The following is a 72089-nucleotide window of genomic DNA, read 5'->3' on the forward strand; positions in this document are numbered from 1 at the left end:
ACTCAGAGACTGGACCCAAAATAGTCGAAAAGGCAAATGCCCAAGGGAAACAAACAAAAACAAATACTACCTGCCTGCACGGGCATAAAAGATTCAAGGACGAGAAGGCTCGAGTCGAAGACCGACTCGGAGACAAAGCCTAAACAGCCAGGACAAACACGGAGGCCCCAGCACCTGCTCGCGCCAAGGAACGCATGTAAGATCCCATGGGCCTGTTCGATTAATTCCGGACCTACGGGGATCTCGCCAAACACCAGTATGCCCGATCGAAATCAATAATAGAAAAAAGGTATAGAAGAAATAAAGTTTCAAGTTTCTTCCTATATATTATATACGCGAAAAAAGGGCGTTCTTCATCTATAGGCATGCTCTACATATATCAGAAACAAAGCGACAAAGCGGCAAAATATATGCTCCACACTGAAGGGCTACAGCTTGTAAAGTTTACCCTCCACAACGTCAGCAAGAAGTGACCGAGCGTCGCTCTGATCCGCCCTTGCTCGAGCCAATTCTTCCGAGTGAATGAAGCCCCGTGCACCGACCTCCTGGAGTACCTCTCTCTGGGATCTACAACGAATATACTCCTCGATCCTCTTCTCCCGGTCGAGGGCTCGCTTCAGCTCAACTTGGGAATCAGCAGAATCCTTCATACGAATCGCCATCTTCTAATCAACCTTGGTCCGGCTTAGCGCTGTTTCAGCCCGAGCATCAATTATCTCAGCTCTGATCTTCGAGAGATCAGATTCGAGTTTCCCAATCATGTCTGCTTGAACTTTGGCGTTATCACGAGTCAAGCGGAGTTGGGCCTCAAAGGTAGGGACCTTGGCCAAGGCACTTAACTCCTCCAAAGCTCGAGCCTGCACTTGAGCCCTTAGCTCCCCACAAGCAACTCTTGCGCGGTTGACGTCGTCTTTGAGGTACTCCAAGGCCTCCGCCTTTTTCTACACCTGATATAATAAAAGGGGTTAGCCCTAAGGTTAGAAAGGAGCGAAGCGTGTACTATAGGAAGTTACCTGCTCCACCAAATAACTCTCATAGTTTGAGCTCTGGTACACCTCATATCGCCAATGCACCAACTCAGCCTCCTTCTCCTCACTAAGGAGCCTAAGGGACTCACCCTCGTTCAGTATTTTCTAGAGCTTGGCCCCTTGACGGAGCAGCTTAGACATAAGCCCATCACAGTCCTGCGCAAGGAAAATTCAATAAAGGGAGGAAGGCGTGACATACGGGAAAAAACGCGCCTAAACTCACCTCGAAGAGAAGCCGACGGACTTCCTCAAAGTCATAACACACTCCTGTTGATCCTGCCTCTCCGGCCCTAGGAGAACCAATCTCGGGCAGAGCACATTCGCTCGGAGGTACCGCCGCCCAGGAATCTGATAATCCGGGAACATCAGGCTCAGACGATGCCCTCTCCCCAACGATACGAGCCCGCCTAGAGCCACTAAAATCTCCATCACACCGTGGGTGCCGATCCCCCTTATCGCCATCGCCCCTCGGCTCGGAGGCTGACGACTCCTTCCTCTCTTCGGAAGAACACTGCCTCACCCCAAGAAACCGCCCGATGTCTGCAAATGGTGAATCCAGTACAAATAAAAGGGGAAATGTTACCCCGAATAGACGAAGGCAAAGGCAACATACGCACATACCTTGGTATTTCACTCCCCATCTGGTGCAAAATACAGCTCACCACCTGCGCTCGTCGCAGGTCGAATGGGTCACTAGCCTCCGGACCTAGCCGGAAAAGTCAAGAACTTTTCCCGGCATCCACAAAGTTGTTGCAACAAGGGAGACAACATTATTACTCAACTAATTTTTGCTATAAGGTAAAATCTGAAAAAGCGCCAAACGCCCCACTCACGTGCATGATTCCACCTTTCGAGAAATGGCAAAAGCCCTATAGGGATAATGTCAGTCGTCCGGACCCAAATAAACTAGCTGGACCACTCTCGATCCACATTTTCTTCGTCGTCAACAACAAAGGGCGTGGACGAACGGCACCTCAGAGTTAGCAGACCTCGATGATGAAAGGGTCGGTATAGCCTAACGAGGTGATCAAGCGTGAACTTGAGATCAGCCTTCTCCGCAAAGAACCTCATCATCAACATCACTTGCCGAAACGATAAATTTATCTGCACTAGAGTAACCCGATACTTTAGCCAAAAATCTAGCACAACCCTATCAGGGGGGCCAATTGCAAAAGGGTATAGCTGTACGCTCAAGAATCCATCAGTGGATTCCATAATACTCTCATCTGGGGAAAGCACCAACAGTATTATCCCCTCGCTCCACCCACAGTATCTCATCACCATCTCCAGATGTTCCTCCTTTACCGAAGAAACGATCTTCGAAACGAACTCTCATCCCCGAAGAAACGGTTCCTCCTTGATTTTTTGTATTTTTTACTAATTAAAATGCACAAACAAAAATGCAAACAATTAACAGAAAATGCCACAAAAATCCACAAAATTGCAAACACAGAAAGAAATTATTTTGTTTTGAATTTATGAGAGTAATTCATATACGGCAAAAAATCACGTGCTCACAGTTGCATCTCTTTGCTCGGAAACACAAAGAGTTTTCGTGCAAAGATAAAGTGAGCGGATACGAGCGATTTTTGCCCGTTTGAATACTCTGTGGGAAGCATTTTTGAAAGAGTTGACTGCACCCTGTTCTGAGGTTGCCTACATATCCTTGGCTAGAAAGGAATCAGGTCAGTGTAGTTCAGGAATGTCTGGTAGCTGGGACTACCATGAAGCTGCGATTTCACTGTTGATGTTGTTGCTGCTACTACTTGCTGAACCGCCTCATTACACCATGTCAAAAATAAAAGAAACTTAGACTATACTATGCTCTATGAGTTTACAAGAGATCCTATCTATATCTTCAAACTTGCTTCTTGTGGTTCTTGTTGCCTTGTTGACTTGTATTCTCCCGGTAAAATCCCTTTGTTGCCGCCTTGAATTGTAATATGACATGTTTTCCCTTTCTCCAGGTGGATGCCTGACTACTAAACTGTATTTTGGAATGCTGCCCCTTTCTCCAGGTGGACACCTGACTACTGAACTTGAATGTATTCCCTGCTCTCCATGCGGGCTCGTGACTGCTGCACTCGAATTATATTCTCATGCTTTTCCAGGCGGGCTCCTGATTGCTAAACTTGAATGTATTCCCTGCTCTCCAGACGGGCTCTTGACTGTTAACTTAAAATGTATTCCCATGTTCTCTAGGTGGGCACCTGATTTCCACAAAATAGACAAAAACAAAAGAAACTTCTGCCCCAGTTTGGCATGTTACCAAACATCAGTAAGAACTTTGAAAACTGAAACTTGAACTATACTCCCTTGTTCTCCAGGTGGGCGCCTGATTGCTAATCTTGAAATGTATTCCCTCGTTCCCCAAGTGGGCTCCTGATTGCTGAACTTGAAATGTATTCTCCATGTTCTCCAAGTGGGTACCTGATTTGAACAAAATAAACAAAACAAAGACAGGAGGGTCCCGTTATCCAGGAGGGTCCTGACAAATCTTAACTAAACGACAATTTTAAGTCTAAGATATATCTTTTAAAGGTATGACTTCCACTAAATCTTGTTATCTAAGAGGGTCTTAAACTACTCCCCATTATCTAAGAGTGTCGTGACAATTCTTAATTAAACGACAATTTAAAAGCTAAATTATATCTAATGAATGTATGTCTTATGCTAAATCTTGTTATCCAAGCCAGTTTTAAACTACGTCCCATTATCCAGGGGGGTCCTGAAAACTCCTAATTGAATCCTATCTTAAACATGCAAACTTTGAAGCCAACTTATATTCCTTTGGGGTACATTTATGCTAGATTATGCTACTCATATTGTTTTGAATTTTAAACTAGGTCCCATTTTCCAGGAGGGTCCTGAAAACTCCTAATTGAATACTATCTAAAACATGCAAACTTTGAAACCAACTTACCTTCCTCTATACTATTCATGATTGTTTTGAATTTTAACTAAGCCACATTTTCCAGGAAGGTCCTGAGAGTTTACAGTCAAACCTGATTAGTGTTTGCTCTTTCCTTACGGAGAATTCCTCCGAAACAAACGAATTTTTCTGCCCCTGTTAAAATCAAAGGAAAATCTTGTCAATTTAAAATGGTGGTTAGTTGATGGCATTCTTGATGAAGGTCTCTCCGCTGCCATCTTTTGTTTTGACCTGTTTTCCCGAACTGGCCCTAAACCGCTTGACATTCTGTCTGACTTTCAAACCCCATGACCTTTGACAACCCGAGTGTTCTATACCCATACTGTTGTTTTGCACCTCTAGTCCCTTTATCTGAACCTTTGCATCTCCCATGACATTACCAAATTATTCCACCGATGAAACTTCCGGTGATTCCTTGTATCCCACTTTACATCATGCTGTCTTTGGTATGTTCTGGCCAAACTGTGCTTCGCAATTTTGGAAGTTGGTAATGAGCTTTGAAATCCTTTCTCATTTTCTTTGATCAATACTGACATTGAAACATCTTAGAAAAATTAAACCCCAAAAGAAATGAAATGCAATGACTTTGAAGTTAAGGATAAGAAAAATCCAAAACTGGGTGACTGCTAAAAAAGGGAAAAATAAAAGAGACTTATCTGAGCAGAACAGCTGGTACCAATGATCATGACATAGATTTCGGATTAATTGGCCCAGTCTGTCTAATCGATCAACTTTCAGTTGCCATACTTTGTTGCCCCGGAACTCCACAACCTGATTTCTTTACCTAAACCTTGACCTTGTTCATCCTGCGGTGCCCTGAAAGGTTTTCACCAACAGACCTCTCTCATTTGTTCATCTCTCAACTCACTTTCGCCTCAAGGTGCCCGTGAAGGTTTTCACCAATAAGACTCTCTCATTTTTTATTTCTCTCAGCTCTTGTCGCCTTACGGTGCCCGTGAGAGTTTTCACCAATAAGACTCTCTCATTTTAATTATTTTTCTGCTTGGACCAGAGTGTTGCCCCTGATATGAATCACCCCTTCTTGCTTGACTTGGCATTTCTCGAAGACTGATCGAAGATTTGGCATTTCAGAATCAGATTTCTCACAACAACTATAACTTCTGCCCCAGTTTCTTGCTCGGGGACTTTTGGATTTTGTTTTGATGAGACCGAACCGTGAGGCTGCCTACGTATCCTTAAAAGGAATCAGGTCGAACGTAGTTCATGTCATAGAAATTGCTTCGTTGTTGCGATTTTTCTTTTCTGTTCTTCCTCTTTCTTTTCTTTCTTCTTTTCTCTTTTTGTTGCATTGCTGTTTTGTTATTTTGTTTGTTCTTTTTTTCCTTTTCTTTTCTCTTTTTTTTTCTTTTTTTTCCATTCCTTCCTTTTTTTTCTTTTTTTTCATTCTTTTCTTTCTTTTCTTTCTTTTCTTTTATCTTTTCCTTTACTCATCTTTCGTGTTTGCATTTCTGATCTTTGCTACTGATTCCAAAAGAGGGGTATGAAAGGAAATAAATAAGGCTCAAGGGGATAACAGAGGATAAAGTGTTTAGATAGTAGAACAAAACGCCTTCGTCATTCCAATCTTCAAAACATGCCAAGTACAAACAAATACAATTTAAACAAAGAAATCATACATAATATCTCTTGACCGCATCGGAATTGATGGTCATTTATACACATTTGCCTTTTGTATCTGTTAAGTACAAAGCACCATTGGACAACACTCTTGTTACGACGAATGGCCCCTGCCAGTTTGGGGCAAACTTGCCTTTTGCTTTAGCCTGATGAGGAAGAATGTGTTTCAATACTAACTGACCCACTTCGAACTTCCATGGACGCACCTTCTTATTATATGCTCTTGTCATTCTCTGTTGATACAACTGGCCATGACACACTACTGCTAATCTTTTTTCATCAATCAAATTCAATTGTTCCAGGCGGGTTTTAACCCACTCATCATCGTCAATTTTGGCTTCTGCAACAATCCAAAGGGATGGAAGTTCAACTTCCGCAGGTATCACTACTTCCGTGCCATATACCAACAAATAAGGAGTTGCCCCTACTGAAGTACAAACAGTAGTGTGATAACCCAACAATGCAAAAAGCAGCTTCTCATGCCATTGCCTGGACCCTACTACCATTTTCCGAAGTATCTTCTTTATGTTCTTGTTGGCTGCCTGGACTGCTCCATTTTCCTTGGGGCGGTATGGGGTGGAATTGCGATGTGTAATCTTAAACTGTTGACACACCTCCTTCATTAAATGACTGTTGAGATTAGCCCAGTTATCTGTGATGATCACCCCTAGGATCCCGAACCGACAAATGATGTTTGAGTGCACAAAATCGACCACTGCTTTCTTGGTCACAGACTTGAAAGATTTAGCTTCCACCCACTTGGTGAAATAATCAATGGCCACTAGAATAAACATGTGCCCAATGGATGCTACTGGCTCGATTGGCCCAATGACATCCATGCTCCAAGCAACAAAGGTCCATGGTGCGGACATTGTATGCAATTCAGATGGTGGGGAACAGATCAAATCTCCGTGCACTTGGCACTGATGACATTTGCGCACGAAACTGATACAATCTCGCTCCATAGTGAGCCAATAATAACCTGCTCGGAGAATCTTCTTTGCCAGCATATACCCACTCATGTGCGGTCCACAAACTCCAGAATGCACTTCGGTCATGATAGTTGTGGCCTGTCTAGCATCTATGCATCTCAACAGTCCAAGATCCGTTGTCCTTTTCTACAAAACCCCTCCGCTGAAGAAAAATCCACTTGCCAACCGCCGAATTGTTCTCTTTTGATCACTTGTGGCTTGTACTGAATACACCTTCATCTTGATACATTCCATGATATCATGAAACCAAGGCTTACCGTCAAGTTCTTCTTTCACCACATTACAGTAAGCATGTTGATCATGGACCTGAATATGCAAAGGGTCAACATAAGCCTTATCTGGGTGATGTAACATTGACGTCAGAGTAGCCAAAGCATCGGCAACCTCATTATGGATCCTTGGAATATGCCTGAACTCTATTGACTAAAACCGCTGACAAAGATCATGCAAACATTGCCGGTACGGTATGAGTTTTAAATCTCGTGTTTTCCATTCCCCTTGGATTTGGTGCACCAGAAGGTTCGAGTCTCCCAAGACCAAGACTTCCTGGACACCCATATCTACAGCTAACCTCAAACCCAGAATGCACGCCTTATATTCAGCCATGTTGTTAGTACAATAGAAACGAAGCTGAGCCGTGACAGGGTAGTGATGCCATGTTTCAGAAATAAGTACTGCTCTTATACCAACGCCTTTCATGTTAGCAGCCCCATCAAAGAAAAGTTTCCATCCTGACTTTTCAACTGGTTCCAACTCATCAATATGCATTACCTCCTCATCAGGGAAGTAAGTCTTCAAAGGCTCATATTCTTCATCTACTGGGTTCTCAGCCAAATGATCGGCCAATGCCTGGGCTTTCATTGTATTCCTAGTCACATAGACGATGTCGAATTCTGTGAGCAAGATCTGCCACTTTGCGAGCTTCCCTGTAGGCATAGGTTTCTGAAAGATATACTTTAACAGATCCAAACGAGAGATGAGGTACATAGTGTAAGATGACAAATAGTGCTTCAAATTCTGTGCTACCCAAGTTAGGGCGCAGCATGTCCTTTCAAGGTAAGTGTACTTAATCTCGTAAGATGTGAACTTCTTGCTTAGATAATAGATGGCCCGCTCCTTCCTGTCGGTGATGTCATGCTGACCCAACACACAACCAAATGAATTCCAGAACCCTTTATCTTATCAAATGCTTCTTGACACTCATCTGTCTATTTGATTGCAGCATCCTTCTTTAACAGTTTGAAAATAGGCTCACAAGTTATCGTAAGCTGAGCAATAAACCTGCTGATGTAATTCAACCTCCCTAGTAAACTCATCACCTTAGTTTTGTTTCTTGGGGGTGTCAATTCTTGGATAGCTTTGATCTTTTAAGGGTCCAATTCAATACCTCAACGGCTGACTATGAACCCCAATAGTTTTCCAGATGGCACACCAAATGCGCATTTTGCATGATTGAGCTTAAGATTGTACCTGCGAAGCCTTTGGAAGAATTTTCTCAAATCTCTGACATGATCAGACTGCTTTCTAGACTTTATGATTACATCATCCACATAGACCTCGATCTCCTTGTGTATCATGTCGTGGAATATGGTCGTCATTGCCCTCATGTAGGTTGCCCCAACATTTTTCAAACCGAAAGGCATAACCCTGTAGTAGTAGGTTCCCCATGGCGTGATGAATGCCATCTTTTTTGTATCTTCCTCATACATTAAGATCTGATAATAGCCCGCATAACAGTCCACAAAAGACCCAATCTCTTATTTGGCGCAATTGTCAATCAGAATGTGGATATTTGGCAGTGGGAAGTTGTCCTTGGGACTCGCCTTGTTCAGATCACGGTAATCGACACACACCCTAGTCTTGCCATCATTCTTTGGCACAGGCACTACATTGGCTAACCAAGTGGGATACCGAGTGACCCGAATGACGTTTGCATTGAACTGCTTGGTGACCTCTTCTTTGATCTTCACACTCATATCAGTTTTAAATTTCCTCAACTTCTGCTTGACAGGAGGTAATGCCGGGTCAGTGGGCAATTTGTGAACCACTAAATCAGTGCTTAAACCTAGCATGTCGTCATATGACCATGCAAAAATATCTTTGTATTCAACCAATGCTTTAATTATCTCCTCCCTGAGTTGAGGTTCAAGATGGACACTTATCTTAGTTTCTCTAATATTGTCTGGGTCCCCTAAATTGATTGCTTTGTATCACTTAGGTTAGGCTTGGGTTTTTCTTCAAAATGGCTTAGTTCTTTACTAATCTCTTCAAAGACCTCATCCTCGTCGTATTCTGATTCATTATCACACTCTATTTCTTGAATTACTATTTCCGAATTAGACTGGCTTTTAAGTCTGGGCCGAAGATTCCTCATGCATGTCATGTTATTGAAACCAGCATAAAAAGAGTTGTACAAGGAAGAAAATAAAATAAAACTGTCAGGAATGAGGAAAATGAAAATTGCATTTCATTAAAATTAAAAGATAAGAAGGTTTATACATCCAAACGGTCGGAACATAGAATCTGAATTACAACCCTGGAATAATCCAGATAAACTGAAAGAAAATCAAAGCAAACTACCAAAACTCCTTCCTGGTGGGGAGAGGAGTAGCTTCCCGATTGTTAATATTTGCACCGGGCCCAACAAATTGTACATCTGCCTTGCTAGAACCCTCTCCAGCTGCCACCATGTTCACCTCGTCGAATAATTTCTCAAACCATTCAAGCAACTCCTTATCAGGACCAACCACAGGACTGGGAACTGTTGTTGCTGGGTGTTTCTTGGCGTCGGGCCTGACAAATGATCTGGAGTGACGTGGGATGGGCTTTGGGAGGACCCAAGCCCTCTGTTTCAATTTTCTGGCTCTTTTTATGTCCGCAACTATGGGCTTGAACCCCAAACCAAATGTATCCAAGTTTTTGGGGAGAGATACCGGCTGTACGATACCTTGCAGAGATGCACCCAAACCCTTGTCTAGTACAAAACCATTTTTAAACATTTCAATGGCTACCATGACTGCTGCAGCGGCTACTCTCGGCGCTGGAACACACTTCCCTTCTGGAATTTTCTCTACCGATACCATGTCAAAAACCTGATAAATCCATGGCCCCTTATCGTCTTCAAACTCTATGAACGGAACATTAGCATTACTGTGGACACACAAATTATCCTCGCCGTGCACAACAATTTCCTATCTATCCCATTCAAACTTGACCATTTGATGCAGAGTAGATGGGACCACTTTTGCAACATGAATCCAGGGCCAACCCAATAGTAGATTATAAGAAACAGCCACATCGAGCACCTGAAATTCCATGGTAAATTCAACAGGCCCTATTGTAAGCTCAAGCACTATGTCTCCGACTGAATCTTTTCCTCCACCGTCGAATCCCCGAACGCAGATACTGTTCTTGTGAATTCTTTCATCATCCACCTTCAATTTGTTCAAAGTGGAGAGAGGGCAAATGTTCTCATTGGAACCATTGTCGACCAGTACTCGGGTAACCATGGAATCTTCGCATTTCACCGTGAGATAGAGGGCTCTATTGTGCTCAGTGTCCTCCATGGGCAACTCATCATCAGAAAAAGTGACTCTGTTTACCTCAAATATATTGTTAGCTATCTTTTCCAGGTGGTTTACTGAGATTTTGTCAGGAGCATGGGCCTCATTTAGGATCTTCATCAAAGCCCGACGGTGCTCGTCTGAATGGATCAATAATGACAATAGTGAGATTTGAGTCGGTGTCTTCCTCAACTGCTCCGCAATGGAATAGTCCTGCACTTTCATCTTTCTCAAGAATTCCTCTGCTTCTTCTTCGGTCATAGCTTTCTTCACTAGCACTGGGTTGTCTTTAGAGATTTTAGCCTTCCTCAATTCTTCGGGGTAAAAGCATCTCCCCGATCGAGTCAAACCATGGGTCTCACAAACTTCTTCTTTAACTTCTTTCCCTTTGTAAGTCACTGTCGCTCGTTCATAATTCCACGGGACCACCCTTTTTTTGACGATTGGTAATTGAGTTACCGGCTTGATAATGACAGGGTCTATGCGGGAACCTTCCATAATTACAACAGGCTTGTTCACCACTCCTGGCACAACCACTTTTGCTCTTTCATGTTTCCCTGCAATGTCACTTGAGGACCCCTTCTTGACCACCACAGATGGTTCACTATTTGCCCCATTCAACTTGATCACAGACTTCTCACTTGTTGACTTTTCGAACGGCCTGGCTTCACTAGACCAAAGCATCATGACAGTTTGCGAAGGCTTCTTAAGCTCCCATTCCTTATGCACTATCCCAATCATATTTATCTCATGATGGGCCGACAATGGGTTCTGTTTAATATTAGGTGCCTCCGGAGCTTGGACCTCAATCCGATTAGTATCAATGAGCTCTTGAATAACTGTTTTCAATTGCCAATATTTCTCTGTGTCGTGCCCTAGAGCACCAAAACAATATTTGCAATTCACAGAGTGATCAAGATTCCTTGGGGGAGGATTTGGCAGTTTCGGCTCGATCGGACTCAGCATACCCGATTGTCGCAACCTGTGGAACAAACTGGTATAGGATTCTCCCAATGGAGTGAAGGTTTTCTTCTTCTGCGACCTCTCATTCTTAAATGCTTGGTTGGGCCGGAAACCTGATCTAGGAGGGTTTCAGTAGGATCTTGGGGGTGGATAGGCATTTTGTGGAGCTGAGTAGGTATTTTGTGGGACTGGCGCACGCCATTGTGCATGGGCCAGAGGTTGGCTATATGTTTGGGCATGGTGGACAGAAAAATAGGGGACTGGTGGTGGGTAGTAGTGTTGTGTTGGGCTATATGGGGTATGAGGGTTGGTTTGGTGGTGGGGTCGAGGCTAGTTATAGTAATGTGATGGACCTCTGGGTCCGAATCAAGCTCCTGAATCAATCGTTGCTACATCCTCTTTCTTCTTCTTTCCAAATACTCCCCCAGTTCCACTTTGAATGGCCTGGGTGGTTGCCTTAATAGCCGAGTAACTCATGATTTTGTTTGTCTTGAGCCCTTCTTCTACCATACTGCCCATCTTTACCACTTCATTGAAGGACTTGCCTACAACTGATACCAGATGACCGTAATAAGTAGGTTCTAAGGCCTGCAGAAAATTATTCACCATTTCACTTTCTTTCATTAGAGGGTCAACCCTCGCTGCCTGCTCTCTCCACCTAAAACCATATTCCCTGAAACTTTCATTGTGCTTTTTCTCAAGTTTTGTCAAAGATGATTCGGAATAATTTCGAGATTGTACTGGAAGTGGCAAGCAAATGCCTGGGCTAGATCATCCCATGTGTACCATCTTCCGTGATCCTGCCGAGTATACCATTCTAGCGCTGATCCACTTAGACTCTAACTGAAATATGCTATTAGCAGCTTGTCTTTTCCACCAGCTCCCCTCATTTTGCTACAAAAACCTATCAAATGTGCCACTGGATCACCGTGCCCATCATACAAATCAAACTTGGGCATCTTAAACCCTGCCGACAATTGCACATCTGGAAATAGACATAGATCTTTGTAAGCCACACTTACTTGACCTCCCAACCCCCGCATGTCCCTGAATGATTGTTCTAGGCTTTTAACTTTCCTGAACATCTCCTCATGTTCGGGATTTTTAGATGGTTTTTCAGTTTCTGCAGGGAGGTCAAAATGAGGAGTGTAGGAATAGGGTTCGGGAACTTTGAAAGTGGGCTCCGGGGGGTAATACTGGTTACCGTGAGTCTGGAACAGAGGCTCACTAGAGGATCAATTTAATGTAGCAGGTGGAGGTGCCACAAAAATAGGAGTGACTGGTGGAGGAGGGTGTGGGACTTGTTTGGGTGGTGGAGCTTGTGATGTATGGGAAGTGGTGCCATAGCACTGTTGGTAGAGGGGAAAGGCTGGAGATGAGTTCATAGTGGGAGGTTCCTGGATTTGAGCCAATGGAGGGATAAAAGTAGGGTTGGCGGGGTAAACTGGCGGTGGGTGCCCTTTTTCCCATGCTTGGTACATTTCAGCCATCTGCTGCTTCAGCTTATACAACTCATCTTTCAGATTAACCTCTGATTCCTCCACCTCTTTTGATGGATCGACAATACTCGCCTCAAGTTCCTGGTTGGCCATGTTCAACTTATTTTTGGACCGGGTGTTGTAGGAGTGAGTTGTCAGAATGCCAATCAAACTAACCACCTGCCTGACTGAAAATTCATCAATAACAAACTTGTTAGCGATTAGGGTTTTAACAGACAGGCAACCACACATTTGAGGAGTAAATGCACCTAAGCAGTTAACCGTTTCAATTATGCATTTGATCGGTTGCTTGCATCATTTCGGTTTTTCCTTATTTCCATTTGCAACTTCTTCTCCTTTCTTTTCACTCATGCCTTTCTATGCTTGATTTCTCTTTGTTTTTATCCTCTCATTTCTCTCTCTTGTTTTGTCATTGTTTCCTTCTCACGGTTTCTTTTCTCTCTCTCTCTCCTTTTCTTTTCCTCATTTTTTACTTATCACTCTTTTTCTTTCTTTTGGGTTATGGTCGAATCCTATGGAGTTTTCCTGCGTATCATGACCCCGCATGAATTAGACCGAGCGTAGTTCTGGGGAAATAGATAACCAAATATTTTGGAATTTTCAATTTTCATAAAAAGCTAATGTTTTGATCACAAAGACTCAAAACTAACAGACTCCAAAAGCAACTGCAGGTTAGAGTCTCTAGGAAAGAGACGATGAGGGGGTAGGGGGTGCGTTTGGACACTTTTATATGTGGGAGACCCGGCTTCCCAACCGTTGGATGAGGAATACCTCGACGGTCCTGATCTCCCTTAAACGAAACGAGGTCGTTTGGATGGTGAGGGGAGAAGGTGGACCGGGTCAGGGTGGTTTTGGGCTGGGTATTGGGGTAATTTGGACGGGTTTCAGGGGTGCAGGAGTTTGGGCTTGGAGATGATTCAATTAATTTGGTCCAAGTTCCTTTTCTTCATTTCCATTAATTCTTTTTAGTGCCTTTTCCTTTTCTTTCTCTTTTTCTTTTTATTTTTCTTAAATTAAACAAATCTAAAATAATTTCTAGGACCTAATTAATCTAAAAATAATAATTAAACCTAAAGATAATTATCACAATTAATAAATTAAAGAAGAACTAACTCAAAAATCACAAATTAAATTTAAAAGATGCAAAATGACTACTTTTGTGATTTTCCCTTTTTATAAAACAACTTAATTACTAAATAATTCTTAAAATAAAAAATTAACTCCTAAATGCACATGCAATGCATTTTTTGTATTTTTTACTAATTAAAATGCACAAACAAAAATGCAAACAATTAACAGAAAATGCCACAAAAATCCACAAAATTGCAAACACTCAAAGAAATTATTTTATTTTGAATTTATGGGAGTAATTCATATAGGGCAAAAATCACGTGCTCACAGATGTGAGGGCCATAGACTAGTTGATTGGATGGCACACCTCAATTTTATTAAAGGGAAAAGCATTTAACTACAGCTGTTCATATTTAAAACCAATTTGAAATTAAGTATCACAACTATGTCATGAGAACCGTACCTGTAGCTATGAAGATTTATTTAATTATCGCGCCTAAAACAAACTACGTTATTGTTAATTATTCTATGAGAAATATTCTATATGTTAGATTTAAGGGGAAAAAACTAACACGAAAGAAATAAGAAATGCAGACTTGACGATTCGAAATCCAAGTATCAGAAATTAGATTGCTAAGGTCAGGTAGAGATATTTTGTTACCCTACTTTATTTGATCCCTGTTGAGTTTTATTCTGCTCAAACTCACAGACAAAGTAATAGTCAATTATACATATAGGGATTCACTTTAACACCTCTATCTGTACCTAGTTGGAAAGACCAATTAATTATGGACCCATTCACATTCCTTTGATTCATTCACATAACCTAAACTAGATCCTACAACATCTGAACATGATTTAATTGTTAAGAACTGGTTGTACCCCATTTCTCATGACCCATTTCAAATAACTTAACCAAACTAAATAAAGATGATAACACAACGAACAAATAACTTTCCAAAGACACCTGGTACCAGTAAGCTTATAAACACACGTCACAAAATAAATAACAGATAGGAAAAAAAATAAAAAATGGGCTAACATTACGATACAAAAACCATGACGTCCCTTGTACCCCCCCTCCCCCATTCTCTGTCTGCTACAAAATTCTAACGTTTAAAAATAAAAAATCAGTAATGCAAACATGGCCAAATAATATTAGAACATGCATCCAAAATATTTGACTGATTAAACCATGGAAGGGAATAGCAACGCATATAACTCAAAGTGAACGGGCGATTTCTCTTGATTAAAAATTTAAGTGACTAAAGAAAAACTCCCTTGAAATTCATCACATGTTTGAGCCAAGTGAATAAATAAGAATAAGCCAACTAACACAAACTGATTTCGGACAAAATTTCCAACAGGCTACTATACTACTCCTAACAGATGTAATATCGAACCAGTGGGGAATTTGAAGGAGCTAAGGATATTTTAATTAAATACTAGGCAGGTGAGATTTTCCGAAAAAAATAAAATAAACTATAACACAAGTATTGATTTAAATAAAAAGCAAACCTGCTATATAAACTTCATATTTCAATTCTTGAGTTATTTACTATCATATTCCTCTTAACAGTACATTCACTAAGCTTCATAGAAAGCTTTAATAACTTAATCACAGGCGGAAGCGATGATCATTCTTTTCCTAATCGAGCACATGTTGTTGCTTTATTTCAAATCAGGAAACTTCATGGAAAAGCTATAACAGATTCTTGTTCAAACTGCTAAAAGGAAAAAAAAGAAAGATGAACAATCACAATGGCAAAGATGCCGATACCTTAAACTCAACTGAACGGAAATGCTGCTAGGAGATATGACTTAAACAAACACACTCAACACGACGTAAACTGAGTCAAGAAGAAAATAAATAATGTTCCAAAATTACTAATGGCTTAGTCTAGACAATAATTAATTTATTCCACACATGTTCAAACAAAAGAGAGAAAAATTTTAAAATGAACCTGTTTGGCTAAAATTCTTTAATGTTCTGCTCCAAAATTTAAATTGAGAACGACAACGCAATCGAGCAGGAATCGCGAGCCAAGCCATAAACCTCGGACGGAAACTCGAATCGGCACCGAAATTCCGAACCCAAACACAAACTCCAACTTAAACTTCAATCATACTCCATTCTTGAGAACCAGAAACCAAAAAATGCTGAAATTTTGTTAATTTTTCTGATTTCTTTTGAAATGAAATAAAACTCGGACAAAATCAAACTCAAACTATATTTTTTTTTATATTTGTTTCTGAAAATGCAATCTAAACCTGAAGAATATGAAGAAGAGGACTCAAAGAAACCTAGAACTTTTTACCTCCCCAATTCCTTTTCGAAAATCTCTCTTGAACCCCTTCACACAAGGAAAAATCTCACCTTATATAAACCCTCCGAAAAATTCTCGAAGTTTCTGCCCAAAACCCCCATCCAAAATTCCTTTTCAAACCTTTTCTATGAACGATTTTTGGGACAAATGGAGGGCGAGGATTGATTTTCATCATTCCATGACCCCCATTTATCTAGTAAATCGATCGAGAGGCACAAAAAATCTGAAAGGAATCTTCTAATTGTCAGATACACCATGTGGCAGGGGAGCGCGTAAGGCGAGTTTGGGTTCACTCGCCTGAATTTTGCTGAGTTTAGGAATGAATTCGGGTGAGGAAGATAGTGAATAGGGTAAGTGCGCACGCTTCTGAGCTTAGAAATTAAGGTATGGTTTTTTTAGGAAAAATTTTATAAGGAGCTTAAATAGTAAGGGGGGAAATGGGGTGGGGCGGTGATGGACCGAGCGGGTTTTGGGTATTTGGGCTGGGGAAGTTTGGGCAATTAGGATGGAATTTGGGCTTAGCAATCAGTTGGCCCAATAGGAATTAAAGCAGCCTTTTTCACTTTCCCCTTTTTCTTTTCATTTTTCTTTTTTTTTTCTTTAATTAATAAAATCCTAAAATTAACTCCTAAATTAATCTAAGTTGTAAAATTGAACTAATGGCCTAGTCACAATAATTATAACATTACTTAGTCCCAAATCAAAAGGAAAAATCAATAGACTAAAATTAAAAGGTGTAAAATGAGCTATTTTGTGATTTTCGTTTTTAATAAAAGAAATAATTACTAATTAATTCCAAAAAATATAAAATCAAACCTAAATGCAATTCATGGTATTTTTGATATTTTTTATTTTTAATGAAAATTAAATATGCACAAAAATGCAAATAATTAGTAAAATTCTACAAAAAATCCTATAAAATTGCAAAAATTGGAAAAAATTATTTTCTTATATTTTATGGGAGTAATTCATATAGGGAAAAAATCATGTGCTCACACATGTTATTAATATTTATTTTCTTAAGCCTCTTGCTTCTCGCTTTTCTAGGATAACTGGAACTAATAATTAGTATGAATTAGTTCATGGATTTTCTTTGATCATATCTTATAAGTGTTGAACATTTTGTGCTGCTAATGATTGTTTTCTCTTGCATTGGTTACTTTCCAGCAGTCCTATGATGTTGCTCTAGGTGAAACTTATTGTGATATATTTTTGGGTCAGATAAAGTTTTCTGCTCTTGAATTCTAAGTTATAAGTAGGTCAGGAAGGATAAAATCTTGTTTTTAATAGTCTTTCAAGCCACTATTTGGAGAAATGCCCCCTGGTATACAACACACATGTTGTGTAAAGTCGCTGCCTTTGATTTTTAATAACTAATCATTATCTGGAACACTGGGTTGGCTTTGTTTTGGCATCAATTCATGCCCCCATGACAGTAAACCTTCAATAGTTCATGCACATTGAATGGTCAAATTCTCTACTTGGGAATACCATCTGAGGTTCTATAGGATAGCTTTTGTACAAATGAATTTTATAACTTTAGTATATTGTTGTATTGTGCAAGCTGGCCTTACATGTTTCATTCGAAGCTGGAAAGCTAACTGCTTCAAGGGCGGGGTCAGAGTTCCTTACCCAAGTTTAATATCGGAACTCGATCAGTCGGCGGAAAAGTTTATGGAAACATTGTTCGTCCATCTCTTAGCATGTGGCAGGCAAAATGCTGAAATGCATATAGACTGTCGTCACTGCCCGTTATGTGCTATTACCTCCTTCACCTTGATTTAGCTTGAAAGACTCTTTTTTCTCTTTTCTCTCTCCATCATCTCAGTTGCTGCAGAGTGAGTTCTTATTTTATCAGTAATACTTTCACTTATCTATCATAGTTTTATAGTCAAAGAAGGACGCATGTTTGGATAATACACTTTTTAGGATGCTCTAGCTGAACCCCTTTTTTACTATGACCTTCGGGGACCACCTGTTTGATGTCATTTTTCTCCTATCCATCATGGGATGCTTCCTAAAAATATTTTGGCTTTCTCTTTGGTTTTATTGTGCTTATTTTCGAGTTAGGTGGCTAAGAATGAATGTCAACTTCATAGGATCATTCTTTTAACTGCCATTATCGTTTCGTACTCTCAAGTATACTCATTATCAATGTTAAAGCTACTTATAGAATTAATCTCTTATGTTGTACTGCTGCTAGAAAGTGGAAAAGAAAATTGAAAATACTTTAGTGGGCAATTGCTGAGCATAGTTCCTTCAAAAAATCAAGTAGTGCAAGCATTTATACTAGTTTCTTAACTGGTCATCTACCGCATTATGCCTTCTTAGTTGTTATCACCTACCGTATCATGCCTTCTAACAACTGCCTATATAGTATTATATGATAATCATCAAATGCAGATAAATACCTCGGTGATGTATGTTAAATCACTTGTACCAGATATCTTTATTCACATTGAACTGTAGAAAGTACCACTGCTAGTGGCTAACTACTGAAGTAAAGATAACTTTCTATAATGTATAAAACTAAAGGTATGCAGGTAGTTGTCTTGGTTTAGAAGTGTTTAAAAGTTAGTGTAAAGGATACACTGCTTTAAAGTTGATTCACTATTATGGAGTGCAAATATAAACTTGTCTATACAGCTTTTCAGTTGCACTCTTTGAAAATCATATAATCATGGTTCTGTTTTACATTGGAACTGATTGCAAGTGAATAAGTTTTTGTAACGACTTGGAGCAGCTACCATATGCTTGGTCTCTATGTGGTTATACAAGTTTAGCCTTGTTGTATTTTGTTTGTGTTTTCTAATTCTAACACAAGTTAATTCTTTTATCAGTAATATTGGCACGAGAAATTTTGTATAGAAAAATAACTTTATTACTCATCTTAATGATTTTTATCTTTATCAGCAAACAGTTACTCCATACTTTTATCTTATTTTAGGTTGACATGAATCCATCAAAATTTCAGAAGTCTGAAATGGGAGCAACTTCAAAGAATGTATATCATGCATATATTCAACCTGGTGCTTTATCAAGGGGAAGAGGACTCAACTTTGGATCTTTGGGCTCTGTAAAAACAAGTATTGGAAAGAGAACTCTAATTGGAGAAAATAAAAATCATAATTCTACAGCTTTTGAGCAGAATAAGCTTGCACATACTAATAATCTTGTGCCCCCTAGTTTCGCTTCGATGGAAGATGATGCTCCCCTCGCTCAAGACCCTGAAGCGATAAAAGGACTCTTAAGTTATAATTTTTTGTTTTTTTTTGGTTTCTTATTGGACTGGTATTGGTTTTATGTTTCACATAAGTCAAAATTTGCAGAAATAGGAGCAGCTTGAAGAAAATACATCATGCATAAATTCAACCTGCGACTTTAGCAAGGGGACGAGGGAAAAGTTTTCGATCTTTGGGCTCTGCAAAAATAAATATTTTAAAAAAATTTGATTGGCGAGATTAAAAATTACAACTCAAGGGCTTCTAAGCAGAATAAGCTAGCACATAGTTGTAATAATCTCATGCCTCCTGGTTTTGATACGATGGAAGACGACATTTCCTTCACTCAAGAAGCTGAAATGATGCAAGGTCTCAAGTTTTAATTATTTATTTTTTATTTTTTATAAGACTAGAAGTTATTTTATGCTTTACTCAAATCAAAATTTGCAGAAGTTGGAGCTATTTTGATGAATGTACGAGACACTTACAGTCAACCTAGTGCTTTAGCAATGGGATGTGGGCAAAACTTAAGATCTTCGGGCTCCGCAAAAGGAAGCGTTGGAAAGAGAAATCTGGTTGGCGAAAGTAAAAATCACAACTCAACAGCTTCTGAGCAAAATAAGCAAGCACCTAATAGTACTAATCTTATGCCTCCTAGTTTCGATCCGATGGAAGATGATGTTTTCCTTGTTCAAGAAGATGAAATGATGCAAGGTCTCAAGTTTAATATATTTTTTTTGTTATAAGACTGGAATTTATTATATGTTAAAAATTTGCCGATTTATGTGAACCTGAAAAGCCAAAAAAGGTGAGAGCAAAGGACAAGAATAAAGATGTAGCAGGACTCAAACCCGGAGAAAAGTTTAAAGTTAACTTTTACATTAATCGGTTTGTTGGAAAGCATCAAGCATCATTTTCGAGACACTTGGGTATATTAGTTCGTGATCGTAATATGTGTTCGTTGCAAGTACATTCATGGAAGGACATCGGAGAAGATAAGCTGGAACACATGTGGCGAGCTGTTACAATCATTATTTAAACCATTATTAAAGCAATACTTTTGTCATGACCCCGGTTCGCCCTCCGTGAACCATCGTGACTACACCTAGTCTCTATGACTAGGTAAGCCTAACAATGCAGAAAAATAAATCAATTTGCGGAAGAAATAATAAAAATAAAATAGTGAAATAAAACAGTGCTTAAAGGTGCCACTCGGCATACACAATAACAACTCTCGAAATCTGAATACATTTCCCAAAACCCGGAATCTCATGATTACAAGTCTTTGAATGTCTATAAATATCTAACTCTAGAATATCTAACCAAAGGAAAAGGAAAATACATAAGGGTTAATACTAAAAAGGGGGAGTAGAAAGGGACTCTTCGGTCTGCGGACGCGGCAGATATATCTCAGAGTCTCTACAAGCGCCTCGTCTCAAGCGTGATGAATCTGAGTGGAGGTAACTGGATCTGCATATGAAAAACATGCACAAAAAGGGTATGAGTACACCACAGCGGTACACAATAAGTGTCAAGCCTAACCTCGGTCGGGTAGTGACGAGGAAGGTCATGGCCCTACTAAGAATAAATGAAATATAAGGTGCGACAGTATAAGATAAAGCAATATAGTTGAAAGATAACAATAAGAATCAATACAGGATAATAAGGATAACTACAACTGAAACAGAAACAGAAACAATCACCAGGAATACCACTCTTTTCAAAGATAATAATCGGGGATCTCTCAGTATCTCGAGGATCTCTTAGAATCCTCAATGCATGTCGGGGATCTCTTGGTATCCTTAATATACGTGCTAGAGATCTCTTGGTATCCTCAATATACGTGCTAGGGATCTCTCGGTATCCCGCACCTCAACTCAAGTCATAAATACATACATGGGATCTCCCGTGATGTCGTCCCGTAGTCCCAAAGTAAAATACACAGCAACAATACAAGGAATACTCAATTAAGCTAGATTTTGTACCAAGTAAAACAGGTAATTCTAACCTAACATGCTTCACATAATACAATTATGGCAGCTTAAACAATAAAGCAATTAAGTAAATTAAAAATGCTTTTCTAAGCTAACAGCAGATTTAAATTTCAAGTAGAGTAACCAAGAAAGGAAAACACAATTAAAGCTACTTAAGTGAAAACAGGATTTTCAAAAATTAGCACAAGTACGCACTTGTCACCTCACGTACAAGGCATTTCAATTACCAAAATACCAAATCCTAAGGGGAATATCCCCCACACAAGGTTAGGCAAGCCACTTACCTCGAACCGGCTCAAAAGTCAACCCGAAACCACGTTCTTGCCACGAGTACTCGACTCCAAACGGCCCAAATCTATTCAATTCAATTGTATAATGTAAATAACACTTCAAGTAACTGATTCTACAAATAAATTCTAAGTTAATACGCGAAATTAGGTAAAATGACCAAAATGCCCCTCGGTCCCACGTCTCGGAATCGGGTGAAATTTATATTTTCAAAAACCTCGTACTCTCATGACTCTATACATAACAAGAACACTGAAATTGGAGTTCAATTGACCCCTCAAATACCTATATTAAGGTCTCTTAATCTCAAGCCCTAATTACCCATTTTTTCCCAAATTTTTCACCACTAATTAGGTCTTTAATCACATATAAACGAATTATGAAGTCAAAAATATTACCTCGAAGTGATTACCCTTTGGTTTCCTAAAAAATCACCCTCAAAAGCTTCAATCCCGTTCAAAAATGGTGAAAAAATGAAGAAGGGTCGCAGATGTGCTATTTAAATACTGCCCAGGTATTCCTTCTTCGCGAACGCGGAAGGCACTTCGTGTTCGATAAGCACAAATTCACTTGGGTCCAGACTGCTTCATCGCGAATGCGATGCCCAGGTCGCGAACGCGATGCAACACCTCCTTCTCTTACGCGAACACGGGAACAACATCGCGAACGCATATGTATGAAACCTCCCAGCTTCGCGAACGCAGGAGACTCTTCGCGAACGTGAAGTACAAAAACTTCCCCAGCCCCAGCTCCTCTTCTTGAACGTGAGACCTTACTCGCGAACGTGAAGAAGGAAACCAGAACTGGGCTGTTGCAATTTTTCTGCAATTCCAACAAGTCCTAAAATGCCCCGTTGAGCATCCGAAACACACCCGGGGGCCCCGGGACCTTAACCAAACATGCCAACCAATCTTAAGACATCATTCAAACTTGTTCCAATCTTCGGAATGCTCAAAACAACATCAAAACATCAATTTAGCACCTGATTCAAGCCTAAGAACTTCGAAAACTCTAAAAATACGCTTTCCATCAAAAAGTCTATCAAACCTCGTCCGAAAGACCTGAAATTTTGCACACACGTCACATTCAATACTACGGAGGTACTCCAACTTCCGGAATTCCATTCCGACCCTCGGATCAAAATCTCACTATCGAACCGGAATTTCAAAAATTCAACTTTCGGCATTTCAAGCCTAAATTAACTACGGATCTCCAAAACACCATCTGAATACGCTCCTAAACCCGAAATCACCCAACGGAGCTAACGGAACCATCAGAATTCCATTATGTGGTCGTCTTCACACTGCCGACTACGGTCAAATTTCCAATACTTAAGCTCTCATTTAGGGACTAAGTGTCCCAAAACTCTCCGAAACTCCCAATAATTCCCCCCGGCAACTCACAACAGCAGAAACAAACACGGAAAAAATAATTAATAGAAGATCGAGGCATAAATTCTTAAAACGACCGGCTGGGTTGTTACAACTTTCTTGGTTGAATTGCTCTTTTCAGGAAAAAATTTCATGGGATATAATCTTGAAAATCACTCTTGAGAAAGAGAAGTTTAGCTGGCCATATTTAGCAGCACATCTTCTCTTCCATAGTTAAAATTTATTAATGAAGGCAATGTCTTGAGTGGCTTTCTTTATTTAGCAGCACATCTTCTGTAAATCTTTATTTTTAAGCTGGTTTTTTGCATTTATAAGTGGTCTTGAATCTCTGTTAGTGATCTCTACCAATTACATTGTTAATAGTGTGAAATAGTTGATGCTTTACAAAGCTTCTTGACATTGAAGTGATCTCTGCCTAGTTTTGGCAACTTTCAATATTTGCAAGATTTAGACCTTTCTCAGAGTCATCTAAGTAGTAACATACCAAATGGAGTTATGAGTTCGTCGTCCTTTAACAGTTTCTCTCAATCTTTCTGACAATCAATTGTCTGGTCCTTTGCCAATGGAAATTGGACCTCTAAACAATCTTGGGAAATTGGATGTTTCTAATAACATGTTGTCGGGGAAAATTCCTAGTAGCATAGGTAAGTGTGTAGCTTTAGAGAGCCTTATTTTAGCTGGCAACTTTTTTGAAGGTACAATTCCTTCATCTCTTAGTTCTTTAAGAGGTCTTGAGAAGTTGGATCTTTCTCGCAACAATTTCTCCGGCCAGATTCCATGATTTCTGCAGCAGATTTCTCTAAAAAACTTGAATTTGTCTTTAAATCAGTTCGAGGGTCAATTGCCAACTGAAGGGGTTTTCAGTAATACAACCTCCCTGCCCCTCCTTTTCCAAGACTAAAACACTGAACCTCTAATTAAAAATGGAAAAATATCGATGCACCACACCCTGAGTAGTAGAAAAGTAGTTATGTTGACTGTCTTATAGCATTACTACAATAACTCATGTAAAAAAAATATGACCTTAATTTGAAGAATGAGGCAGCCTATTGTTATGAGCATAGCACACCCATAGAAATCACTAGCAGATGTTTTACAATGCTTTGTAAAGAAGCTTTACAATGCTTTACGATGGATCTATTCTATAAACAGATGTTTAACACATTAATTGCCTTTGTAGATTTTATGGCGAGCCCTAAATAGCTTTTTGCTATTATGTACTAGAAGTGTTTAGTACCTAGCATAAATTTTGCTTATGGGCTGTAATCAACATAAGGTACATGGGAGAAGAAGGAGCTGCGGAATCGGGAGGGAAGAGAAGTTAGAAGTAGGGGAAAAGAATGGAAGATACTTCTTATGGGCCTTGGGTGGCAGGATCTGTTATTATCTTAACAGTCGGTTGTAGCTTTTCTTTTCTTGCGTTATCTCCTTCGCTCCTTCAGACAGTTAACAGAGAACGTTAAATGAAAGATCTCCAGGACAATCTTTAAGAAGTTGTAGAGGGTAAATGCTAAAAGAATAAATATAGGAACATATGATATTATCAGAATCTTTGAGTTGACCCTGTACATATGGTTATGCACTGCCTTAGTGCATTTTTGTTAATACAATTATTACCATTCTCAAAAATCTTTGAGTTGGCCTGCATTTTATGTCATATTAAATGTGCTGCATTTTTGGTGTTGACCTGAACTAAAAAACAACAGTTGGCCTGCATTTTATGTCATATTAAATGTGCTGCATTTTTGGTATTGACCTGAACTAAAAAACAACTCACCAACCTACCATTAAAAAGTGTTTATCTAAATAGTCCTCATGTTTTTTGGCCAGGTATCGTGAGATTTAACCTAAAATACATATTTTGTTTATATTATTAATTCATGGCAAAGGGTTGCATTACTAATTTGCCTTTTTGATAATTTTCAAGTCCTTTCCTTTCTTGATTGATGATTTTGCAAAATATTGTAGGATAAATTTGACAGTGATGACATGAATCATCAAAGAGATCATGTCTTAAACCATATGAAAAAGTTATGGACCAATTGGAGTGGATCATTGCACAGGTATATAAAGTTTAAGCCATTGCATGAAGTTCTAAAAGATGTTCCGAAGGAGATAGACAAGAATGATTGGGAATGGTTGGTCAAAGAATATTTTTTAAGTGAAAAATTTAAGATAAGACTTCATAACTACTTTTTAACAACAGAATAAATGCAACAGAACAATAGTGATTGTTCTGTTGCAGTAGATCACTTGCTGCTTACTTTAGTTTCAGTGCTCCGTAATTTCATAGCTTAATGCATGTCATAATTGTTGGCTTTTGGTAGAGTCAGATTGAAGTAGCCTGCATCCATGTAGCTCCATATGAACCTGAATTTTCCTTAATGGTTATATTTACCTTATGTCTATGTCATCTCTTTTTTACACTAGATGCAACAAGGGAGGCATAAATTAGAGCTTTATAAGTTCATCAATCTCCTCTCTCTCTTATTTAATATGCAAAACACCTTTTTTAAAACATACAAAGTAGGCATAAATATACCAGATATGATGTCTAGGAAATGCTGCATCTTATCCGTAACACCTGAGGATAGTAGCAATTACAATTAACTTGGTCATTAAAATTGTTACTAATAAGCCTTGCAGTCCAGCATTATTGAGGCAGGTTCTGATGCAACTTTCTCCAAACTAAGGGGGATCTTCAGGCAGTGTTTAATGTCTTTGTTTGACTAATTTATTTAAATGTGAAGGGAGAAAAAGATGGTAATCCACCGAACATGGCAAATATCTTCTTTGAGACTCACAAGAAAGACGACACGCTTGTAGAACCTGAAGCTAGTAAAAAATATGTATGTTTATTGATGAACTTCATTTTACATCCTTCATCTTATTTGTATGTATTTTGTTATTTTAAATTTTCTTGTATTTATAGGCTGAAATACAAGAGCTAGTACAATCTGAGCCATCTCTTACAAATATCGAGGTAATAGAAAGGTGTTTCGGACCTTAAAACAAGAGTCATGTGGTTGGATTAGGGGGTGGTACACCTACTAAGGAGTTGAAAGGTGGTAGCTTCTCAAAGGTTGCAATCCTGATTGAGCTAAATGCAACTCGAAAAAAGAAAAGAATCACTACAAACCGAGCTGAATGCAACTAAAAAGGCAAAAGTCTCTAGAAAAACGTATGGACGACTTTGAGTCTAAGTATAATCATCTTATAAGCGTATTGGTTGATCAACCTTCATCAGCACCATCTACAAGTCAACAAAGTACAAGTTGAAGTATTTAACAAGTGCGTAAGCTTTCTACCAATTTTTACATGATGAATATCCTTAAATGAATTTAGTGAAATCTTTTATTGTTAGTTAAATAAAGTACTGACCTTGATATATGTATATATAGTTACTCTAATAATTTAATTAGATATGTGCATCTTTCATTGTTTGAACATATAATATTATATGTGCTTGGCAAGCTAAAAGATGCAATTCATGCTGACCAAATTCACAGTTTAGTATCTTTTTACTCTCTTATGTATTAAACAAGATATATGTGGTGATTTTGAGTCGTGCAAATGAAACCCGAGATAACGAGTTGTTATATATTTTCTGGGTGAGCATTTTCTAAGGTTCTTACAAGTGAAAAACATAGTCTTGTAATTGTTATTTTCATCTTAATTAGTTTAGTTATCTTGTTTCTGTGTAAATGTTCCAGGACCTTCTTATGAATCTGTCTTCGAAAAAATGTGTTTGCCTACTTTGTTTATCGATCTTGCTTGTATGTGATCACTCTTGTTTTCATCTTACACTTTTCCGTTTGAGATCTTTGGAAAAAAAAACATTTAAAAGAACAGTTAGAATCTACGTTTGGTTATGCATCAGGTTGGGAGGTTCATGGTCACTAAGCAAGCACTAACCAGCCCAGAGGCTATCTTTTCTATTTCGAATAAAGGAGACCTTGAGGTTCCTAGGACCTTCTTGAGCTATTTGGTTGAACTGACATCTTAAGATTGATGCACAATGTTATATAGATTTGATAGGTTATGAGCTGAAAAAACTTTCGTATATTTTGTGACCATGGATTAGTTTTCCATCCAGCAAGACCAATTTGTACGTTTTCTTTAAATTATTTAGGCTCCAGTTGGTTTGAGATTATCATGACAAGGTTCACACGCTGCCAGAAAGCTTCTATTTAAATTTCAAGTCAAAGAATTTAGGAGTGATGATGTTTTCTAGGTTCCACCCTTTGCGATATGCATGAGGAAATTTTGAGCATGTCATATTTTTGTTTATGATGACTATCTATCGCTATAAGCGAAGAATTGATTGCTGAAAAAAAAGGAGATAGCAATGTTAATGGGAGTGTTATGAAGAGAGATGCACCATTGTGCAAAAGGAGGGAATAGTAATACTTTTTTGATGATATCATTTGCTCTCAATATTATGGCTATAATAGTATTGGCGAGCATTTGTAATACGTTTCATGATACTCTTAATGTTGGATTTAGTAACGTTGTTATAAGAAGCATTGGTTGTTAATAGTATTTTGAAATTTCTTCGCTTCGTCATTTTACATTTTACTGTGTGGTAGCAACTTACCAATATTAAATCTTATTTTCTTCTCAACTAATTAATATGAACCCTTTTTTAACATATAAAGGGCCTGAAGAAGTTTGAAGAATAATCCTTAAAGATAATTCCGAGCAAGTTGAATTAGCAGCTAAAATTGTTGAAGAACAATGGAAATCTATTTTATTTTATTAGGAGTTGTCGTCATCGGTACAATTTACTATATCTCTTTAATTTTCTATTTTCTTTAAGGAATTAAAAAAAAGGATCATGCAATTTGGATGTAATATATTATTGCTACTTTGATGCTTTAGTTCTTTATAATTTAAAAAGATGTTTTATATCAATATTGACTTCATTCTTTGTATCATGTTGAATGCGTGTAATTTATTAATTTAAATCTCACATTAGCGGAGGAAAATTTTGGTTTTTGAAAAGTACATCGTTGAAAGTACATACAACTAACGAATGGAATTCCAGTCGCCAAACACTAACAACAACTAAAAATTGGTTACTGCTAGTGAAATGTTTAATGACTGGGACAATATTTAACGATGGGAAAATTCCCTTGCTAATGTTGGTATAACGATTTGATTCCTTGCCATCGTTAAAAGAGTTTCTACGATGGGATCAAAATTCGGTCGTTTACCTTTAACGACAGAGGCACTAACAACTGGCGATGACCGGTTTTTACCCCATCATAATTGACTGATAACGATCGGATTTGGAGTTTTAACGACCGAAATTCCCATCGTTAAAGACCTATTTTCCTATAGTATTAGCTAGAGCACGGATTGTTGCTGTGGGGACTTAAGGTAAACCTGTTGTTGCGTTCGTAGGCTTCGGAGTCAACTTCCCATTTTGTATTCATACTATTTTTATTTATTTCCAAACAGTTGTATTTAGAGGTTGTAGTATACTCTATAGAGCTTATAACTTGTACTAGTGACTTTTGAGAATTGTAAATTTTGTAGAGATTTCTATTTTAAAAACTCTTAGATGTTATTTATTATTTTTGGTATTCAGTAAATGTTAGGCCTACCTAGTCCCTAAGACTAGGTGTCATCACGATACCCAACGAAGGGGAGATTGGATCGTGACAAGTTGGTATAAGATCTCTAGGTTCATAAGTGCAACGAGGTATAAGCGAGTTTAGTAGAGACTTGCGGATCGGTACAGAGACGTCTGTACTTATCTTCGAGAGGCTATGAAACTATTAAGACAATCTCACTTCTTTCATTCCTATCGTGCAAGTCTATTGATTCAGAATTTGAGCTTTTATCATTCAATTCTCTCACACAGATGGTGAGGACACGAGCTGCAGTTACTGACGATGCTTCTCCCGGAGAAGGTATCGCTAGAGGCAGAGGCGGAGGCCGAAGAAGAGCACGTGCCATAGCTAGAACACCTACCAGAGTAGCAGTTGAGGAGCCACCAGTTGCTCCAGTTGGGGGAGAGGTACCGGAGGCGCCTGCTATTACCCCCGGACTTTAGGAGACTTTAGCGCAGTTCCTGAGCATGTTCGATACATTTGCTCAGGCGGGGTTAATTCCGGTTGCAGTAGTTACTTCATAGACTAGGGAAGGAGCTCAGATTTTCGTCATCCACGCTCTAGAACAGCGAGTTCATGTTGGTCAGGTTCCAGGTGTCATGGTGACACAACCTGTGATTCTAGATCAGCCTGTGGTTAAGGCAGAAGCATCCGAGGAAGAGCATCTTAGACTTGCAAGGTTCAAGAAATATGACCCTCCTTCATTCAGTGGTTTGGCTTTAGATAGTGCATAGGGTTTTCTGGAGGAGTGCCATAGCATTCTCCGCACTATGGGTATTGTGGAGACGAGTGGGGTTGCTTTTACTATGTTCCAGCTTAAGGGAGCAACTTATTAGTGGTGACGGGCATATGAGTTGGGTAGCCCGACCGATGTAGCTTCACTTATATGGGTTCAGTTTTTGGAGATGTTCTTGAGAGAGTTTATACCTCAGTCCCTCTGGGATGTATGGCACATGGAGTTTGAGCAGCTGCGCCATGGCACTATGTCAGTATCAGAGTATGCCGTTAGATTCAGTGATTTGGCTAGACATGCACCTACTTTGGTTGCTACAGTTAGGAAGCGAGTCCAAGGTTTATTGAGGGGCTGAGGCATGATATTCGATTCAACATGGCTTGGGAATTAGAGTCGGATGTTTCGTTTCATTAGGTGGTAGGGATCGCTCGACAGATAGAGGGTATGTGGGACCAGGAGAAAGAGGATAGGGAGGCGAGGAGGCCTTGTAGACCAGAGAGATCTTGTGGTCTTTATTTTGAGGCAGGGTACGACATGGTAGAGGTTTTGTGGGTCAGCCAGTTCAGTTTGCATTTGAGGCTTCAAACGGTGTTTCAGGTGCTCATGGGTCTCAGAGTACCCGTACTTCACAGTTTCCACAACCACGTCAGTAGAGAGGTTTCTTTGAGTGTGTAGATACTAGCCACATGGTGAGAGCTTGTCCCAGACTCCAGGCAGATGTGTCACATCGGGGTATTCAGGCAAGTAGAGGGCACCCAAGAGGGGGAGGCCCGACCCATTGATGTGTTTCTATAGTAGGCTTGAGGCTGCTGCGTTAGATGATGTCATACAGATATGCTTTAGACTTGTTACAGAGGGACATCATTTGTATTTTGTTTCGGTTCTACTTATCGGGATGAGTTCCCTTAATTGTTGCTTCACTTATGGGTGCGTTTCATGATTAGCACTCTAATTATGTATTTGCCCCTGTTGGGAGATTCTATGAGTGGCAGCCCGTGTCTATTGTTGTTTTTATTCATTATGGAGAGTCGTGAGACTAGAAGTGAGTTCCTGTTGTCCATTATGGTAGGTTTTGATGTGACTCCTAAGTATTCTTAGTTACGATTTGTGATTTGATACTCTACCGGGGTGAGAGTTCAGTAAGTTTTGCGATTTTATTGGCAGAATTGATAGTGGAATATTCCAATTGGTATGATGTGTATTCGATCTGTGATTCAGAGTTGAGGGTGAGACCCTCGCGATCCCATGTGTTTTGATATGTTGAGCCGGGTCACGTGCCGCGGTGGAGAGTTATACCAGGATGAGATCCTTATGATTTGTTCATGTACTTTTATTTTCCTATTTAAATTGATTCGTAGTATGGTATTGATAAAGCATTGTGCCTGTCGGGCTTGTTTGATATTTCTCTTATGTATTTCCCTTTACATATTCAGTCATTTTCATTCTGTGCTTCTTGAGTTTTAGCTTGCGGGGTGTGTGCCTGGTGGTGTTAGTTGTGACTTGTTGATTCGGGTGTATAGTTATGACGTCTTCGTGGTTCTTGCATCATCGTCATTGTTGTGGAGGTTTGAAATGGGTTCCTATTGGATATGAGGCTAATGGTCGGTGCTGGTTTTGATTACGGCAGCTATTGTGATTAAAAGTGTTATTATGGGCCTATGTGTGGTGTGTTATGTTGTGTGGTCGTACCTAGTGGGTGTAGGAATGAGTTGTTGCAGATGGTTGAGACTGATACCAGATATGAATTTAGAATCGGGTCTTTCGGAAATGAATTGAAGGTGAGCATTTTGGCTATAAGGCTTATCGGTGCTGGTAGAAAGGCTAATTTATAATTGAGATGGTGTCGTCAAGCTTCTGTGGATTTGGGTGACGTGGGATCACCCGCAGGTGTATGTTGGAGGTGTGCATTCAACAATTTGAAGATTCGAGGTAAATCTTGGTACGTTCGAGGATGAACGTTTGTTTTAAGAGGGGGAAGATGTAACGACCTGGCCGGTCATTTGGGGAATTTAAGTTGCATTTGGAGGCATAAGATCTTGAACAGCTTCATATTACGTGTATCGACTTGCATGCATGGTTGAATTCAGTTATCGAATGAATCAGAGTAAAATTGGAAGAAAGATTTCAGTTTTGTAGGTTTAAGCGGTAAGAATTGACCAGAATTTGACTTTTGTGTAAACGGCTCCAGAATGAGTTTTGGATTATATCAACAACTTCGTATGGTGATTTTGGACTTAGGCGCGTGTCCGGATTTGGAATTGGAGGTCTGTAGGGTAATTTGAAGCATTTCAGCCAAAATTGGAAAAGTTGAAGTTTGGAAGATGGAGAAGCTTGACCAATAGTTGACTTTTGTAATATCGGGGTCGGAATGTATTTCTGAGAGTTGGAACAGCTACGTTATGTTATTTGGGACTTGTCTGCAAAATTTGACATCGTTCCAGGTTGATTTGATAGGTTTAGCATAAATTTTAGAAGTTGGAAGATTTGAAAGTTCATAAGTTCGATTCGTGGTGCGATTCATAGTTTCGGCGTTGTTTGATGTGATTTGAGACCCCGAGCGAGTCCATGTTTGGTTATGGAACTTGTTGGTATGTTTAGAGGGGGTCCCGGGGGCCTCGGGTGTGTTTCGGATGGGTTACGGGTCATTTCCCCTATTTTTGAACTTCTATTTTCTGTCATCTGATTTCTTTAATCGCGTTCGCATCGGCTCCTTCGCATTCGTGAAGTGTTATTTTGGAGGGGGAATTATTTGTTCTTTACGTTCGCGAGTCTCCATCCGCGATCGTGAAGGCCTGCCTTTTCCTTCTTCGCGTTCCCAGCTACCTCTTCACGTTCGCGTAGTGCAAACCAGGCCCTGGGCACTGGTGACCATTCCTTCTACGCGTTCGCATTCTTCTGTCCGTGAACGTGTACGTATGTTTCTCCCTCTTTTGTGTTCGCGTACCTTTCCATGCATTCGTGTAGGATAGTTGTGAGCCATCAGGTTTTTCCATCTCCGCATCCGCGAGCTTGTTGTCGCATCGCGATGACCAAAATGGGCATATTTCATTTTTCTTCTTTGCGAACACGTTCCTTTCTTCGCGTTCGCGATGCATAAAGACTTGGGCAGAATATAAGATTTCCAAATCAAAGGTTAGGCCATTTTATCATATTTTGACTTGTAGAGCTCGGTTTTGAGCGATTCTTTGTGGGGTTTTCAAGAAAATCATTTAGATAAGTGTTCTTCACCTAGAATTTAATATATCCCTTAATTTCATCTTTATTTTTATAATTTAATCTATGTTTTGAGTTGAGAAAAATGGTAGTTTTTGAGGAAAGTTACCAAAAATAAAAAATCATGATTTGAGGGACGAAATGGTATCAAAATCTGATAGTTGAACTCATATCGGAATGGGTGTTCGGGTTTTGTGAAATTTGTCGGGTACCTAGGTGCGGGCCCGGAGGTCGACTTTTGATCGATTTTTAGATTTTCATGAAGATTGAGTGTTTATGATCCAAAATAGTTTCTTATGAGTTTTATTTGTGCTTTGAAGTTATTTTGGTTAGATTTGAGCCGTCCGGAGGTGATTTCACCTGAGAAGTTCCTTTAGAGTATCAGTTTGCCTTCTTTGAGGTAAGTATCTGTCACGACCCTAACTCCGAACTCGGTCGTGATGGCACCTCTCGTGAAGACAAGGCCAGCAAACTATTCCCAATTCACCTTTAAACACTTAAACAATAATAACAGCCTAAGCATGAGTAAATAAACCAAAGTCTAAGCAAAAGATAGTATAATGTACGGAATACAACCCAAACACAGCCCGATACCGGGGTGTCACAAGTCACGAGCATCTAACAACACAGAATACCCCAAAGTAACTACAGAGTTTAGGACAAAACTAAGGACATAAAGGAAAGAGATAGGGAGGAGCTCCGGGCTGCGAACGCCAATAGCTATCTAAAGACTCCTCGGATCCGCCTGAAGTTGGAAATGATCAGCACTCGGGAGCGGGACCAGCTACGCCTGAATCTACACACAGGGTGCAAGGAGTAAAGTGAGTACTCCAACTCAGTGAGTAACAAATGTAAATAAAGACTGAAAGCAAGAAAACACGTAAAGCACAAGGCATTCTATAATGAAGCAGCAAAACCATTTAAAAACAGTAAACCAGTTAAAAGATAAGTAAAATCCTTTTTCAACATGTAAGCAGATAGTGGACAGGCAATTAAGGAAAAATAAACACGTAAAGGTTTGACCCTCAGGCACAATATCAACAAATCTGCCTCTCGGGCAACATCTCAGAACAGTACCAGCCCCTCGGGCTCAATCTCACATCACAATGGGTACCCGCGCTCACTAGGGGTGTACAGACTCCTAGAGGGACCCCTTATGGCCCAAGCACAATATCAAGCCACCTCGTGGCATCATCACTAGGCCCTCGGCCTCATATCAATCAAGTCACCTCGTGGCGTACATATCTCAGGCCCGCGGCCTCATAATCGATATCAAATGTTTCCTCACAACATAGGCCCTCGACCTTACTCAGTCAAAAATCCTCACAAGCCCCTCGGGCAATAGTAAAACAGTGTTTCTCAGCCCAAACATCATGTAAAATATCATTTAAGTATTAAAACTGAGTAAACAATGTTATGAAATTAGTGTAAAATAACAAGACTGAGTTCAAGTATAGAGTCAAAATAGTGAGGAAATATTAGTAAAAATCTTCGAAGGGTTCAATTAGTTGGCACGAAGCCCAAATATGGCATTCAGCCCAAATAATGATGATAGCAAATAGATTTCAGTCAAATACGCAGTAAAATCATCAATCGGGACGGAACAAGTCACAATCACCAATAGTGCATGACCCCACGCTAGTCATCAAGCATGTGTCTCACCTCAATATAGCATTAGGATGTGCAATCCGGGGTTTCAAACCATCAGAACATCATTTATAATCATTACTCACCTCGAGCCAGTCAAATCTCTAGTCCACGACATCTTTGCCCCTCGAATTTGCCTCCACTCGCGTCGAATCTATCCACAATCAGAATCATGACGTCAAAATATGCTAAGGGAACGAAGCCCAAGGGAAAATAATCAAATAATACCAAAAATCTCGAAATTGGCCAAACCCGACCCCCGAGCCCACATCTCGAAACTCAATAAAAAATCACATCACCAGAATCCTTATCCTCCCACGAGTCTATACAAATCAAGAACATTGAAATTGGAGTCCAAATGACCCCTCAAATCCTCATTTAAAGTCTCTTAATCTCAAGCCCTAATTTCTCAATTTTTAGGCTTAGATTCCATGATTTATTAGGTGGATTGTACAATAAAATCGAGTTTTAAGTTCAACATTCTTACCTCCAAATGTTTCCCCTTAAATCCCTCTTCAATTTCCATCAAAAAGCCCCATAAATGTCACGACCCAAACTGAAGGGCCATGACTAGCACCCGACCACACTTGCCGAGCACCAACGTACATTTCATCTAACCTTCATTATTATCTTTTAAGGCTGACGAGATCAATATAAATGGTAGACCTAGATCATGGACAACCAGCAATAAAATATGACGGCATGAACATACATAGCAGGGGATGACCAGACAATCAAGAAACTACGTATAAGGTATGAGCTACCACGCTACTATGAAAGACTATACAACAAAAACTAGCCGACAAGGCATACCAAACTATACATGAGCCGACACCTGTCTATGAGCCTCTAAAAGAACATAAGTGTTGCAACATAGCCGGAACAGGGCCCCGACATACCCATAATGTCTATAACAAAAATTGCATACCAATACCAAGGCAAGTCCGGAGAAGGGATCTCGCCAATCACCGCTGAACTGGACAGTCTACTGTGGTGGGGGAGCTGCACCTGCCTGTCTATCAGGACCTGCAGCACGACATGCAGCGTCCACAAATAAAAGGACGTCAGTACGAATAAAGTACTGAGTATGTAAGGCAAGGAACCATAAATACGACCAGTAATGTAAGCAAGGATAGAGAATATACAACCTGTAACATCTTAGTACCTCTGAGGGCTACTTACATGAAATGCATGATACATATGTATAAATACATAAACCTTTAAAGCATTCGCCTCTGTGGGCATCATTATCATCATATCATACCCGGCCATAATAGGCTCGGTAGAATCGTACCCAGCCACGTGGAGCTCGGTAAAACCCAACTGATCAGTGGTTGCACAATAGGTGCCGTACCCGGCCAACTATAGCGTGGCTCGGTAGAGTAAAATAGATACATATATATAATGCATGCTCGACTCATGGAATCACATTCTAAACCTTTTGGAGTGACATAAGGTCGGTATCCTCTGTACACGTTATTAGGACTAACTCTTCACTATGAACCTTATAAGAATCAGGAAGTACCAAAAACATTGATAACATAAGAATAAGAGAAGCAACATTAACATCAATCGTTCCATAAGAGGGAAAACAATGTAAGTACTGCTAGCTTCTAAGAGTAGAGTATCTTTGGAAGCTCGTTCATTATATTATGTACAATCGGAGTCGTGCAAAAGAAGGAAAGGGATAGCCTCACATACCTTGTATATACTGCCCCAATCTCAAGCTATGCAATTGTCAAAACTCCTTAGTCTACAATAAGAGAAACGATACTATCGTTATCATTTAAGCGTCATAACTATTATGTATCGACCACAACCTATTTTACGATGAAACGGACAACACCTCCCCTATATATATGACCTCACACCATTCAAAACAGTCACCAAACAGCCCAAACAACATCAATAATAAACATATTGAGCCTCCCAAAATTGTCCACACATAGCCTAATCACTCCATACATACGACGACCACCGTAGTCGTGTCAAACAACCTGGAAATGTTACGAATAACTATCAGCCCATAACCCTACATATATATGGTGTTTCTCCACACCCTTACTCCTCCAAAACTCCACAAGATAGTAGTAAAATACGCAGCCCAACAACAACGCAAAACAGTCCACAAAACAATAACATTACTACCAAGCCTTTCGATATATATCTCACAAGTTCTAGCTTCAATGGCTTAGCCGCAACTTGGATAATCTTAAATACATATAGAGTTAGAGGTTCCTTAACTTTATACAGAAAGAACAACTCCAATTTGACCTTAAATTTCCATGAAATATCCCTCCAATGCTGCCACAACAACAAAAAAGCGAAACTAGCGATCAATTAGTGTTTTTCGGCACTAGAATCACTTTAGAAGGCTTGAAATCACCTAGGATTGATATTAAGAACATGAGGGAGTATTTACAGAACATAAACCCTTTAAAACAACCTCCCACACGAGCTGAAACGACACAAAAATGAGCAACAACAAGAAGAACAAGAGACTTACTAGCGCCACGGAATTCCCGACACTTGATTTGTGTTGTTTGCCCTTTTTGGGTCTTGAATCTTGAGAGAAACTTGAGAGGATGTTCCTAGGGTTCTAAGGTCTGAAAATAGTTAAAAGAAATGACTTAAAACGGGTTGGAGGCATCCTATATAGGTCCAAATATCTTAAACCGACTTAGTGGGCCCCATAGAGAGGTGCTTGGCGCAGTCTCGCGAAAACGCGAATATCTCTCTACTCCGAGATCGTATTGATGAACGGTTTAATGCGTTGGAAACTAGACTCATAGATATTTAATTTGGTTGGTAGATCACCCCGTAATTCCTTGTAAATTATGAGAAAAGATTAGAAACATTTGACCTAATGTTTAAGTAAAATTATGAACCTAAGTTGCGACAACTTTTGTCGACTTTTGTTTCATAACTCGTTTGACTTCAAGACTTATGATACGGATATTATATGATTAAAATACCTTCATAAATGACCTCTTGCGTGTATTAAGCACCGCTAGATTACCTGAAAATTCGAGTTACAACATCCTTGATTCGTTTAACTTCTAATACTGGTTAATCACCCTTATACACTCTTGTATCACTTAAGACCAATAGGATTGACTTCTTATCATCTCAAAGATAATTCCTTCTTGGATTTATGTTAACTAATATATGGCATGAACTAACACATGTGGATATGGGTTGTAACACCCTCCCCCTTAGGAACATTCGTCCTCGAATGTAAGGGTTTATGGGGAGTTTAAATCATCGTGGATTCCAATGGAAATTTCCGATCAATTTTCCCCTATAAAATGGTCACTAGCAAAACTTGCAAGTAATTAATCCCAACATATGGCTTCACAAGGCTACACAAAGCATTATGCGTATTTACATTATCTACATATCACCATTTTGTATTAAGGAGGAGTATTCTTAAATTATTGCTTACCTCATAGAGCCGTTTCACCTTCCAATGTATTCTGTCTTCCACCAGCATCCTTGTTATCTTTATTCTAGAATAAGTAAGGGTATTTAGACTTCATCTCCTCTTCTGCTTCCCATGTCATTTCTTCCATATTTTTGTTCCTCCACAATACTTTGACGGAAGCTACATCTTTTGTTCTCAGCTTGCGGACTTGCCGATCTAATATCGCCACTAGCACTTCTTCATATGATAGGTCCTCTGTAACTTGTACATCTTTGATAGGGACGACTCGAGAAGGGTCTCCAATACATTTTCTCAATATAGATACATGGAATACCGGGTGAACAAATTCCAATTCGGATGGCAATTCTAACTCATAAGCAACCTGTCCAATCCGTCGAAGAATTTTATACGGCCCGATATACCTTGGACTCAGCTTACCTTTCTTCCCAAAACGCATAATACCCTTCATTGGTGAGATCCTCAGGAAAACCAATCACCAACCTCAAACTCTAGATCACGACATCGGACATCAGAATAAGATTTTTGCCTGCTTTGTGCCGTCCTCAATCGCTCCTGTATCACTTTCACCTTCTCAATAGCTTGGTGAATCAAATCTGGCCCATATAATTCTGTTTCACCAACTTCGAACCATCCAACTGGTGATCTACATCTCCTCCCGTATAGTGCCTCATATGGGGCCAATTTTAATACTGGAATGGTAGCTATTGTTATAGGCGAATTCTATGAGTGGAAGATGATCATCCCAATTCCCCTTAAAATCTAGAACACATGCTCGTAGCATATCTTCCAGTGTCTGAATGGTACGTTCAGCCTGTCTGTCAGTCTGCGGATGAAATGCAGTGCTGAGATTTACCTGTGTGCCTAAACCCTTCTGGAAAGACCTCCAAAAGTTAGCCGTAATTTGAGCTCCTCGGTCTGATATAATAGATATGGGCACACCATGAAGCCTAACAATCTCCTTGATATACAACTTCGCATAATCTTCAGCCGTGTAAGTTGTCTTTACTGGCAGAAAATGGGCACATTTTGTAAGTCGATCAATTATCACCCAGATGGAGTCAAACTTATGATAAGAGCGAGGTAATCCAATAATGAAGTCCATATTAATCACCTCCCACTTCCAGGTCGGAATCTCTATATTTTGAAGCAATCCACCGGGTTTCTGATGTTCTATCTTTACTTGTTGACAATTGGGACACTGGGCTACAAATTCTGCAATAGACTTCTTCATATTATACCACCAATACTGCTCCTTGACATCATGATACATCTTTGTCGAGCCGGGATGGATGGAATATCGGGATTGATGAATCTCATTCATAATCTTCTCTCGCAACCCTGCCACATTAGGCACACACAATCAGCTCTGGTATCTCAGTGCCCCATCTTTTCCGATCCCAAAAGCCATACTTTTACACTGTTGAATGCTTTCTCTTAATCGTACTAAGATAGGATCTTCATATTGTCGTGCTTTTACCTCGGCTACCAAAGATGATTCTAATGTATTCTGTACAGTAACACCTCCATCATCAGAGTCTAACAATCTGATTCTCATATTGGCTAGCTGATGAAGCTCTTTAATCAACCCCCATCTACCTGCCTCAATATGTACTAAGCTTCCCATTGATTTACGGCTGAGAGCATCTGCCACAACATTGGCTTTACCGGGATGATACAATATCTCGACGTCGTAGTCTTTCAATAATTCAAGCCACCTACGCTGCCTCAAATTCAACTCTTTCTGCTTGAAGATGTATTGTAAACTCTTGTGATCTGTGTAGATGTCAACATAGACGCCGTATAAGTAGTGCCGCCATATCTTCAAAGCATATATTACTGCAGCCAATTCCAAATCATGGGTTGGATAATTCTTTTCATGCTTCTTCAATTGTCTTGATGCATAAGCAATCACATTCCCACGCTGCATCAATACGCACCCCAAACCTATACCTGAGGCATCACAATATACCACATAACCTTCTGTTCCTTCAGGAAGAGTGAGCACTGGTGCAGATGTCAATCGATTATTCAACTCCTGAAAACTACGTTCACAAGTGTCAGACCACTGGAATTTGGTAGCTTTTTGTGTTAACTTAGTCAATGGTGATGATATAGAGGAAAATCCTTCTACAAACCGCCTATAATATCCTGCTATCCCTAGGAAGCTGCGGACTTCTGATGGTGTTGTAGGTCTCGGCCAATTCTTTACTGCATCGATCTTCTGAGTGTCGACACTAATACCCTCATCAGATATCACATGGCCAAGGAATGCTACTGAGTTCAGCCAGAATTCACATTTGGAGAGCTTAGCATATAACTTACGATCCTGAAGCGTCTGTAATACTATCCGCAAGTGGCCCGCGTGTTCCGCCTCCGAACGAGAATACACTAGAATGTCATCAATGAATACAATCACGAACACATCAAGATAGGGCCTGAATATAGTATTCATGAGATCCATAAAAGTTGCTGGGGCATTTGTTAGCCCGAACGACATCACCAAGAACTCAAAGTGCCCATATCTTGTCCGGAAGGCCGTCTTTGGAATATCTTTCTCCCTAACCCTTACCTGATGATACCCTGAACGTAAATCAATCTTAGAGAAATACTTGGCACCCTGGAGTTGGTCAAACAGGTCATCAATTCTTGGAAGTGGATACTTGTTCTTTAGAGTAGACTTATTCAACTGTCGATAGTCGATACACATCCGTAACGACCCGTCTTTCTTCCGCACGAATAGGACTGGTGCACCCCAAGGTGAAGTGCTAGGCCTAATAAAGCCCTTATCTAGCAAGTCTTTCAACTGCACCTTCAACTCTTGCAACTCTGCCGGGGCCATTATGTATGGAGGAATAGAGATCGGTTGAGTGTCAGGCAACACATCAATGCTAAACTCAATATCCCTTTCAGGAGGAAGGTCTGGGAGTTCATCTGGGAAAACATCTGGGAATTCGTTGACCACAGGGATTGATTGTAAAGTAGGCGGTTTCGCCTCCGCATCCCTAACGCGAACGAGATGATAAATGTAACCTTTTGAGATCATTTTCCTTGCCTTAAGATAGGAAATAAACCTACCTTTCGGTGTAGCAATGTTCCCTTTCCATTCAATGACGGGTTCACCCAGAAATTGGAACCTAACCATCTTCGTACGACAGTCAACATTTGCATAGCATGAGGCCAACCAGTCCATTCCCATTATCACATCAAAATCAACCATTTCTAACTCAAATAAATTTTCCGAGGTTTGACGACTACAAATCATCACAGTGCAACCTCTATATACCCTTCTAGCAATCACAGAATCTCCTATCGGAGTAGATACCGCGAGGGGTTTACTTATCAATTCAGGTTCAATGCCAAACTTATTAGCCACAAAGGGTGTAACATATGATAATGTAGATCCCGGATCAATCAACGCATATACATCATAAGAAAACACAGATATAATACCTGTAACAACATCTGGAGACGACTCGAGATCCTGTCGACCTACTAGAGCATAGGTTCGATTTTGAGCACCACTCGAACTCGGCACTGCACCTCTACCCCTACCACGACCTGTCGACTGCTGAAAACCCTGTGCTGGAGGTCGAACTGATGAGGAAGAACCAGACACAGATCTAGTCGGCTGAGCCATACCATCACCTCCTCTATTAGGACAATCCCGCATCATATGGCCAGGCTGCCCGCACGAATAGCATGCATCAGAACCTCGACGACACAGTCCAAAGTGGGCCTTGCCGCACTGATCACAATGTGGTGTTGGGGGTCTCATGTGACTAGTATCCCTGTGATGTTGCGAGCCAGATGCCCGCAAACTCTGACCTGGACCAGAATAGGATCGATCATATCGAGGCCTCTGAAACTGTGGAGGAGCACTAGCTACAGGTGGCGCCAAACTCCTCGAAAACTGTGGCCTGATGCGGCCTCTGAAGTCATTAGAATACCCTGCAAATCTCGCCCTCTTATGCTGGCCCCTATCCTGCTCCCTAACTGCCTTCTGCTGGCGCTTACGATCCTCTAGGGTCTGGGCATAAGCTTGAATACGGGAAATATCCATGCCCTCCACCAAGGAGGCTGTCGTACACTCATTTATCAGATGTGGTCCCAACCTATTCACGAACATATGCACCCTATCACTCATCTCGGCCACCATATGGGGAGCATACCTTGCCAAAGAATCAAACTGCATATTGTACTCTCGCACACTCATATTACCTTGTCTAAGGTTCAAGAACTTATCAGCTCTAGCTCGTCGTATCTCAACTGGCAAGTAGTGACGAAGAAAGGCCTCAGAAAATTCCTTCCACACAGCTGGAGGAGGGTTCGGACCCCTGGATCTCTCCCAACTATCATACCAGAGAACCGCTAAATCCCGTAGCCGATAAGAAGCCAACTCTACTGCCTCTTTATCACTAACATGCATAACCCGAAGTGTACGATGAACCTGGTCAATAAAAGTCTGTGGGTCCTCCTTGGGGTCTGATCCGGTAAACACTGGAGGGTCTAAATTAATAAAATCACGAACTCTTGTACTAACTGGTTTCTCAGCAGCACCTGTATTCTGCCTCTGAGCCTGAGCAGCTATCAAGCTAGTCAATAACTGCAAAGCACTCTGCATATCCGGGTCTGGAGTGCCAGACGGAGGAACTGGAGGCGCTGGGTGCCTTCTAATACCCTCTGGAGGAGATGGAGTAGATAAGGTATGAGAGGGCATCTCACTTTGAGCCTCACTTTGTCCTGCTCTGACTTGGGGCACCTGACTGGTACTCTCTCCCGCTGCTGTATCAAGCCGTCTACTAATCGTTTGCTTCCTAGTCGAAGGCATCACTGGAAAAAAACAAGGTGAATATTAGAGACGAACACTTACGACTCAACTCTACGCACGATCTAGATTCAGGAAGAAGGTAACAACCCTAGATGTCATGTAGCCTCCTGATTATAAATGTGGCGCGCTACACATCCATAATCAAGACTCTACTAGACACGGCTCATAGACAACCCCTAGGACAGACTTGCTCTGATACCAAGTTTGTCACGACCCAAACTGAAGGGCCATGACTAGCACCCGACCACACTTGCCGAGCACCAACGTACATTTCATCTAACCTTCATTATTATCTTTTAAGGCTGACGAGATCAATATAAATGGTAGACCTAGATCATGGACAACCAGCAATAAAATATGACGGCATGAACATACATAGCAGGGGATGACCAGACAATCAAGAAACTACGTATAAGGTATGAGCTACCACGCTACTATGAAAGACTGTACAACAAAAACTAGCCGACAAGGCATACCAAACTATACATGAGCCGACACCTGTCTATGAGCCTCTAAAAGAACATAAGTGTTGCAACATAGCCGGAACAGGGCCCCGACATACCCATAATGTCTATAACAAAAATTGCATACCAAGACCAAGGCAAGTCCGGAGAAGGAATCTCGCCAATCACCGCTGAACTGGACAGTCTACTGTGGTGGGGGAGCTGCACCTGCCTGTCTATCAGGACCTGCAGCACGACATGCAGCGTCCACAAATAAAAGGACGTCAGTACGAATAAAGTACTGAGTATGTAAGGCAAGGAACCATAAATACGATCAGTAATGTAAGCAAGGATAGAGAATATACAACCTGTAACATCTTAGTACCTCTGAGGGCTACTTACATGAAATGCATGATACATATGTATAAATACATAAACCTTTAAAGCATTCTCCTCTGTGGGTATCATTATCATCATATCGTACCCGGCCATAATAGGCTCGGTAGAATCGTACCCGGCCACGTGGAGCTCGGTAAAACCCAACTAATCAGTGGTTGCACAATAGGTGTCGTACCCGGCCAACTATAGCGTGGCTCGGTAGAGTAAAATAGATACATATATATAATGCATGCTCGACTCATGGAATCACATTCTAAACCTTTCGGAGTGACGTAAGGTCAGTATCCTCTGTACACGTTATTAGGACTAACTCTTCACTATGAACCTTATAAGAATCAGGAAGTACCAATAACATTGATAACATAAGAATAAGAGAAGCAACATTAACATCAATCGTTCCATAAGAGGGAAAACAATGTAAGTACTGCTAGCTTCTAAGAGTAGAGTATCTTTGGAAGCTCGTTCATTATATTATGTACAATCGGAGTCGTGCAAAAGAAGGAAAGGGATAGCCTCACATACCTTGTATATACTGCCCCAATCTCAAGCTATGCAATTGTCAAAACTCCTTAGTCTACAATAAGAGAAACGATACTATCGTTATCATTTAAGCATCATAACTATTATGTATCGACCACAACCTATTTTACGATGAAACGGACAACACCTCCCCTATATATATGACCTCACACCATTCAAAACAGTCACCAAACAGCCCAAACAACATCAATAATAAACATATTGAGCCTCCCAAAATTGTCCACACATAGCCTAATCACTCCATACATACGACGACCACCGTAGTCGTGTCAAACAACCTGGAAATGTTACGAATAACTATCAGCCCATAACCCTACATATATATGGTGTTTCTCCACACCCTTCCTCCTCCAAAACTCCACAAGATAGTAGTAAAATACGCAGCCCAACAACAACGCAAAACAGTTCACAAAACAATAACATTACTACCAAGCCTTTCGATATATATCTCACAAGTTCTAGCTTCAATGGCTTAGCCGCAACTTGGATAATCTTAAATACATATAGAGTAAGAGGTTACTTACCTTTATACAGAAAGAACAACTCTAATTTAACCTTAAATTTCCATGAAATATCCCTCCAATGCTGCCACAACAACAAAAAAGCGAAACTAGCGATCAATTAGTGTTTTTCGGCACTAGAATCACTTTAGAAGGCTTGAAATCACCTAGGATTGATATTAAGAACATGAGGGAGTATTTAAAGAACATAAACTCTTTAAAATAACCTCCCACACGAGCTGAAACGACACAAAAATGAGCAACAAGAAGAAGAACAAGAGACTTACTAGCGCCACGGAATTCCCGACACTTGATTTGTGTTGTTTGCCCTTTTTTTGGGTCTTGAATCTTGAGAGAACCTTTAGAGGATGTTCCTAGGGTTCTAAGGTCTGAAAATAGTGAAAATAAATGACTTAAAACGGGTTGGAGGCATCCTATATAGGTCTAAATATCTTAAACCGACTTAGTGGGCCCCATAGAGAGGTGCTTGGCGCAGTCTCGCGAAAACGCGAATATCTCTCTACTCCGAGATCGTATCGATGAACGGTTTAATGCGTTGGAAACTAGACTCATAGATCTTTAATTTGGTTGGTATATCACCCCGTAATTCCTTGTAAATTATGAGAAAAGATTAGAAATATTTGACCTAATGTTTAAGTAAAATTATGAACCTAAGTTGCGACAACTTTTGTCGACTTTTGTTTCATAACTCGTTTGACTTCAAGACTTATGATACGGATATTATATGATTAAAATACCTTCATAAATGACCTCTTGAGTGTATTAAGCACCGCTAGATTACCTGAAAATTCGAGTTACAACATCCTTGATTCGTTTAACTTCTAATACTGGTTAATCACCCTTATACACTCTTGTATCACTTAAGACCAATAGGATTGACTTCTTATCATCTCAAAGATAATTCCTTCTTGGATTTATGTTAACTAATATATGGCATGAACTAACACATGTGGATATGGGTTGTAACAATAAATGACCAACTATGGAGGAAATAAACCCCACATTCGCGGACAAGACGACCTTAAAAACTTTCTGCCCAGGCATTAATTCCTTCTTCGTTAACGCGGTCAACGCCTAGCGTTCGCGAAACACAAAAATAACTTTGACCAAAATCCTCTTACGCGAACGCGACAAGACCCTCGTGAACGCAATGGTTCCTCAAACTTACCCTTCGCGAACGCATACCCTCTCTCGCGAACGCGATGAACAACTCGACCTCAGACCGAGCTGACCAAAAGACTCTACGCGAACGCGTCTCCCTTCTCGCAAACACGATGCACGAGCATCCAGACCTTCACGAATGCGGAGCCTCCATCACGAACGCGAAGGCTAAAATTCCACTGACTCTTCGTGAATGCAAGGGTCCACTGGCGAACGCGAAGGGTAAAAACTTACAACAGCTGAACCTGCAATTTCTGCAACTCCAACTTCACGAAATGGTCCGATTGACCACCCGAACCTCACGCGAGGCCCCGGGGACCTCAACCAAAGGCACCAACATAACCCAAAACCTTATTCAAACTAGTACCAATCTTCAAAACACCTCAAACAACATCAAATCAACCAAAACACATCAGATTCAAGCCTAAGTTTCCAAAATCTTCCGAATTCCGCTTTTGATCAAAAACCATTCAAACCACGTCCGAATGACCTGAAATTTTGCACACACATCGCAAATGACACGTTTGAACTACTGAAACTCTCAGAATTCTATTTCGACCCCTATATCAAAATCTCACCTACCAACCGAAAATCGCCAAAATATCAACTTCGCCAATTCAAGCCTAAATCTACTCTGGACCTCCAAAACTCATTCCGATCACGCTCCTAAGTCAAAAATTACCTCCTAAAGCTAACTGAACCATCGAAACTCACATTCGATTCTTCTAACACATAAGTCAACATCCGGTTGACCTTTCCAACTTAAGCTTCCTCAAAAGAGACTAAGTGTCTCAAACCTTACCCAAAATCATTCCGGATTCGATTCGACTAACTCGATACCACATAACACGGATAACAAAGCATAAAGAAGAAGAAACGAGAAAAACAGAGCGGTAATTCATGAGACGACTGGCCGGGTCGTCACAGTATCTTGCCTAACCTTGTATGGATGAACTACCCTTTAGGAGTTGAGTCTTCTATGTTGATTTTAGTCCATGTACGCGAGGTGACGAGTATGTGCTCGGATTTATTTATGGAAATTGGCCTTTTAGGGTTCCTAGGTCCATGTATTCATTGAATGTGCAGTTGTTCTTGCTATGATTACATTCCGTAGTTACTAGTTCCACATCTACCTGCTTAATTAGAGTCAATTGCTTCATGATCCACGATTATGGTTACTTGATTCATATGAGCCTTAATTGAAACTATTATCTCTTATTTAGCCATGTTATCTTTTCCCTAAACTGCTTATCTTTATTTGAAGTTGTAGTTACTCCTTTTGTAAATGTTCACCCTTAATTGAGGTTATGGTTATCTTCCCGCTGCCTACCTTTATTTGAATTGATTGTATCACTTTCATAATAGCCCAACCTTAAAAGAAGCTCAGACATCCTATGCCTTAGTTGACTTGCCCTTATTTGGAATTATTTGACTCGTGTTAGTTTCCTTGTTGTTGAACCATACATTGTGGGATTATTGTTGCACAATGTTCCCTTCCCTATTGAGTTGTTCTTATTACACATATCATTCTTTATTATGGTAATTCCTTGTGAACTAGTTCTATCATTTCTTGTAATTGAAGGTTCTTGAGTTGATTTACTTGTCTTACTTTGTATTATTGTTATTGTTGCTTTTGTACTAGTTGTGGTGATGCACGAGGCTTCTGTCGTGCGGTTATTGAAATTATGATGCATGAGGCTTCTGCCGTGCGGCTGTTGATATTGTGAAGCACGCGGTTTCTGTCGTGCGATTGTTGCTATGGGGTTGCACGAGGTTTCTACCGTGCTGTTGTTATTATTGATATTTACACATGCGGCGTGACAAGGCGATATATATATATATATATATATATATATATATATATATATATATATATATATATATATATATATATATATATATATATATATATATATATATATATATATATATATATATATATATATATATATATATATATATATGATGGATACATTATTATGCACGTGTGGTGATATAAGGCAGATATTTACTTTACTATTGCACACATAGCGAGACAAGGTAGGCTATGTCAGGGATTGATTTGTGATGATTGTGATGGCCTGGGGGCATTCTTATTGTTTATATTTGTGTAGTGATACACTTACCTGTGTGAGCCTTATCTGGTGAAGGTTGTGAGAAAATATTTTACGTGTTGTCCGTGTTTTTCCTTATGCTTACTTGCTGGTATGAACGATGTTAGAGCATTTGCACAAGCAAACCCGTAGTTAAGCACCCTTATCGGATAAGAGGTTTTCTTGATATTGTTGAGTATAGATGCACACCTTTGTTTACTTGCCTTCTATGCGAGAATGGATCTATCTGGCACATGAGTCGTCAGTGCGATTATGAGGTGTAAAGAGGGCACAAGATGCCAAGTGTTAGGGATTCAGGTATTGAGACCCGTGAGTTGTGATTTGTCTGAGGTTCGGTACCTCGTGGAGTTGTTGACTAAAACCTAATGTGAAAGCGGTCATAGTTGATGAGTTATTACTTGTCCATGTTGTATTTGTGATCTCGGATTTAGGTTGTATTTCCATTCACTCTTCTATGTCATTATTATGGTATTCTGTTGATACTTCTCGTTTCCTTTCTTATTGCAATTACTGTCTTGTTAGCCATATCGCGTAGTCTTTATGTAGATATCATACTCTATTGTCCCTATACTCATACTTGTTTAGGTTATTTAGTCCAGTAGGTGTCCACTGAGGTCAGTCTTGATACTTGCTGGGTACCGCTATGGTGTACTCATACTATACTTCCGCACGTTTTTTGTGCAGACCCAGGTATTACGAAGTCAATTGATCATTAGCTATTAGCACGGATTGTTGCTGTGGAGACTCAAGGTAAAGCTAATGTTGCATTCGCAGGCTTCGAAGTCACCTTCCTATTTTGTATTCATGTTGTTTTTACTTATTTCCAAATAGTTGTATTTAGAAGTTTGTCACGACCCTAAATCTGAACCCGATCGTGATGGCGCCTATCGTGAAACAAGGCCAGCTGACACAACTCCCAATTCATTTTCAACAGTTATAATAATTAAATTTAAGTCATTAACAGTGAAGTAGTACAATTGCGGAAAATAAACACAGCCCGACATCAGGGTGTCACCAGTCATAAGCATCTAACATAAGTCTAAGAGTATGGAAACAAGGACTACACAGTCTATTACAGGATCCATAACAATGGGAAAATAAGGATAGGAGGGAGAAACACTGGTCTACGAATGCCGAGCAGCTAGCTAGTGAACTCCAATAGCCCGCTGGAAGCAATCAGCCCTTGCTAGCAGGACCCGAGGCTCCTGAATCTGCACACAAGGTGTAGGGAGTAATGTGAGTACACCAACTCAGTGAGTAATAAAAGTAAAAGCAACCGAAAGATAAGAAAGCACGTAAAACACATCAAAATGCTACAACAAGGTAGTATAAAAAAAATACATTGCAATAAAATAGTGAAAACTTGTATAAAATGTCGTAGTTCAGTAAGAACCTCTTTTAGCAGTTAGACAAGTAAAAGAAAAGCAATGAGGAAAGATAGACACACAAAATTAGCCCCTCCGGCAAAAGACCAACAGAATCAGCCCCTCGGGCTATCTCACAATCACTCGTATCAGCCCCTCGAGCTATATCATATCACAAACTGGGTACTCGCGCTCACTGGGGGTGTACAGACTCTGGGAGGGGCCCCTTACGGACCAAGCACAATATCAAGCCATCTCGTGGCATAATCAACAGGCTCTTGGCCTCATATTAAGCCATCTTGTGGCATAACAACTTAGGCCCTTGGCCTCACAATAAAAAATCAGTACAACACTACTGCGGCGTGCAGCCCGATCCCATAATTACCTCACAACATAGTCCATCGGCCCTACTCAGTCAGAAATCTCTAAAAGCCACTTTAGCACGGTAAAATATGATGCTCAGCTCAAAATATCATTTAAGATATCAAAACAGAGTAAACATGGCTGAGTTATAAAAACAGTAGATTATAGCAGGACTGAGTACAAGTATAAAGTCAAAACAGTGAGGAATAGTAGTAAAAATACCCTAAGGGTCCAAAATAGTTGGCACGAGGCCCAATATGACATTCAGCCCAAAACATGATGATAGCAAACAATTTTCAATCTAATACGCAGTTAAACAGTCATTCAGGACGGACTAAGTCACAATCCCCAATAGTGCACGACCCCACGCTCGTCATCTAGCGTGTGTGTCACCTCAAAATAGCACAACAATGTGAAATTCGAGATTTCATACCCTCAGGACAATATTTACAATCATTACTCACCTCTATCCGATCAAAACTCTAGCCCGCGGTGCCTTTTCCACTCGAATCGGCCTCCGGATGATCCAAATCTAACCAAAATTAGTACATAACCATCAAAATATGCTAAGGGAACAAAGCCCACTCGAAAGAAATAAAAATACAACGCAAATCCCGAAATTAACCAAACCCGACCCTCGAGCCCACGTCTCAGAATTCGATAAAATTTATATCAATCAACTCCTTATCTCCCCACGAGTTCATACATATCAAAAGTACCAAAATTTGACTACAAATTACCCCTCAAACCCTGACTCAAAGGTCTCCAATCTCAAGCCCTAATTCCCAATTTTAACCCTTAATTCCCATTAATTTCAAGTCAAATTAGTGAAATAACACCATAGAAACGAGTTTAGGGTCCAAAAACCTTACCTCTATGAAATCCTTCTTCAAATAGCTCTCTCAAGCTCAAACCCGTATGAAAATGGTGAAGAATAACTCAAAAAATACGAAGGAAACCTTTTATACCTTCTGACGCAGGATTTTCGCACATGCGGTCCCATTACCACTTATGCGGTCTTGACCACCGCACATGCGGTTTTCACTTAAAGTCCAAGTCCCGCATCTGCGATGCAAATCCCGCACCTGCGATAGCGCAAGTGCGCTTCCTTAACCGCTACTGAGGTTCTAGCTTATGCCCAACTTGGCCGCTTCTACAGCTTGCTGCTGCATCTGCGGGGGTCGCACCTGCGGCCTCCCAAGCGCATATGCGGTTATGGCAGTAGTCCTAAAACTTCAGCTACAAAAACCCGACTTAAATCTTCCGTCTACCATCCGAAATCACCCCGACGGCCCTGGGACCTCAACCAAAAGCACAAACAAGTCATATACCACTATCCAAACTAATACTAATCTTCAAAACACCTCAAACAATATCGAATCAACCAAATCGCATCGAATTTAAGCCTAATATTCCAAAATCTTCCGAATTCCTCTTTTGATCAAAAAGTCTATCAAACCACGTACGAAAGACCTGAAGCTTTACACACACATCCCAAATGACACAACAGACCTACTGCAACTCCTGTAATTCCATTCCGACGCCTGTATCAAAATCTCACTTATCAACCGGAAAATGCCTAAAATACCAATTTTGCCAATTCAAGCCTAAACCTACTACGGACCTCCAAAACACATTTTGATCACACTCATACATCCCAAATCATCTACCTAAGCTATCCGAACCATCAAAATTCAAATCCGAGCCCTTTATCATATAAGTCAACATCCGATTGACTTTTCCAACTTAAGCTGACTCAAAAGAGACTAAGTGTCTCAAACCTTACTAAAACTTCTCCGAACCCAAGCCAACCAACCCGATAACTAATAATACAGCTGAACAAGGCAATAGTAAACCGTAATGGGGGAAACTGTGCGGTAACTCATGAAATAACCGACCGGATCGTTACATCCTCCACCTCATAAACAAACGTTCGTCCTCGAACGGGTCAAGAAACGTACCTGAAGTCTCAAATAGGTGAGGATATTTGCTCTGTATCTCCCGCTTGGTCTCCCAAGTAGCCTTCTCCACGGGTCGACCTCTCCACTGCACTTTCACCGAAACTATATCCTTTGATCTCAACTTTCGAACCTGACACTCCAAAATAGCTACTGGCTCCACATCATAAGACAAATCAACATCTAACTGATCCGTGCTGAAATCCAGAACAAGACAGATCCCCAATATACATCTGAAGCATGGAAACATGAAATACCAGATGCACACTCGATAAGCTGGTGGCAAAGCAAGCTCATAAGCCACCTCCCAATCCTCCGAAGCACCTCTAAAGGCCCAATGAACCGAGGACTCAATTTACCCTTCTTCCCAAATCTCATAACACCCTTCATGGGCGAAACCTTCAACAAGACCTTCTCACCAACCATGTAGGACACATCTCGAACCTTCCTATCAACATAACTCTTTTGTCTCGACTGCGGTGTACGAAGCCTCTCCTAAATCACCTTCACCTTGTCTAAAGCATCCTGCACTAAGTCTGTACCCAATAGTCTAGCCTCACCCGGCTCAAACCAACCAACTAGAGATATCAACACCGCCTCCCATACAAAGCCTAATATAGAGCCATCTGAATACTTGACTGGTAACTGTTGTTATAAGCAAACTCTGCGAGTGGTAGAAACTAATCCCATGACCCTCCGAAATCAATGACACAAGCGCGCAACATGTCCTCCAATATCTGAATAGTGCTCTCGGACTGCCCATCTGTTTGAGGGTGAAAAGCCATGCTCAACTCAACTTGAGTACCTCTTGCTGTACAGACCTCTAAAACTGCAAAGTAAACTAAGTGTCCCTATCTGAAATAATGGAAACTGGGATACCATGCAAACGAACAATCTCCCGGATATAGATCTCTGCTAACCGCTCTGAAGAATAGGTAGTACACACAGGAATGAAGTGCCCGGACTTGGTCAGCCGATCCACAATCAGCCAAATAGCATCGAACTTCTTCAAAGTCTGTGGGAGCCTAACTACAAAGTCCATGGTGATCCGCTCCCACTTCCACTCTAGAATATCCATCTACTGAAGCAAGTCACCCGATATCTGATGCTCATATTTCACCGCTGACAATTGAGACACCAAGCTATAAATCCCACAATGTCCTTCTTCATTATCCTCCACTAATAATACTGTCTTAGATCCTGATACATCTTTGCAGCACCCGGATGAATGGAATACCGCGAGCTATAGGCCTCATCCAGAATCAACTCCCAAAGCCCATCTACATTGGGTACACAAATCTGGCCCTGCATCCTCAACACCCCATCATCACCAATGATCACATCTCTGGCATCATCGTGCTGAACTCTGTCCTTAAGGACAAGCAAATGAGGATCATCATACTAGCGCTCTCTGATGCATCATATAAGGAAGACCGAGAAATCACACAAGCCAATACCCGATTGGGCTCCGAAATATCCAACCTCACGAACTGATTGGCCAAGGCATAAACATCAACTGCAAAGGGGTCTCTCCCCAACTAGAATAAATTCCAAACTCCCCATACTCACCGCCTTCCGGCTCAAAGCATCGGCCACCACATTGACCTTCTCTGGATGGTACAATATAGTAATATCATAATCCTTTAGCAACTCAAAACATCTCCGTCGCCTCAAATTGAAATCCTTCTACTTAAACAAGTGTTGGAGGCTACGATAATCAGTAAACACCTCACAAGACATACCATACAAATAATGCCTCCAAATCTTCAATGCGTGAATAATGGCAGCCTACTCCAAATCATGAACATGGTAATTCTTCTCATGGGGCTTCAACTGACGAGAAGCATAAGCAATAACTCTACCCTCATGCATCAATACACACCCAATACCAACTCTGGAAGAATCAGAATCCACGGTATATAAACTTGAAGCTGATGGAAAAACTAACATTGGAGCTATGGTCAAGGCAGTCTTGAGCTTCTGAAAGTTCTCTTCACACTCATCCAACCACCTGAATAGAGCACCCTTTTGAGTCAACTTAGTCAAGGGCGATGCGATAGATGAGAATCCCTTAACAAATCGACAGTAATAACCCGCCAAACCAAGAAAGCTGCAAATCTTTGTGGCTGAGAACGGTCTTGGCCAACTCTGAACCACCTTTATCTTCTTCGGATCAACCTGAACACCCTCGCTGGACACCATGTGCCCCAAGAAAGCCACTAAACTGAGCCAAAACTCATACTTGGAGAACTTTGCATAAAGCTTCTCCTCCCTCAATCTCTGCAACACAACTCTCAAATTCCCAGAGTGCTCCTTATGACTACGCGAATACACCAGAATATCATCAATGAAAATTGTGACAAACAAGTCGAGATAAGGCCGAAACACATTGTTCATCAAATGCATGAACGTTGCTGGGGTATTGGCCAGCCCAAAAGACATCAATAAGAACTCATAATGACTATATCGGGGGGTCCTAAAAGTCGTCTTAAGAATATATGAGTCCTTGGTCTTCAACTGGTGATAACCTGAACGGAGATCAATCTTGTAGAACACCCTCGCTCCCTGAAGCTGGTCAAACAAATCATCGATCGATACGAGAAAAATGACACTTGTTCTTGATTGTTACTTTGTTCAACTGCCTATAATCAATGCACATCCTCATAGTGCCAACCTTCTTCTTCACAAATAGAGCAGTCGCACCCCAAGGCGACACGCTAGGCATAAAGAACCCCTTATTAAGGAGTTCCTGAAGCTGGTCCTTTAACTCCTTCAACTCTGCTGGTGCCATACGATACAGTGGAATAGAAATGGGCTGAGTGTCCGGCACCATATCAATACCAAAATCAATATCCCTATCTGGTGGCATGCCCGGTAGGTCTGTAGGAAATACATCGGGAAAATCTCTCACAACAGGAACATAATCAATACTAGGAGTCTCTCCGAATACATCCCTCACAAAGGCTAAGTAAGAAAGATAACCCTTCCCAACCATACGCTAAGCCTTCAAGAATGAAATTACCCTACATGGAATATAATCAGTCGAACCTCGCCACTCAATCCGTGGCACACCTGGCATAGCCAATGTCATTGTCTTAGCATGACAGTCCAAAATAGTGCGACACGAGGATAGCCAATCCATGCCCAATATAGCATTGAAGTCTACCATACATAATAACAAAAGATCCACTCAGGTCTCCAGACCCCCAATAGTCACCATACATGACTGGTACACACGGTCTACAATAACAGTATCACCCACCCGAGTAGATACACGAGCAGATAAAACAAGAGACTCACCGGGTGTATCCAAATAATGAGCAAAGTATGATGAAAACATAAGAATAAGTGGAACCGGGATAACACAATATAGAGGCATCTCTACGATAGATTGAGGCGATACCTATGATCACGGCATCTGAAGCAATAGCATCGGGTCTAGCTGGAAGTGCATAGAAACGGTCCTGACCGCCACTTGATCAACCCCCCTCTACGGCGACTTCTAGCTGACTGACCTCCACCCCTAGCTGGCTGGGTGGGTGGTGAAGTAACTGGCGCTGAAGTCGATGGTTGACTTCTCTGCTGAGATGAAACCCCAAGGTAATGAGGACATTGCTTCCACATATGACCCATCTCTCCACACTCATAGCAACTCCCCGGTGCTGGAGATGGGGACTAAAGGGAATTCCTAGCACATGAATGACTAGCAGATGCACCTAGCATAGAAGAGCCCTAAACTAATGGAGCACGGGACGAACTCTGGGCTGGAAGGGCACTGAGTGATGACTGGCCCTGATGAGAACTGTGAGAACCATGACCCGATGATGCCCCACGATAACCTGGGCGAGCCGGATAAGCATGCCTAAATGGACGGCCTCTGCAGTGCTGAAACTGACCCATCAAAGGAGCACCACCATATATACCAGATCCTCGATGCCTCTTGGCCTCCCTCTCATCTCGCTCCTGGAGATGAACTGACTCAATCTCTTGAGCAATATCAACAACCTCCTCAAAGGTAGCACCAGAAACCCTCTCCCTGGTCATGAGAATACAAAGCTGATAGGTGAGGCTATCAACGAACCTCCTAATCCTCTCTCGCTCTCCGTAGGAACCAACCAAACAGCATGACGAGCTAATTTCGAGAACCTTATCTCATACTACGTCACAGTCATCTCTCCCTGATGCAACCACTCGAACTGCCTGCGTAGCTACTCTCTGCGAGACTGTGGCACATACTTCTCCAAAAAGAGGACGAAGAACTGCTGCCAGGTAAGGGGTGCTGCACCAACAGGCCTACGTCTCTCATAAGCCTCCCACCAAGTGAAGGCAGCTCAAGAAATCTAAAAATTAGTGAAAGCAACCCCACTGGTCTCAAGAATACCCGATGTACGAAGAATTCTCTGACACTTGTCCAAAAAACCTTGGGCATCCTCGCCCTCTACACCACTAAAAGTCGGAGGCTGAAGTCTACCAAATCTCTCCAACCTGTGCTGCTCGTCTTCTGGCATAACAGGAGCTACATAGTCCTGAGCAGCTACAACCAGCTGGGCTGGATGTGCCTCCAATATCTGAAGTCCCTGTATGACCTACTCAGGTATGCGAGTGGTGGGAGTGTGAGTGCCTCCCCCGGCCTGAGAAGAAGCTGCGGCTATAGTAAGTGAGATCGCTTGAGCTAGACTAGTGCATACTGATAGAATCTGATCCAAGGCCTCCTGAAGACCCGGAATCACAATGGGCATAGCTGGTGCTGCTGGAACGTCCACAACTAGGACATGATCCTGAACTGGGGTGGCTGGTAGATTTGCAGGTGTTGCCCTAGCTGCTGTGCGGGCTACACCTGATAGCATCCTTGAAAGATCAAATCTATTCAAGGACAAGGATGAAGCTTTGGAATCTCAAAGAGGGCCTTTAACAAGATCTCAAGCTAAAAAGTTACAAAACAAGGTCATTGGACTTCAAGCACGATCAAATAAGTTGTTAGTTGGGAAGAAGAGCTTAAGGATAAAGGATAGGAGTCATCTAGGTGTTATAATTATTTTATGGCCCAAATTCATGTCCAATAAGCGGTGAATTAGATCGCAAGAAACATCCTCTGAAGAAGGTCCAAATCAGGCCACTGTTCGACCAATTTAGCACCTAAAATGTGTCCAAACATGCAGCCCATGAATTCCTACATAAAGCCACGTTTTTATAGGATAAAAAGGACTTACTTGATGTCCAAGAATGGTACAATAGTCGTGCTAGATGTTGAGTGCAAGTTGGTGCCAAGTTGTTTGCAAATTTCCTTCAAAAGTTTCAAGATTCTATCCAAGATTGGTTTGGGACTTATTTCCATATATTATGGGACTATATTTATTGTTTTCCTAGTTAGTTAAGGTTATATTTTCCTTTTACTAAGATCTTTGGAATTATTTTCCAAGAATGACTTGATTTTTGCTTCATAGTATTTTCTTTTTCCTAAGGTAGTTGGACTTGTTGTCCAAAGTAGTTTAGGACTTTATTTCCTAATTTTTTAGGTATAATTTCGTGACCCCTCTCTATATAATGGAGTGTCTTCTTTGATTTTAGACTTAGATTATTCAGCTTATTATCAACAAAAATTGTGAGATTTTTCTTGCACTCTTGTGTGTGGTTACTCTTGGATTTATTCTTCAACCTTCAAGACTCAACTTAAGGTGGTAAGATTAAACTCTTTTCGAAATCTTAGATCACTTTTTGGTATTCAAGAAAGGTGATAAGTTTAGGCTTATTGTTGTTCTTGTTATTCTAAAGGGTCGGGTTTCACAATCTATCTCTTATTTTTAAGTCTCTGCCAAAGGCGATTAGTTCTTCGTTAACTAGTTGTTGTTGTTAGGATTCAACTTCAAGAATAGACTTCTTGAATTCAAGAAACTCTTTCTTGAATTCAATCTATATTTAATTTTTCGTTTTTTTTTGTTTCTTTATTTTTTTAGCTTCCGCTTATTTCTTGATTTTTCTTGGTTTGCTTTACTAACTCTTGAATCCCCTATCGTATTGTTATCAAGTGGCATCTAAGCATAGTATAATCAATATTTAAATCTTGATAATCTTGAGAGGTTCTTGAACAACAAAAAAACCAAAAATAAAAAAACGAAAATCAACCCAAAAAAGTGTTATTGCTCATTATTATTTTTAGAATTCAAGTATTATTTGGTTTCCAAGTCAAGAAGAGGGGATCCTTGTTCTTGAAGATTAGGAAAACTTTATTCTTGTGGGTTTTGGGATTCCTAAAATTCTTTCCTTTTTTTTTCTACTAACCAATTCCTATTCTTCCTAGGTTTGGTCATTCACTTTTCTTTCTTTTTCTAACTCCATATTCTTATCACTACGGATTGTGACTAGTAAGGTTTATTAATAATATAAAGATTAACGAACAAGAGTTGCATTGAGTGTAAAAAGGCAAGAGAAGTGAGAATATTAGAAGGAAAAAGCCAAATTTAAGAGAGACATAATTCTTCCACTTTGTTCAAGATGTTTCAAATAGGTAGTTATGAAGAAAGGAGGCGATCTATGACCCAACAATTTTAAAAGTCAAACTTACAACATGCTGAAAGGAAGGAAGACAATGATAAAGTTATTTTTCAAACAAGAGCTAAAGTGATGTCTGCGATTTGTGCCCTTAGAATTGACAAAGAGTTTGGATATAACTCAATTAGCACTTATATGGTTGAGAAATTGAAACCTGCCTTATGTTGAGAATATTGAACCCTATATGTTTGGAGGAGTAAAGGTAGATAATAGAGTGTTATTACTATTCTCTATTAGAAGGTATGAGGATGCGATCTGGTGTGATGTGATTCCCATGAATAATTATCATATCTTGTTGGGAAAGCCATGGTATGCCTATAGAAGAGCTTCATATAACATGGAAAAAAATAGAAACTCTTTTGAGGTTAACGGGAGGAAACTCATTCTTGGACCTTTGACTCCCTCACAAATTTGTGAAGATAAACAAACTGTTAAAGAAAATATGGAAAAAAATGAGAGAGAAAAGAATGAGAGGAGTAAGGGAGTGCATGTTGACATCCCAAGAGAGGAGAAAGGAGAGGTTGTGTTGAGTGAAGAAAATGGGATGTCAAGTGAGAAAAAGAGTGAGCTTCAGGGAAAAGAAAAGAGAAAAGGCAATGAGATAACAAAAGCACGTGAGTTAGAGAGAGAAAAATAGGAGGGTTTGAGTGAAGAAAAAGAAAAAAACATTAGTGAGAGAAAAGAGAATAAGGGTGAGGAAAAAGTTAGTCTTGAGATAAAAGCCAAAGAGAGTGTAAGTAAGAAAACATGTTCTTTACTTCCTAACCCATTGACTCTTTCTTGTTTTAGTTCTTGTGATTTTGTGCAGCCAAATGTTGACAGACCTTTTGAAAGGGGAGATAAAGTGCAAGAAATGGTGGCAAAAGATCCAATTGGATTCCAACATGAATTTGGCGATATCTATTCTTGTTGGATGGTGGAAGATAAAAGCTTGGTTAATTTCTTTATTGTTGAATCTTTTGACTCTTTTGATCCTTATTTACAGGTTTATAACATGGAGTTGCCTAAAGACATTGCTAAGTTAGAGCCATTGCATAAGAGAATAAAAGGTGATGTTGTTCCATTGGTAAATAAGTTCAAGTATGGTATGTATAATTGAATTTATTCGATTTCTTGGGCTTTCTAGAACACCTAAGGTATTTTTAGAGGTAATGAACTATACTCTTAATTCATATGTTGGTGACTTTATAATTTTTGTGGATGATAATATTTTGATGCACACCAAGTCATTAACTGTAATACCTAAGTTCAAGTGCAAGAGTAATTTGCTTCATTTTGAAATTGAGTATGACATAGATGATTATATATTCGAACTTGGTAGAAAGAGGCATGAAATTTATGAGAAGAGACTTGGAAATGAGTTTTCATGTGATAAATTGCTAGAATATGAGTTTTGTTGTGGGATAGGAAGTCATTCTTCTAGTCATGTTGATTCTGAGCATATAAAAGTATTTGATACTAGTAAAGAGGTTATGCATGATTATTGTGACATTAGTGATCAAATACTCTTTCATGGGCTTATCTATTACTCTTTCTGTGACACTTTGAACAATTGTTTAGAATCCTTTGATGTTGAGAATATTATTTGGGAAAGTTATAATCATGAACATGAATGTATTGAAACTTTTATTTTGGGAATTATGGTTTCTTCTAACCTTCTGGTGAATTTAGGTGCTTCTTTGAATAACTTACATGTAGAAGAATCCATGAGATTTGTAGTTGATACTTGGCTATATCATAAAAGTGTCTTATTTGATAAATGTGTTAGAGATACTTATTTTAAATGGATGTGTGATCAATCTTTTTAATTTCATTGTCACACACGTCTTTTGACTACCTTAAGAGAGGCTTTTATGGGACAAATCTAAGTAGGCATAAATTTTATTGGAATGATGATGTCCATATTCTTTAAAAAGGAGTATTTACACCTACCAGGCTTAATTGGGTTAGGTGGACACATGGTCACTATCTTGTTTTATTCTTACCATTTTTTCAGATTAGTGGATGCCATTTTCTAGTGTTTGTCTTCGTTTTCTTGCAAGGTCGAAATTCGAGGATGAATTTTCTTCAAGGAGAGGGGAATGATAGAATTCTATGAAGTTCAAATCTATTCAAGGACAAGGATGACACTTTGGAATCTCAAATAGGGCCTTTAACAAGATCTCAAGCTAAAAAGTTGCAAAACAAGGTCATTGGACTTCAAGAGCGATCAAATACGTTGTTAGTTGGGAGGAAGAGCTTAAGGATAAAGGATAGGAGTTATCTAGGTGTTATAATTATTTTATGGCCCAAATTCATGTCCAATAAGAGGTGGATTAGATCGCAAGAACTATCCTTTGAAGAAGGTCCAAATCAGGCCACTATTGGACCAATTTAGCACCTAAAATGTGTCTAAACTTGCAGTCCATGACGTCCTACATAAATCCACGTTTTTATAGTATAAAAAGGACTTACTTGATGTCCAAGAATGGTACAATAGTCATGCTAGATGTTGAGTGCAAGTTGGTGCCAAGTTGCTTACAAATTTCCTTCAAAATTTCAAAGATTCTATCCAAGATTGGTTTGGGACTTATTTCCTTATATTATGAGACTATATTTATTGCTTTCCTAGATAGTTAAGGTTATACTTTATTTTTACTAAGATCTTTGGAATTATTTTCCAAGAATGACTTGGTTTTTGCTTCCTGGTATTTTCTTTTTCCTAAGGTAGTTGGACTTTTTGTCCAAAGTAGTTTAGGACTTTATTTCCTAATTTTTTAGTTACAATTTCGTGACCCCCTCTCTATATAAAGGGGTGTCTTCTTCAGTTTTAGACTTAGATTATTCAGCTTATTATCAATAAAAATTGTGAGATTTTTCTTGCACTCTTGTGTGTGGCTACTCTTGGATTTATTCTTCGAACTTCAAGACTCAACTTAAGGTGGTAAGATTAAACTCTTATCGAAATCTTAGATCACTTCTAGGTATTCAAGAAAGGTGATAAGTTTAGGCTTATTGTTGTTCTTGTTATTCTAAAGGGTCGGGTTTCATAATCTATCTCTTGTTTTTAAGTCTCTACCAAAGGCGATTAGTTCTTCGTTAACTAGTTGTTGTTGTTAGGATTCAACTTCAAGAATAGACTTCTTGAATTCAAGAAACTCTTTCTTGAATTCAATCTATCTTTAATTTCTGTCTTTTTTTTGTTTCTTTATTTTTTTAGCTTCCGCATATTTCTTGATTTTTCTTGTTTTTCTTTACTAACTTTTGAATCCCCTACCGTGTTGTTATCAACACCCCTGCCCCTACCGTGTCCGCGTCCACGACCTCTTGTGGCCACAACTGGTGGTGCTGGTGGTCGTCCATCCTGGGCGGTAGCACGTGTCCTCACATTCTGTGAGAGAATAGAATAACAGAAGTTTAGTACTTGGATCAACAGATTTGCACGACACGAATTTAAAGAATATGGAGTTTTTCCTAAAGGTTTTGTAGCCTCTCAAGGATAAATATAGACGTCTCCGTACCGATTCGCGAGACTCTTCTAAACCTGCTCATGACTCGTGAGACCTATGTAACCTAGGCTCTGATACCTCACGGCTCTAAATCCGGACCCAGTCGTCATGGCGCCTATCATGAAACAAGGCCAGCTGACACAACTCCCAATTCATTTTCAACAGTTACAATAATTCAATTTAAGTCATTAACATACTATAAATCCCAAAATAAAAGTGAAATAGAACAATTGTAGAAAATAAACACAGCCCGACATCGGGGTGTCACCAGTCATGAGCATCTAACATAAGTCTAAGAGTATGGAAACAAGGACTACACAGTCTATTACAGGATCCAGTACAAGGGAAAAAGAAGGATATGAGGGAGAAACACTGGGCTACGAACGCCGAGTAGCTAGCTAGTAAACTCCAATAGCCTGCTGGAAGCAATCAACCCTTGCTAGCAGGACTCGAGGCTCCTGAATCTGCACACAAGGTGCAGGGAATAATGTGAGTATGCCAACTTAGTGAGTAATAAAAGTAAAAGCAACTGAGAGATAAGAAAGCACGTAAAACACAACAAAATGCTACAACGAGGCAGTATAAAAACAATACATTGCAATAAAATAGTGAAAACTTGTACAAAACGCCTTAGTTCAGTAAGAACCTCTTTTAGCAGTTAGACAAGTAAAAGAAAAGTAATGAAGAAAAATAGACACATAAAATTAGCCCCTCGGGCAAAAGACCAACAGAATTAGTCCCTCGGGTTACCTCACAATCACACGTATCAGCCCCTCGGGCAATATCATGAAACAACATTAGCCCTCTCGGGCTATATCACATCACAAATTAGGTATCCGTGCTCACTGGGTGTGTACAGACTCCTGGAGGAGCCCCTTATGGCCCAAGCGCAATATCAAGCCATCTCGTGACATAATCAACAGGCGCTCGACTTCATATCAAGCCACCTTGTGGCATAACAACTCAGGCCCTCAGCATATCATAATCAAAAATCAGTATAACATTGTTGCGGCGTGCAGCCCGATCCCATAATAACCTCACAACACAGGCCCTCGGGTCAAAGTAAACATGGCGGAGTTATAAAAATAGTAGATTATAGCAGGACTGAGTACAAGTAAAAAGTCAAAACAATGAGGAATAGTAGTAAAAATCCCCTAAGGGTCCAAAACAGCTAGCACGAGGCCCAAATATGGCACGAGGCCCAAAATATGGTGATAGCAAACAGTTTTCAACCATATACACAGTAAAGCAGTCATTTAGGACGGACTAAGTCACAATCCCCAATAGTGCACGACCCCATGCTCGTCATCTAGCATATGTGTCACCTCAAAATAGCACAACGATGTGAAATCCAGGGTTTCATACCCTCAGGACAACATTTACAATTATTACTCACCTCTATCCAGTCCAAACTCTAGCCCACGGTGCCTTTGACTATCGAATCGGCCTCCGGATGCTCCAAATTTAACCAAAATCAGTACATAAGCATCAAAATATGCTAAGGGGATAAAGCCCACTCGAAAGAAATCACAGTACAATGCAAATCCCGAAATTAACCAAACCCGACCCCAGGGCCCACGTCTGGGAATTCGATAAAATTTATATCAATCAACTCCTTATCTCCCCACGAGTTCATACATATCAAAAGTACATAAATCCGACTGAAAATGACCCCTCAAACCCTTACTCCAAGGTCTCCAATATCAAGCCCTGATTCCCAATTTTTAACCCTTAATTCCCATTAATTTCAAGTCAAATCAGTGAAATAAAACCATAGAAATAAGTTCAGGGTCCAAAAACCTTACTTCTATGAAATCCCCTTGAAATCCCTCTTCAAATAGCTCCTTCAAGCTCAAACCCGTATGAAAATGGTGAAGGATAACTCAAAAATTGCGAAGGAAACCTTTTATACCTTCTGACCCAGGCTTTTCGCACTTGCGGTCCCATTACCGCTTCTGTGGTCCCGCTTCTGCAGTCTTGACCACCGCACCTGCAGTTTTCACTTAAAGTCCAAGTCCCACATCTGCGATGCAAATCCCGCACCTATGATAGCGCAGGTGTGCTTCCTTAACCGCTTCTGAGGTTCCAGTTGATGCCCTCCTTAGCTGCTTTTGCGGCTTGCTTACGCATCTACGGGGTCGCAGATGCGGTTATGACAGCAGTCCTAAAACTTCTGCTCCATAAACCCAACTCAAATCTTCCGTCAACCATCCGAAATCACCTCGAGGCCCCGATACCTCAACCAAAAGCACAAACAAGTCATATACCACTATCCAAACTTATACCAATCTTCAAAAAACCTCAAATAACATCGAATCAACCAAATCGCATCGAATTCAAGTCTAAGGTTCCAAAATCTTCCGAATTCCGCTTTTGATCGAAGTCTATTAAACCACGTCCGAATGACTTGAAACTTTGCACACACATCCTAAATGACACAACGAACCTACTGCAACTACCAGAATTCCATTCCAACCCCGATATCAAAATCTCACCTATCAACCGGAAAACGCCCAAAATACCAATTTCGCCAATTCAAGCCTAAACATACTACGGACCTCTAAAATACGTTTCGATCACATTCCTAAGTTCCAAATCATCTCTCGAAGATATTCGAACCATCGAAATTTACATTCAAGCCCTTTATCAAATAAGTCAACATCCGGTTGACTTTTCCAACTTAAGGTTACTCAAAAGAGACTAAGTATGTCAAGCCTTACCAAAACCTCTCTGAACCCGAGCCAACCAACCCGATAACACATAATACAGCTAAACAAGGCAATAGTAAGCAGAAATGGGGGAAATGATGCAATAACTCATGAAACGACCGACCGGGTCTTTACAAAGTTGTAGCAAACTTTGTAGAGCTTATGACTTGTACTACCTGTTGATACTCGATTTTTTCCATGATATTTCAAAACTATGCATGGGCATCAATTAGTATTTTTCATACAATTTCTGCTTTTTAAAACATTTTAACTAATTTCTTCAGCATTTAGTTTATTAAACAATCATTAAATTGCATCACAAAATAGTTTTAATAATTTTTGTGGTTTAATTTTATTATTTGCATTCGTATTAAGTTTCAATTATTGCACAAAAAGCCACATCTGTATTTTTAGGATACAATTGTAATTACTTTGTAATTACAGCCTATGCATGCATTATTACATTATTTTACCGGAAAACAACCCTTTATATTTTTAAAATATTAAGTAATTACTTTAAAATATTTCCATGCATGAAAGTAATCATTTTTATAATTTATTAACCATTTTTTAAAATTGTTTTAGCAATTAATTATGTATTTAACAAATAGCCCCTTTTTCATTTAAAACCTAGTCTATAACCAGCCCAGAAACCCCAGGCCCAATACCCACCTGCCCTAACCCAATACCCGGGCAAAATCTTCGTCGTTGATCATTGTGATCAACGATCCAGTTTCCCCTTTCCTAAAATAAACTAACCTATACCCCCCAAACCCTAATCATTTCCCTCACCTCCCCCGCCGTCACCTAATTCTCTCTTCTCTCAAATTCTCTCAAGTCTAAACCCTAATCGGACCTCATCGTCACTCATCTATGGCTATTCATGGTGGTTTCTCACCACCCCCAGGCCTCTAACGACCTCTCCTCTACTGGTATCACCATCTCTAGGGTCCTCAAGGGACCAAGGTTAGTCTGCTTGCATCTATGGCCCTTTCTCTCCTATTTCAGGCTGTTCCGGTGTGATTTCAAGTAAAATCTTCCTATATCTCCTTAGATCCATGGTTTTCTAAGCCTTCTTCTTCACCTCTGTGTTGTTCTGCTTGAAACCGTAATATTTGCCCTTTGAACTTCTCAGATCTATGCAAGATCTGAGATAGATCAAACCTATTTCGTATGAGTTTTATAAGAACCCTCTGATTTTCGAATGGTTTTCCATTTTTCTAAACTAGGGTTTCCTGGAAATTTCTTTTTCTAAAATAGTTGATAATTTTGAGTGTTTAATCTTCTGTTTCTTATATGTTTTAACCGATTTCGTAAGGTTTGCTCTATCCTTAACTCGTTTATACTAAAAGCCCTAATTTTTCGATATTTTTATTTGGTTTCTGTTACTTGTGTACTGACTTTGTCCTTGCTTTGGTTCTTGTGATTTTTCTTTAGCCAATTAGATGTCTTGTGATTTTTTATCCTAATATGCCTCTACTAAGTTTCTTGGTTCAGCTTTTCTACTGATTCTATATGTCTATGTTCATTCTGGCTATTCATGGTAAACGTATATTTTTCTCCTTAAATCAGGATTGTTTTGAATTTTTGATTTACCAATTTGCTTCGTTAAAACCTATGTGTTGAATCCTGACTATTCCTTCCTTGCCTATTTGAATTGTCTGCGATATTTACTGACTCTTTACGTGATTTTCTTTTTTAATTAAACCCTTGACTATTCTAAAGTTCTTATTTTGGCTTATTTGGACTCTTTTCCTTAACAAAACCTTTTATTCTTGCTTCTCTACTCGGTTTGATTGAACTTCTTGCCTTAATTAGTTTTCTCTTGCCTTATTTGTTATTTGTCGATTCTTACTAATTGTTTCCTTAATCGAACTCCTGTTCATTCACCCCTAATTACCTACTATGTACCCAAGTCTTACATGATTTCTTTTCTTAAATATCTGTCCTGCTTTTACTGTTGAGTGATTATCCCTTCATTAAGGGGAAGACTTACTGATTTCATGTATGTGACTGATTCTGTGAATTTTCCTAATTGCTGCATAATTGATTCTTTACCTTATTTGTTTAACTCTTGATTACTATATATGGCCTTACCTACTCTCACTTCAAGACGAACAATAGTTCAGAAACTACAACTTTTACACTCTACAAAAGTCTCTCTCTACTTTTTCTGCTCTTGTGATCTCTATCATTCTAGCCGGCTGCAAGCCAATGCTGGAAATTGCATAATACCCTTCTCACATCTTGTGTTTTCTCTTTTTAACTAGGTATGCTTTTGATTAATTTTAAGAATCTAAACCTATATGTTTATTTACTGCCCTAGTTTATATGGCCTGAGTCCACTCTTGCTTCTGTTTACTGTTTACCCATCATGCCTAATACTGCCTATTCAAATATGTGATTAGCATGTTTCTACTTTACTTGCTTGTTTTCTATCTTGTTTAACATGTCTATATATGTATCTAAGCCTGTTCGACTAACTACTGTTTATCTAGCATGCCCAAACTCTACTTTTATGTAATTATCATGCCTTCACTTGTCAATACTTGCCTAGCATGCTCATTTAAGTCCTTGCTTGTTCTGCCTCACTCCTGCTAAGTTAGTTAATCTCCTTAGAGTGATTCTAGTTGTGTTGTTTAGATGACCTCAACATGTTTCTGCTGTGATCTTTGCTGCATGACCTGCATTCTATCTAACCTACTACTTATATGGAACCCTCTTAAGAACTTTATTAAGGTGTATTCTCTATGTTCTCAACCCCTCTTCCCTTGTGTGATAGCTTTTTGCCAAAGTACTTCCTAAAGCTTGTTTGTTCTATGACTTGTGTTCTGATTACAGACTGTTTTTCACACTTTCCTCAAACTGTCTTATCACTAAATCAGTATTGGTTTTCAAAAATTCTTTTCACTCCTAAGACGTTTCTTTATACTGTCTATTAAACTCTTTCAAACCATTATGCACTTTCACTTACTCCTAGATTATTTAAGTCATGCATCTCTGGTAAGTGTACTTCTTAAAGACCCTTGAGATCTCTCTGAACTCTGGCATCTCAGGGCTGGCACTTCCGCATTGCAAAGTAATCATGTATTATTTGAGAAGGTCTAGGTGTGAGCACTGTACGGGATCCTTGAGGTCCTTAGGGAACTCTGACACACCTAGACATGAAATTGGCTATGGAACATTGGCATTTTAGACTACTGAAGGCTTGGGAAACTACTTTGGGCCTACTTCAGGCTTCCTATAACTTATTTTCTGTTCTATTTATGTAATTCATTCAATTCTTGGTATGTAATAATTAATTGTAAACAAATATTGGGGTAATTAGTGAAAAGGAAGGGTAGTTGTATACTGTGGGTAAAGTTGGGGTAGATAACATGCCTATAGGGTTTATTTCAATTCAAATGTGTTTTGTTAGATGACATGCCTATAGGATCTGCTTTGGTTCAAATAAATTCTGCTTGTTTTACTTTCACACAATTAGAAGCCATGCCTATATGATCAAAATCAGCTTTAATAATAAAGATCATGCCTATAGTGTCCAAATTAGCTTTAATAGAAATCATGCCTATAGGGATTTCGCTTTGGTCGAATAAATTCTACTTGCTTCGCCTTGTGTTTAATTAGAAATCATGCCTATAAGATCTCAAACCAGTTTAGTTTAACTTTAACTCATGTTTGTAGACTCTGAATTAGTTTGATTAACTAATCTTTTTGTTTCTTTAATGAGTTTTCAACGCTGCCTTAAATAACATTACTAGAAAGCATTCCTATAGGATTCAAATTGCCTTTTTAAAAAATTTACTATTTTACTGCATCACTAATCAATAATAGATACCATGCTCATAGGACATCGCTATTATACGCCTAGGCAAGCCTGTATGGCGATTAAAAATCCTGCAACTGTAAAACTATGCTCTGTTATCTGTGACTTCTCATATTCAACAGGTCAAAAATCAGTATGCAAGCTGAATAGGTTTTTGACACTTTGGTAATAATTCAATACTGTATAATCTCTGCTCACCTAGATATCATGTTCTAAGGTTTTCTCTTAAATACCTGAAACTGTTGTTTGAGACGTGCACTTACTTATTCTGTTTGGGAGGTAAAAATGTGAGCCTTTAATAGTTCTCTCTTTAATGCAGTCCTAACTATTTTGATTGACGCCTAGATTTTTCTCCTTTAAGTACCTTAGGATGGTCTATAACTACCTAAGTTAGAGGTCCTAACTACCTCCAGGGCCACAAGGAGGGGACGGGTAGTGCACGCATAGGATATCTTTCAAGGTTGCTTGAACGCTTTAGGCTATGACCAAGGGGAGGAAATTTGGTAGTAAGGATATGATGACTACGCGCTAATGTCACGTGTAGCCCCTCATTGAGGAGTGATTACCGTGTATTGTGTGGGTATGATCATGTAGGCTAACCAACCTAGGACCCCTCTTTCCCAACTCCCGTTGTTTAAATGAATTTACTAGTCTTTACATATGTGCAAATTGTTCAAACCTTTTCCCTTGTTTTCAATATTTGAAGCATACATGTACTTAGAATGCCTTTATTTGAGAGTATGTGTTAAAAATTGTTTATTTGTTAAAATGACTAATTCACATAGTTTAAGTTCGGCCGGGACCCACCGTTGTGGACCGCGAGGGGTTCCTAACACCTTCCCCTCAAGGTTATTTTGAGCCCTTACCCTAATCTCTGGTAATGCAAACTAGTTCATGAGTTAATTGCTCTAGGTGCCTTAACACACCATAATCCGTTAGGTGGCGACTCTTCAAATACTCAATTCCCCAAAGGAAACAAGTTATTCCCATAAATGTCAAAACCCGAACTTCTCGGCGAGGGAAAAATGGGGCGCGACAGCATGGTGACTCAGCTGGGGATATTTTTAAGCTCTTACCATAACGAACTTATCTTTTGTGAATTAGTCCAAGCATGCTCTATCCCACGTACCCTTTCCCCTTATTTGAATTTAACTGTTTATTTTTCAAGCATTTATGATTCTTTTATTCCTGAAACTAACTTATCTCTTTGTTTTATTTTTTTCGTAATTGTCTTTCAATTATTTAAATACTGCATTTATTATTTTTCTTACGTCCAAATACTTGACAACATGCTATTTATTGTTGCATAAATCATGCTCAACATCATATTCCACTCGTGCGTAATTGATCCTATAGCAACGCTTGATGAGTGTTTGCGCTCTTCCTATGTATCACCCTTTAAATTTGGAAAGGCGTATTTGCGGTAAAACTAGTCAAATAGCGGTGCATTCGACGGTTCCATGCCTTTCCCCCTCAAGTTGTCCGCTTGAGGGTCCTAATCTAGACCTCTATAGCAACCTTACTCTAATTAAATTGTACATGCATCATGGTCAAACCTAGCCGGGGTAATATGTTGTCCACATAATAACCCTTTAAGATAAGCCTTGTCCAAAAGTCCACCATGTTTTCCATAATCCCAACGGATGTAACCACGATTATATGCATTAATTTGGAGAAATAAGTGCCAATATGCTAATCATTACTGTATAAATAGACAAACCTGGAGGGGGAGAGGGCCTAACTCTCTTTGTTTTGCAGAAAATGAGGCATGAGGTCTCCAGATTCGGTATGGTTAGCACACCCTCACTCTTGCTAGATTGATGGAGAGATTTTCCTTCATGTGACCAAAATCATATGAAACGAGTGTTAGGAAACTTGCCTTCTCTGTTGGACCTTCAACCCAATAAAATATTGATCGAGGCTGCAACTATGTTTTGGGACAAGGAAAAGGTTGTGCTCTATTTTGGGAACATAGAAATGACTCCCCTTCTAGAAGAAATAGGAGGATTTGCTGGGTTACCTTGGGATAACCTTAATCTGTTAGCACCTGAAAATCGCACTGCTAGGGGATTTCTCAAGATGATAGGGTTCAAGAAAAATGACAACTTGAAATGCCTAAAGGACTCCTACATACCTTTTGAGTTCCTTTATGAAAGATACGGTCACAACAGCTCCTACTGTATTTTTTATGATGTGTTCTCAATCACTTCTTTAGGTTGGATTCATCGTAGGGTCTTCGTGTTTATTATGTGTTTCTTGGGCATGTTGGTATTCCCAACCCAAGGGGATAGAATCCATACTAGGCTGGCCATGGTAACCAAAACTCTAATGGACAGGATCGAGGGGATACATACACTATCATCCCTATAATCGTTGCAGACATGTACTAGGCTTTGGAGCGATGTTAGAAGGGGTTCAGGTTCTTTAAGGGTTGCAACTTGCTGCTACAGGTCTGGTTGTTGGAACATCTCCAAAAGGGACAATACCGTCAAGAATTTCCACAAAGGCCGTGGAATAATCACATAGCCTTCCATCATCCTAAAAGAATGAACTATATTCCAGACATGTTTGCTCAGCCAGAGGACGTTGTGGGATGGGTAGAACTTTTCGAAAATTTGACCGAGGATCAAGTCTAGTGAATGTTCTAGTAGTTCCCTACCGATGTATTCATCATCAGATCCAGAGATTTTCCACACTTGGTGTTGATTAGGTTGAGGGGCATATACCCTTACACTCCTCTCAGGGTTATGAGACAAGAAGGCAGGAGACAAATCATACCACGGGTCGCTAAAATGTGTCACTTCAGAGCCAATTTCCAAGGTGACGCCATCTTGTATAAGAATGAAGTGCAACACATGTGGACCTCAAAGATTATTATGGAGAAGGATACTATTGAGACAAACCGATATCACGCGAGCCACTCATACCTTTACCCTTCGTGGTTGGAGGACAACATAACTAGGGTCGTTGAGCAAAGGTCTGGACCAGGAAATACGGTCATAGACATGGTTACTGAAGCCGAGGTGAAGTACAACAAGCTACGGAAAAGAGTTCGAGAGTCAGAAGCCGAGCATATGGAACTGCATTAGGCTGGTATGGAGATGATTAACGAATGGAAAGAAAGAGTCGTTAAATCCAGTGAGAGGCTGGAATACCTAGAGTATAGTTTAATGGAGTTGGAAGGGAAGATGAGAAAAAGGGTCACTGACTGCCAGAACGTTGAAAGAAATGAAGGAGGGCATCTTGCAAGGGCATTCCTGCTGCTGAACCTACGCAAACTGGGAGAGTTGATCGACAAAAGCATCCAGTCTGGAAAGGGTCCTTCTGGGACAAAGTAAATTAAATTTATTTGCTTTCCTTTCAAATGTAATAAAGCCAAGAGCCATTAGTGACATTATCTTATTTAGTTTGGTTTTGGTTCGTTTACTTCTACATTAATGAAATGAGGCAATTATTGGCACTAAATTTCTCCAAATTTATATGTCTCTAGGCCTACCTCGGGCACAACGAGGCTCCCAAATTAGGAAACGAATTCACATTCCTACAATATGTGTTTAAAATATTACAACCATTTTGGAATCCTTACTGACTTGTGTACCTTTTTGTTTTTTTCTTTATTCCTTATACCCATTCCTAAAGGTTGGTTCGCTCATACTGCAATCGTCAGCATATCACACCAGATCTAGAGGCCCTCCATCTCATCCTCCTCCAAGTAATACAAAAGGCAAAAGAAAAGCAAAAATGGACGATCTAAGTGGTATTCGAAAGGATAACGCTGAAAACACAGAAACTTTAGACGGTCGGAGTACTTTGGCCCCAAATGATCTAGTCTTGAGGTTGGAGCAAAAGATATTGGAGCTACAGGGAGAACTTGAGCAGGTCCGCAACTTGGCAAACTTATCACTCACCTTGAATGTCCCCGACATCAACCAACAAAACACAAAGAACCCAGCACCTCCCCAAAACACACCAAACCAACATCTACAAAACCCTCCTGCATCGCTTCAATACGCAACCCCACCCCAAAATCTCAATCCCCTACCAATACCAGCTCCTCCACAATATTACCATCAACCAATTCAGTACCACCAACCGCCACTTATTATACTCCCCATAACACACCACAACCCATTCCTGACCCTCAAAACTCAACCAATGACCACCACTACACCAGGCACCTAGCACTCACCAAAAACAACCTCATATATGTGGAAATTGTACCTCACTCTATCCAACCAATCTCTTATACACCAAAATCCTCCGA

This window comes from Nicotiana tabacum, chromosome 8, assembly GCF_000715075.1.
Source record: "Nicotiana tabacum cultivar K326 chromosome 8, ASM71507v2, whole genome shotgun sequence".
In the NCBI taxonomy this organism is placed as follows: Eukaryota; Viridiplantae; Streptophyta; class Magnoliopsida; order Solanales; family Solanaceae; genus Nicotiana; species Nicotiana tabacum.